The sequence below is a fragment of the Galeopterus variegatus genome, unplaced genomic scaffold, assembly GCF_000696425.1.
Source record: "Galeopterus variegatus unplaced genomic scaffold, G_variegatus-3.0.2 Scaffold203, whole genome shotgun sequence".
Lineage (NCBI taxonomy): Eukaryota > Metazoa > Chordata > Mammalia > Dermoptera > Cynocephalidae > Galeopterus > Galeopterus variegatus.
In genome coordinates, this window is record NW_007726314.1 from 576,667 (window position 1) to 638,597 (window position 61,931).

Here is a 61,931-nt window from a genome sequence, read left to right on the forward strand (position 1 = left end):
CCAAAGCATCTTTCATTTAGCAAACAAACCCTGGTGGGGCCCCACTAACCAAAAAGCCTGTGTGAAGCCTCAGTTCCTACCCTGTGGAAGGGCAGAGAAGAAATAAGCAATTCTATGGGTGCCAAGTGAAACTTCACCCCTGGCATTCACCATCAGAGACTTTTCTCTGGCACACACATTTACTCCTCGTAGATGCTTTAAGAAGTACCCATCTCAGAAGGACTCTAAAAGGGAGGTTCCAAATGGAATGCTCAGGCAGACCTGCCAGCAACAAAGAATTTGGGCCTTTCCCAGTATTGTACCTACTATCAGGGCATTTAAATAGGAGTTCTTTTTCTTGCCTTCAGAAGGTGACTCTCTCACCCTAAAGAGACCTATGCTACTCTTCTAACTAGCCTTGACGTATACCTTTTTCTTCACCAATTCACTAAATCTATTTTTTAAGGACAAAATTACTATGTGCTGCTTCTAGACTGGACAGATGAGGAAGTCAAAAGAAGGGGCAGTTCAAACTCTCTGGAGTGATGACAGATGGTTTCTAAAAAGCAGTCTAATTTTGCCACTATTTTTTAAATAAAAGAAATCTAGAAAACAGCGTCAAGGTGGTAAATTCTTTTTCAAATAACATTAATACAGGCATAATTTTTATTCTTATCAAAAGGGTTAGGTTGGTATGTGCTACCATGGAGCAAAGGGCCTTTTAACCTTTAGGTTGTTTCAGGAGGCAGTTCTGTTCAGCCATATATTTCAGTACACACATGTGTCACCTCTCTGGTCTCATCCATTCACTCAGTTCACTTTAGTTACACCAGCCGAATGCTCTTTACTCAGATAACCACATGACTCACTTCCCAACCTTCTCTGGTTTTAACTCAAATATCACCTGCACAATGAGGCTTACCTTGCCCATCCTATCTGCTTTGTTTTTCTTTTTTAATCACTATGCATGCACAGGTTTTTCTTATCTTATGTATCACCTATCTCCCCACAACTAGAGCATATGCTCTACAGAGACAGGGAACTTTGTCTTGTTCATTGCTGTGTCCAAGAATCTAGCAAAGGGCTTTATACATACACATGGACATATGGAGATATCTGGGGCAGGGAGAAAAGATTAAGAATCACTGCCCTATACCTATAAGTTCTAGCAAAATATCTCTAAGCAACACTTTGGGGAAGAGACTGCCTCTTCAGCAAATGGTGCTGGGGAAACTGGTTATCCATATGCAGAAGAATGAAACTAGAACCATACCTCTCACCATATACCAAAATCAACTCAAAATGGATTAAAGAATTAAATATACACCCTGAAACAATAAAACTCCTTAAAGAAAACATAGGGGAAACACTCCAGAAAGTAGGATTGGGTACAGACTTCATGAATATGACCCCAAAAGCACAGGAAACCAAAGAAAGGAACAATAAACAAATGGGATTATATCAAACTAAAAAGCTTCTGCACAGCAAAAGAAACAATTAACAGAGTTAAAAGACAACCAACAAAGTGGGAGAAAATATTTGCAAAATATACATCTGACAAAGGATTAATATCCAGAATACATAAGGAACTCAAACAACTTTACAGCAAAAAAACACGTAACCCAATTAAAAAATGAGCAAATGAGCTGAATAGACATTTCTTCTTTATTTTTTTTTCCTTTTTGTCCTTTTTCGTGACTGGCAACGGATCGCAACCCTCAGTGCTGCGCCCGTACTGGACCGGCAACGGGATCGCAACCCTCGGTATTGCGCCCGCAGCTCGCTCAGCCAGTGAGCCGCCGGTCTGTATGTGGGATCCGAACCCTCAGCAGGAGCGCCGCTGCACTCCCAAGCGGCGCACTGTAGCAGTGCGCCACTGGGCCGGCCCTGAATAGACATTTCTTAAAGGAAGATATACAAATGGCCAACAAACACACGAAAAAATACTCAGCATCACTCAGCATTCAGGAAATGCAAATCAAAACCACACTGAGAGGGCAGGCCAGTGGCTCACTTGGGAGAATGTGGTGCTGATAAGTAAGGCCAAGGGTTCGGATCCCTATATAGGGATGGCCGGTTGGGAGAGCGTGCAGCTGACAACATTAAGTCAAGGGTTAAGATCCCCTTACCGCTCAATAAATAAATAAACCACACTGAGATACCATCTCACTCCAGTTAGGATGGCTAATATCCAAAAGACTGAGAATGATAAATGCTGATGAGGTTGCAGAGAAAAAGGAACCCTCCTACACTGTTGGTGGGACTACAAAATGGTGCAGCCTTTATGGAAAAATGGTTTGGAGGTTCCTCAAACAATTACAGATAGATCTACCATATGACCCAGCTATTCCACTACTGGGAATATACCCAGAGGAATGGAAATCATCATGTCGAAGGGATACCTGTACTCCAATGTTCACTGAAGCACTATTTACAATAGCCAAGAATTGGAACCAGCCCAAATATCCAGCATCAGATGAGGGGATATGGAAAATGTGGTATATCTACACAATGGAATTCTACTCTGCTATAAAAAAGAATGAAATACTACCATTTGCAGCAACATGGATGGACTTAGAAAAAGTTATATTAAGTGAAATAAGTCAGGTACAGGAAGAGAAATACCATATGTTCTCACTTATTTGTGGAAGCTAAAAATAAATAAATACACAAACAAACTGGAGGGGAAGAAGACACAATCACAATTCCTTGAATTTAAGACAAGTGAACACAAGTGAACAGATATGATGTTGATGGGTGGGAGGGGGGAGAAGGAGGGGGAAGGGAGGAATCCGTAAAGGGACACGAAAATCAACTACATTGTATATTGATAAAATAAAAAAAAAAAAAATTACAAAAGTAGTTCATGTTTAATTAAAAAGATCAAGCTCTCTTCCTTAGCACCCCATTCTCCAGCACGATTATTGTTTTAGGTTTTATTATTACCATTCAAGGACCATTACATTCTATATATGCTAAAAACTAGGATGATACTAAACTGGTTTTGACACTCACTCTGTTAAACATCCTCACCTGTCAATTGCATAGATCTACCTCATTCTTCTGGCTGCATAGGACAATACACTACACTTGTACCATTATTTGCCATTTCTTTCACTGAAAAGAAAGGCTTGTTTCCAATGTCACTACTATAACAACGCAGCAATGAATATTCTTATATACATTTATATCTGTACATAAGTGCAAGGCCTAAAGTATATATACTTAACACTGAACAAATGTTGCCAAATTCACTTCCAATAAAGTTACACTTATTTATCCTCTCATAATCTTGCCCACCTAGGTGAAATCTTTAAAATATTTTCCCATCTAATAAATGAAATATGGTATTTCATTTTTAAAATTTACATTTCCATAATCACCAGTAGTATGAAGCATTTTTTGATATACTTATTAGCACCATCTGTATTTCTTCTTACGTGAACTATCTATTTTGTTTTTCTACTAAAATTTTCTAGTTCGTAGGAGTTTTTTGTGTATTAGAAATACTAGTTAACCAAGGTCAAATGTTCGGATCCCCATACCAGCCAGCTAGCAAACAAAATCAAAACGAAAAGAACAAAAAACGAAATGCTAGCTAAGAGCACAGGCTCGAGTCATAAAAACTTGAGTGCAAAAGCCTGCTTTCAGAATATGACTCAACCTCTGTGTCTCATTTATTATTTTTAGTTTCAAAAATTGTACTTTTAAACTAAGTACATATAGATATATAAAAGAGATCAAGAAACCAACACATATGTACGGTTATTTTGTAACTGCTAGGCCTATATTTGCGTCTGACGTCATTCAGAAAGAAAATATTTTTTCAGTCTTGTATAAAGTTGTACCTTTAGCCATATTTTAATTTATACTGTCTGCCTTATAATTTTGGTAGCTTTAGATTTATTAACATTGTCAACAAATTTTCATGTCGGTAACATTAGTAAAATCAATTTATGATCTTCATTTAAATTAAATCTACAAACTTATTTTTAATTTTAAATAGAGGGAAAAAAACTACTCTTACACTTACCATATACCACAAACCATATTTCATTAGCACGTGTATGGTAGAAATTTGTGGTAAGACTTTTAGGACTACTGAAATAAGGCAAAAAAGCCTCAAGCAAGAAATTTTTTTTTTAAGGAAGTTTCTTCTACCTATACTAATGACTTGCATTAGAGCTGATACTCTGTGTGGGGAAGGGAACCACACAAAAAGAGTAGCCTAATAAGTTGACCAAAATATAAATCCATAGGGAAAAAAGATATGATTCTTACTCAAAAATCACTGACAATTATTAGTGAATTATTATATCTCTAACTCGCTAACATTCCATGAGCTGTAAGTACACATATGCATATGTGTGTGTTTTAAAGTCCTTGATCAACTTCCTAACATTAGGTCTCAGACTGCCCAGGATATTCTTCTACTTTGTGTTTCCTCTACTTCTCAGCTTAGAGTACCCCAATTACGGCTCCATCTTCCCCCAAAGTTCTCTCCTACATGAATTTCTCTCCTACATGAATTTCTCTGTCACCTAATTCTGCCTGTTCACTCTCTTTTAGCAATTTCTCAGATTTAGTGATTTCTTGATATTTGTTTTTTTCCAGCACTGTTAGGAATTATTTTCTTACATGGGGTTTAGGAAAGATGATGATATTAATAAATGATCTCGATCAGTTATCTTGAACATAAAGTCTCAAAGAACACATCAAAACCAAATTCCCAACTTCTTTTTAATACTATGAAAGACGAAGTCCAAGTTGTAAATAACTGCAGAATAATTTTAGCCAATTGTCGGCCTTCTTTTATCAACCTTTTCTTCCCTACAAAGACTAGAATACACAATAGTGCATCCCTCCATGTGCCAGATGCTTTCTTTTCTATTATCTCGTTCAGTCTCACTAAATGGTATTATCCCTATTTGACAGATGAAGAAACTGGGGCTAAAAAGATTAAGATCATGTCAACACATAAGCAGTCAAATCAGATTTAAACCCAGGACTGCAGCTTCAGAGCCCATGTCCTTTCAATATACCTGCCTGCATTCCTGAGGGGCAAAGGGGCCACAGTCAAACCTTCTATCTCACCAGACATACCTTTCTACACTCCTGCCTCTCCATCGTGTTCCACTCCCTTTCCTGTCCTCTTGGTGTAAAAAATATCCAGAGAAAAATGAAACTCAACCATAATAGACAGTGACAAGAAAACAGCATTTGTAACTAGATGAGACTGTTCTTTCACACAAAGACCCTTAAAGAGCAGAACTTTTACCTTCTCAGCAAACATATTAGTTTTTCCTCTTTCAGTAAGATTATCAATCAGCACTATTTCCTGAGGCTTATAAATAGCAAACACAGACCTGGAAATCTACAGGTGATCTGACTTATGAAACCGCACAACTAAGTGATGATCACTAATGAGCCAAGACTATCCCTCCTATGTTCTGTCTCTGCTCAGATAGATACAGATTAAGGGGAAGCCACAGCCACCGCAGCTCTCACATCCAAAGACCTATAATTTCCATACTGTTCAACTCTCCAAAGCAAACAGTAAATATTTGTGGTCTTTCCAGTTTACAATGGTTGAAAATATTTTCAGTCCACATTAACTATGAAAGCCTAGTGTTAAATAAAAAGTTTCAAAGATTTCCCTGAGTGAAAATAACCTCTAACTCTGTATAGATGTGATGCTCCTACTAAACAAAACCCTGACAGTAAATAAAGTATATTAAATAGGCAGCAACTCAACATTTCCCTTTTACCTGAACCTGCTGTGGCTGCTGAACCTGAATCTGCTGTTCTTGCTGGGTTTGTGGCTGAACACTGGTGGTAACTGGACAGGCAAGTTCAAGCAAAGACCCAGCCACTTCGGTGCTGTCTGTGTAAATGCAATTCCCACCCTGTTGGTACACCATGGTAGTGGTGGCTGTCTGCTGGAACTCCTGAAGGGCTTCTGGCCCCTTAGAGGCCAGTGAGTCCAGAAATTCCTTCATCCTGTGTTGCGGGACAGACCGTGCCTTCACTCGGATGTACTCTTCAAAGGAGATGGTGTTCTCCAGAGAATTATTCATATTGCAGAGTCCTTAGAGTTCCTGGGGATAAAATAAATGAACAGAAGTCAAAATTATGTTATTGCTTTTATATCTTGAAATGTATAAAAGTAATCACCCTTGCATCAGAGTGGAATATTCGGGGCAGCTGTATACATCTGGAATCCAAAGTAATGTTTTATTAGACCACCTTATTTTTCAGTTAATAGTGCTTGAAAATTATTTCCATTAGCATTTCTTAAGTCAAACCATATCACACTGGGAAAAAAAAGCATGCTTAACAGTATTGAATGCAACAGGCTGAAGACACACTCCCCACCCCCCACCCCAGCATTAGGCCAATCCCACGTTCTCTGCAGAACCAAGCACTGGACAGTAAATGTCACATGCAAAACTGCTCTGTGACCATCACAAAAAGGACTACGAAGAAAGGAGGAGGAAGCTAGAAGGAGGGATTCCAACTGACATATTTTATTTCTACTGCCAAGTAGGTCCTGCAGGTATGCCACCTGACTGTGGCCAGACCCAAGAGACAGAGGACATGCTCTTCATCTCCTATGAGAAACACCAAAGATCCCATTCTGCCATCTCCCATGAGAAACACCAAAAATCCCATTTTGTCATGGTTTATTGGTTAAGAGCATGGACTCTGGAGCCAGAGTGCCTTAGTTCAAAGAACTCTACCTCTCCTTAGCTGTGTAACCTGGACAAGTCAGTTAGCCTTAGTTTTTTGTCTATAAAATGGGCATAAAATAGTACTTACCTCAGGGTTGATATGAGGATTAAATATATGTAAAGAACTTGGAAAAGTACCTGATACCTACACAGCACTATGTTAAGTGTTAACTAATATTATCAAAAAAATTGGGAGTAGGGAGTTAAATGGTGCCTTAAATAGCTAGATCACTACTAAAACCAATTCTTTTTTTTTTTTTTTTTTTTTAAAGATGACTGGAAAGGGGATCTTAACCCTTGACTTGGTGTTGTCAGCACCACGCTCTCCCAAGTGAGCTAACCGGCCATCCCTATATAGGGATCCGAACCCGTGGCCTTGGTGTTATCAGCACCACACTCTCCCAAGTGAGCCACGGGCAAGCCCTCAAAAACCAATTCTGGAAAAGTTTTTTATTGAGTATTTAGTTACCTTAAGAATTGACCTGCAGACGTGGACAGTAACTTTCAATTACTGGGGGACAACTGGGCAATCGATGGACTGCTGAATGGCATGTTACTGCCTTTGTATCAAACTCCCTTGATTAGCAGCACTCCCAGAACAAAAGTAGCAGCAGGATGAAAGAGTAACACAAACCAAGTGAATGTTTTTGCCAAAAAGGACTCTCAGTCAATCTCAAACGTCTGGAAAAGTGATTTGCTCCCTTGAGCCATCAGACTAGAGATACTAGTCTCTGTTTTACTGCCCAGATGCCCTGCCTTACGTTACAGATATGAGGTATGTGGGTAACCATTTCCTTTCTTCCACCTGGCTCTCAACTCCTGGCAGACAAGACTGGTCCTCTCGGAATAGCTCACACAGGGCAGGTGCTTTGTACATACCTGTTGCAACTTAGAATTCAATGTGAAAAAGGAAGAATTATGAATCCTTGTTCCTGTAACAACTCTAACTTACAACCATAAATTGTTACAACTAAAAATTGTACAACCTAGTAGAATACACTAGGGAAAAAGTGTATACTACTTCTAATAAATGATTTGTAAACACCTTGGGGAAAAAAACCTACTTATCTAGGGCAAGAGTGACACCAGAGAAAAAATAAGTTCTTTACTGCTATTAATTTACTGACACCAGCATTACATAGTATATAAATTATAACTGGGTACTTTCAAACAGAATAGATCCAGCAATGAATCTTTTATGACAATGCACATAATACATTGTGAATATATTTTGCCATAAATAAAGATATACCTTACCCTATCCGAAATCAGAATTCCCAGACCACTACCTTTAGGAGAACCTCCAATTCTCAGAAAACCCCAACTACAACAGAGTGCAGAGAACAGCTAGTGTAGGTCAGGGGGACACAAGGTGAAGCCATTACTGATGGCCTCTTGTCTTCTGAAACTTAACACTTTCCCACTTCTCTTCTGATCACTTCACTTTGTCCAGCTCTCCCTTTCTCTCTGCTGCAGAGGCTTTTAGTTTATCTCCTCTCAAAGTAGAAAATTAGGAGGTCTGATATGAGACTTCAAAATTAAGCTATCAGGGCCGGCCTGTGGCTCACTCGGGAGAGTGCGGTGCTGATAACACCAAGGGCCCGGGTTCGGATCCCATATAGGGATGGCCGGTTCGCTCACTGGCTGAGCGTGGTGCTGACAACACCAAGTCAAGGGTTAAGATCCCCTTACTGGTCATCTTTTAAAAAAAAAAAAAAATTAAGCTATCAATGATGTCCATCATACATGTAAGTAAGGAGAGCATCAACACCAGGTACACTGTCCTTCCATTACAGATTCAGAGTAGGCAATTCAGTGTGGTTGACCCACGGACACTTACTCACCACACTAGCACAGAATGTGTCATAGTTTCCTTTTGTTAACAGCATCACAGCTGGAATTTCTTTAAGAAGGCATCTCTTATAATAAAGACCCAATAATATTACAAAGTTTATAACATGCAACTCTAGTACCTAATCACATATACCCTTTGTTCAAAAAAGATTATATGGGCCGGGCCAGTGGCTCACTCGGGAGAGTGTGGTACTGATAGCGCTGAGGCCGCGGGTTCGGATCCGATATAGGGATGGCCGGTGTGCTCACTGGCTGAGCGTGGTGCAGACGACACCGAGCCAAGGGTTGCAATCCCCTTACTGGTTGGAAAAAAAAAAAAAAAAAAAAAGATTATATGATGGCACTTCAAAAAGTTCATGGAAGGCCAGTCTGTGGCTCACTTGGGAGAGTGTGGTGCTGATAACACCAAGGCCACAGGTTCGGATCCCTATATAGGGATGGCCAGTTAGCTCACTTGAGAGAGTACAGTGCTAACAACACCAAGTCAAGGGTTAAAATCCCCTTACTGGTCATCTTTAAAAAAAAAAAAAAAAAAGAGTTCATGGAAAGATTCCTATTTATCTTTAATTCTATTTTTCAATAAATTTTCTTAAGTACCCTGGTATGAGCAGCCATCAACAGGTCCTCTACCACGCTGGTACATATTTCAATTTTTCACCTCCATTATAAAAGAACAGTTCAGATCCCCGTCCTGGCCAGCCACAAAAAAAAAAAAAAAAAGAGTTCATGGAAAGATTCCTATTTATCTTTAATTCTATTTTTCAATAAATTTTCTTAAGTACCCTGGTATGAGCAGCCATCAACAGGTCCTCTACCACGCTGGTACATATTTCAATTTTTCACCTCCATTATAAAAGAACAGCAGAGGTCAATTGAAATTTACATTTCCTAAAATTTATTTTCTTCAACAATTAGTTGCATTCCCATAAAATACCAAGAGACTACTTGAATTTTCAAGATTGTCTGTGCTGGAATCATAGCTACTATTTCAAAGCAGTTTTTTTTAAAGTACAAGGAGACATGTGGCAAAAACTCTTTTTGCCTTAAATCTGGTATAATATGAGTAAATACCAATACAAAGAAACACTGAAAATTAAGTTTACAGAACTGAAAACGTTCGTACGAGTATTGCTTGGTACAGCCAGTCCCTAGGATCCCCCTAGTCACATTAGTTCCGTTCAGTCTTTCAAGTTTCAGAAATTCAGGAGGGGCAGTGTAAGCCTCATCTTAAGTCTGATATTAAGAGTGAAGGAGAATTTCATCAACTTTTTTTCCTAGAAACAAGCTTTATTCAGTAGAATTCCACCTAGTTCTTGGACGGTTTTTTTTGTGGTTTTCTGGGGTTTTTTGCAGGGGTGGGAGGGCAGGGATATAAAAGTGATATACCCATTTGTTTACAAAAAAAGTTTGAATAGTACAGGAAGGTATAAAATGAAAAGTAAAAACGGCTACGTACACTTTTACCTCTGGTTTTTTGTTGTTTTTTTTTTTTTAAAGATGACCAGTAAGGGGATCCCAACCCTTGACTTAGTGTTCCTTGACAACAGCCATTCCTATATAGGGATCTGAACCTGTGGCCTTGGTGTTATCAGCACCACACTCTCCCAAGTGAGCCACAGGCCGGCCCATACCTCTGGTTCTTGATCTACCAATTTTAAACATTTATCAGCTATGAAAAAGGTGAGTTTAGGGCATTTAAATCACACCCTCCTCTCATCAACCCTTGCCAATCACCTTTTTATATTTAGTTCTGTTATGATCACTTTCATACTTTTAATCATCTATTTGCAAACTCATTAATTTTAGAGTATCTCTGGACTTCCCACGATGTAAAATAGGAAATTAAAGTTCCATGCCCACTATTTTTGACAAACATTTAGCTGAGTATAGCTTCTGTTTAATCAATCTTTCATTTTTAAAAAATCTTTCTTCCTATACTTGTTTTTTAAATCCAATGTTCCAGCCTCTTCTGAGACCTTATTTTTTTTTAATTGTAACGTACTTGATTGTGCTTATCTGTGGGGTGGAGTTGAATATCATTACCTGTGTGCAATATGTGATGCTCAAATCAGGATAATTAGTAATATGTGAATAATTATAACATTCAACATTATACAATGTAATCGTTTTTCACGGCCCTTTACCAATTCTTCCCTTACTCCCACTTCCCAATCTTTCAGTTTTAGAATACAGTATTTCATACCAAATCAAACTTCAGAATATTCATTTGTAAATCAAGGTTCTGTGAGGGCTCAGAAAAGCAATACCCCAAAGTGAAGGTGTCAGAAGCAGCCTCAAACACAAACTTTTCCTCTGACCTTCTCCTGCCCTCAAGCCTCATTCTCCTGAGGCAAGCCACAGAAACTAGAATCCCTTTTCCCCAAGATGGGTCATAGAAACCAGAACCCCCTTTCTTCAAAGCCCCTACACTTCTAAATACCTTAAAACCACTCTACTGCCTCTTTCATCTCCAAACAAATCCTCCCTGTAATATTTCTAGAATAGTACCTTCAAAAAAAGTTAATACCAGAAACTCTAGTCCAAATATAAATTTGTTCCCTGAGCAAAAAGGGAAGTAAGTTGGATATCCAACTCTCAAAGAGAGATCTGCTATAAAGCATCAAAATTCATCCTTAAGCTTTCATAAAAAAAAAAAGCTTGAAGTAGGAAAAATTCTACAAAACTGCTAGAAAATGTTGATAAAGGTACATACACAGGTCTTCATATTTTCCATTCTTGTGAAAAAACATGAAATATTTACCTTTTTTTAAATGTTTTTATTGATTTTATTTAATGTTGCTTCACTCTTGTTAACCTATTTCACCTTTTTGTTAGTCACTAGCCATGTAGTATAAAACTCTCTGCAGTGCTCCAAGCTTAGAGCTAGCCATCTGTAGGTGGAGCTTCAAGCAGAAGCCACTGCTTCTTAAATGATGTTTTCTTTCAGTAAGCTCCCAGAGTTCTTCATTGACTATGTACAAGTCCACAGAATCATTTGAGAACCACTGAATCAAAGGTAGCTAAGAAATATTAACAAATAATGAATTCAATGGAGAACTTCAAAAAATATTTAATGGAAAAGATCAATTTGGTTTTTTTTGTCCTTTTTGTGACCTGTAAGGGATCGCAACCCTTGGCTTGGTGTCGCCCGCAACGCGCTCAGCCAGCGAGTGCACCGGCCATCCCTGTATAGGATCCGAACCCACTGCGGTAGCGCCGCTGTGCTCCCAGCGCCGCACTCTCCCGAGTGCGCCACGGGGTCGGCCCCGAAAAGATCAATTTGAAAGAGCATTTCAATCTGCCCATTTATACAGACTAAAACATAGAAGGCTTCAATTCTTGTTCTTTTAACCTACCCACCTGGCAGTATCCACCAAGCTGAAACATCCCAATAATGAAAGTTCACCAAGTTAGCATATGACCTGACACATAAGTGCTGCTTAAAAGAAAATAAAAAGCTTCAGAAATATATATAAAAGTCCTCCCTACCATAAGATCAGATCACCATTCATCTACAATTTTTTAGTTCTCAGTATATTTTATACAATTCTTTGATCCATTTAGAATTTATTTTGCATGGTGTGAGGTAAAAGTCTAATTTTATTTTATTTTTCAAAGACCAAACAACTTGTCTCTGTATCACTTAGAGAATTATTGAAATTCCTTTGCCCACCAACTTGAAAATCCACTGTTACCAAATCCATATAAATTAGGACTGCTTCTAAGCTTCACTGATTTTCCTATAAAGAGGTAGTTTTAAATAAGCATGTTAACATCTGCAAGATTCCTTGCCCCACCCCACACTCAAAGTTTTGGGTCATTTTTAATATTTAACGACATGGAAACACGTGTAAAAAAGGCAGCCAAGGCAACTGTATTTATATATATTGGGAAAAAAGTGTCAAAAAAGGCATCAGAATGCTAACGGCATCAGAATGCTAACAGCAATTATGCCTGGATGATGGAATCACAGAGGATTTAAGTGTCTTCCTGCTTAATACTCTCCTGTTTTTTCCACAAACTGTATTAAATTAAAAAGATAATTAGAAGGTCATCTTTTTCTGCACAGTGGTTATGCTGGAGTAACAGTAACTGACACAAACAATTCTCATTGATTCTAGTATGATTTTCCCACAAAACCTGAAACTCTTAAAGAAAAATAAAACAATCAAGTGCCAAAAACTTACATAATAATGAAGATTATTAACTTCTTCAAGATGCTGCTCACACAACACAAAGGCTGAGCCTTGGTAACAGATAAAGAGAAATGGAGAAACTTGATGAAACTACCCTCCATAACTCCAAAAAGACAAGATTTTTAATTAGCTCCAAAGACTTTGTGAGGAGCAATAAAGAAACTAATTAGAGGGCCGCCCCGGTGGCGCACTGCTACAGTGCGCTGCTTGGGAAGTGCAGCGGCGCTCCCGCCGAGGGTTCGGATCCCACATACAGACCGGCCGCTCACTGGCTGAGCGAGGTGCGGGGGCAACACCGAGGGTTGCGATTCCGTTGCCGGTCCTGGTCCGGTACGGGCGCGACACTGAGGGTTGCGATCCGTTGCCGGTCACAAAAAAAGAGACAAAAAGGAAAAAAAATATATATATATATATGAAGCTGTAGGGATACATTAATGGTCCCTATTTTGGGGAGTCAGATGAGATTAATAATGGAAAAAGAGAAAAATACTCTGGTGCTCATGGGGAATAGGGGGTTGGCAAATAATCATCTCCTTCTAAATACTTCAAGTATAACTGCTTTACAAAACAATAAAGAAAAACCAGATTTTCACTGGTTTTCCCAGATTAATCACTAACATCTCCCCTGTACTTCCTACTACTGGAATTTAGCACAGTGCCTGACACAGAGCAATCTCTCAACACATACATGAGTTGTTATTTTTATTATTTTACCACTAGAACACAAGATGGTACCACGGACAAAGGTTACTCCAAAACAACCATCTATTACATTTCCAAAGGTCTGTTTGCTAATTTCTTTCTTTTTTCCTTTAGGTACTAAAGGAAAATCTAAGTACTGTACTTACTGGAATCACCCCTTCTTAGGTCTCTTATCTCTGACACCTCTTCCAGGCTTGCCATACAGCTCTGCAGAGTGGGTCTTGAATATGAGATGGACTAAGACAAAACAGTCTGAGCTACCTCAGAGCCCTGCTTCTTCCTTGGGCCTTGATCCCCTCTCAAGGTTCACATCTATTCTAGCAATGGCTTCTCATAGCTTAGTAAGTCTGATCTGAAGAACACATTTACATGCAGAAAAAAAACAAAACATTGAAATTTCCATTTCAAGGAGTTACAGTCATATTTGTCCTGATCAACATAAGGAGTCATTTCAAAGAAGCAGAGTGGAAGACATATTTCTATTCTTAAAGCTACTAGGCTGGTTAGTTAATTGGTTGGAGCATGGTATGGATAACACCAAGGTCAAGTGTTCAGATCTCCTTATCTGCCAGCCACCCCCCGCCTGCCCCGCCCCAAAAGCTACTAATCACTAGAGAGTTTGTAATAGAAACTATTCCATTGGGTAGGGCCAGCCCATGGCTCACTTGGGAGAGTATGATGCTGGTAACACCAAGGCCACAGGTTCGGATCTCTATATAAGGATGGCCGGTTAGCTCACTTGGGAGAGCGTGGTGCTAATAACACCAAGTCAAGAGTTAAGAGCCCCTTACCAGTCATCTTTTAAAAAAAGGAAAAAAAAGAAACTACCCCACTGGGCCATTCATCTGTTCCTATGCCTTTACAGGAGTCCCTGTAAAGGAGTTTCATCATATTTCTATTTTTAGACAACACACACTTTCAACCAGAAACTTAAAATTCATATTCTTATCAAATATTGATGGGCTGTAAATTGGCACAACCACTTGCATTAACTAGTGAAGCTGAAAATATTCAGTCCACAAAACTCAGCAATTCTACTCCTAAGTGTGTACGAGGGTACTTATACAAGAATATCCATAGCAGCAGTGTTAATAACCAAAAACTGAAAGCAACCTAGATATCCACCACTAGTGGAATGAATATGTAAATTATGGTATATTCGTACAAACAGAGTACTACATAGAAATGGGAATGAACCACAGTTGCACACATGGCCAAATTTCAGAAACATAACATTAAAAGAAGACAAAATAATACAGTATGATTCCATTTATATAAAATTCAAAAGCAAGCAAAACTATGTTGTTGAGGGATATAAAAGTGTTAAACATAAAAAGAAAAACAATGTGATTATCACAGAAGTGAAAACAGCAGTTGTCTCCAGGGGTTGAAAAGCTGGGACCAGGAAGGGACCCATAAAGCATTCAGGGGTGCTGGCATTGTTCTATTTCTTGAAAAAGTAGTAGTTACACCGAGGTTCACTTCATAATTTTTTATTAAATTGTATACAGATCAACTGAATTTATAGATAAATATTTCATAAATTTAAGAAAAGAAAAAAAAAATCAGCTTTCTGACACAGCCCAGAACTCTTACAGTTCTGCCCTGGCTTAAAAAGTGAGACAAAAGAACCACTCCTTTAAGCAAAGAAATTACCATTTCTTCAAGCAGCCACTTCAGTTTAATAACAGAAATCACAATCTAACATGACAATTGGGGGGGAGGGAACAAAACAAAGCATTTAAGAGAAAGCCTGAAGAGGACTTAAAACATCTGGAACAAAATGAAGGGCAACAGAAAAGAACCCATATTCGTGTAACACCTCATTCTGAGGCTAACTCAAAAATAAAAGGCCCTCACAGATGAAGGATGGCCCTGCAAAAAGCAGATGAGCAAGAAGCATAGCACATCAAGAACAAACTACAAATGATTAAATTAAAAGAAAGCACGCAAGCTTAAAGGAAGACATCCCTGATTCTGAAGCTAGCATAAAGGAGGACAGTCACACCCAGGGCCCCTGATTTATTGGTTACTTTTTTGGAACACTTCAAATTTATACGAAAATTCAACCATTATTTGATCTTTTGTTTGAAATGACAACGTCAGCTGGAAAGGAGATGTGGAACTGCAGAAGTTCACAGAGAGGTAACACATAATTCATAACAGAGGACTAGAAGTAGGACACCTACTGTGTAAATCTTAGTTCATGAGCTTATGGAAATATTACTTACACCAATTTAAAAGGAAGATCTCACACTTAGTAGCTAAAAACAAAGCCAATCCAGAACAAGCAGGACTAAGAGGTATATTAAAATTATAAGTGTATCCTAGATAAACTTGACTGCTTTTCTTTGAACCATTTAGGTCCTTAGAAAAGCTGATGCCTGGCCATGCTAAAACCTGCACGTTTCTTAACTTAAAGAAAAACTGTCCAAGCAGCAAACTGTGGCTGGAATTCAAAGATGCATATCTTCAATTTTCCAGCACCTAGCAGTTTCTGGCAGACAGCATCCCGAATGATTGAGAGGATTTGTAATGTTTCAATATCACCAGAACAAACTGTGCACACATACTTCCAGCATATGAACATTTTAACTCACCAGTCACCATGTTGCATGTATTTCTGCTGCTTGTCCTGAGTTCTTAAGACTTCTAACATTCTGAAGAAGATAGAACAAAGAAGTTCCTTCCATCTTCAGCCTCTTTAAGTTTTAACTTTATTATTAAAAAATACAGTATATTAAAAAGAACTAACCCATCATCACATTTGATTGCTAATTTTAATTCCCCTTAAGCTTCCTTTTCCTTAAACTTAATAAAGCAAGACTGTAAAACATAAAGTAGCAGATATTTTGTCTTAGAAAAAAGAGGTGCATATTTCTGTAGGACAAACCTAGAACTCCCTTGGCACCAGAACACAGTGCTGGAGTGGAAAAAAAGCTAAAAAGAATTGAAATCCCAAATAAAATGTGACTTTTATAGTGATACACAGATAGTTTTGGGGAAAATTTGGAATAATAATAATAAAAAGGCAAAGCATTGATTTTCAGGTTGTTCAATTTTGTTCTAAGCAACTTTTTCACTGAGGCAACAACGGGCCCTTAGTCTAACAGACTAAAGTCCCTCCCACCCACGCAGAAGAAAATGCTGCATTTAGGGATTTAAAACGGCACTTTAAAGCTTGGAGAGTTTCACATCGTTCACATAAGATCCCCTTCTGGAGTGAACAGAGGTGCCTTTTATTAGCTGCCCTTATGGAAGAATTAGTTTCTAATAAAAGGAAAGTAGGTACTACTGAAGGGCCTTCTAATGTTAATAACCTTCTCCCCTAGGCACAAAGCAACAGCACAAGATGAGGAAACCCGAAGGGGGGCTCGCTGCCCTCTCAGGCCAACAGGACTCAGTTTCCGAAGCAGGGCAGCACCCTCCCCAAGAAGCCACCCCGTACGTGGGCCTCGGGTAACATCATTCTTCAAGAAGAGCGGGAATCTCGCCCTCCCCGCGGAGGTGTGGAGCTGCAAGACAGATAGCAAAGCCGGTTGTTTTCTCCCCAGGCCTAGGCCACGAACGCCCAGGGACGTCACCAGAGCAGGAAGGACCCAACCAACAACCTTCCCCTCGCTGAGGCGCCCGCCGGCTCGCCTGCCGCCTCTCGGCTCAGCGGGGGTGTCCTGCGCGCTCTCCAGGCGGCATCGCCACCCAACAGCTGGGCGCGCGCCCCAGAACTGGGGGGGGTCGCGGGCCGGCACGCGCCCCAGAATACCGCTCTTGCCCAGCGGCCAAAGCTTCGAGAGCCGATATCCGGACCGGGAACGCGCACGTCGGCGGCCACGCGCACTGGAAGAGTCGTACAGCGCGCGCGCCCCCGCGCGTAAAAACAGGCTGGGCCGCGCGCCCACGGCAGCGCGCGCTCGCGCGCCGCGCCCACCCGAATACCCGGTCCGCCCCTCCCCCACCCACGGGGCGGGGGCGCGGGACTCCAGGGACGTTCTCGGCTCCGGAATCGCCCCGAAGTCTTCGGGGCCCACCGGCAGAGAACCGTCCGCCCCCGCCCGCCGTTGTGTGAGGTGGGCCCGCTGTCCCAGGCCCGCAGCCTTGCCGCATCCTCGCCCCCACCGGAGCCCTCACCCGGCGACGTCACCGCCGCCTCCGCTAGACCCGCCGGCCCCGCCGCACAGTCCGGGGCCCCGGTTCTGCCGTCGCTGCTCCCAGACCGACAGGATTTTCTCCTCACAGCTCCCTGAGCGCCATCTTACATTCAACCCGCACAGCCAATAGGTGCCGAATGCCCTTCTCGCGAGAATTGGAGCACCGGATCCCGCGAGAGCTGGTACTGCCTCCCAGCCAGACTTAAAGGGAACGCTTCAGTCGGGGAGGGAGGCCGCGCCTCCGGCTGCTGGCACCGAGAAAGGAGCGCAGGGTGTGGGGCGGGTCGCCCCGCCCACCGACGCCCCTTCATGAGGGGCGGAGCCAGGGCTGGGGCTCGGCCTAGCAGTGGGTCCTGGGCAGGCTGGGGCTCTAAACTCGCTCTGTGGACCCACCTTCCGGCAGTCTGCCTGAGCCTCCTTTGGTCGCGAAGCCCCACGCGGGGCGGAGCCGGGCCCTGCTCGGCCTCTCGCTTAAGGTGGCCCCCACAACCCCTGACCTGGTCCCGGCGTCCCCAGCCGTGCCTCACCTGAGAAGTCCCTGGGTCACCCATCTCCTGGAGAACCTAACCTCTGGGACCTCCACCATCTGCTGCCATCTGAGTTCGGCCTTCCGCCGTCAGGTCCACCTTAAAGCGGGCCTCGGGTAGCCTGGTGTTTGTATACAGGGAAAATGTGGAAGGCATTAAAGCTGCAGGCACATGCAGGCCTCAACAGCAGCCCATACTTCCCGAGAGCGACCAGCCTGCCATAGACCCTTATTGTTTCCAGGCCTTTGCACTTATTCCCCTTGTCCGGGCAAATTCTCCCTAGTCCTTTGGGACTCCCTTCAGAAGTCACTTTCTGAGAGTCCTCTTTTCTAAGGGACATTTTGGGTCAGAAACCCCTTCCAGCCTTGCACAAGCCCCAGGGAGTCCTCTCCCACATAGTGCTTGGCCACCCAGGTCTCCCCTCCCTTAGGTGGTGAACTTGGAAAGCCACTGCAGCATATATGCCTCATCTCACTGTGCCTGGCACATAGTAGGCACTGAATAATTGTTTGCTAAACGATCACACTGGGAGCCAGGCTTTTCTTCATCTTTAAGCAGGTAGACACAAACCCTCTAAATCCCTCTGCCCCAGAAACAGCATCCTAGGGTCCTCCATTCCCTCAGACCAGGTACAGAGTATATTAATCCCGCCCAAGCCCCTCCCCTTGAGCACCAGTGGTTTCAACTGTCCGCTCTATTCTGGGGAAACTCATTCTCACAAACAAAATGTGCTCAAGGCACATTTCCACACACAAACAGCATGTCTCCAGGGCCCTCAGATGCTAGAAGGACAGATAACACATAGACTGCAGAGAGGATTTAGCTGTTCTTTATTAACATGGAGTTTGGGGTGGTGAGGGCACCCCCAACCTCCAGGAGGATGAGGTAGGTTCACAGTGCTTCCAGCTCACACCTTTCTCGGGTCCTCCTTCAGTGTGACAGTTCGGTTGAAGACAAGCTGGAGGGCAGAGGGAGAAGAATGACCACCAATCTGGAACCAGGCCAGGAGGCCTGGGTAAGTTGCACCATAGACACCTCCCCATAACTCCCTCCTTGGTCCCTCAGAGAAGGACCAAGGGTAAGGAGACTTAGGTTCTCAATAACTTTGTGACTTTGGGTAAGGGACTGGATGGCTCTGGTCCTCAGTTTCATAAGGAATATAACAACCCCTATGCCTACCTCCTACTGAGGAGTAAGGAAGGCAGATTCTATACAAAATTTTGTGTATGGACCTAACCTCTAAGCCAGTTTCCTCATGAATAGAATATAAATGCCATCCCCACCCCCTACCTCAGGTGGTGATGAATAACTAAGGGAATACAGCCAGAGTGCTTGGTGCAGTGAATGGCAGCCACCGTTACTGCTGTGGAAAGGGGCAGGTGGGTAAAGTCAAGCACCTGTCCCTGGCAGCTGTCTGGATCCACAGAGAAGTACCCAAGGCGCTCAAACTGGAACTTATCGAAAGGCTTTGCCAGGGCCACAGAGCAGTCCACTAACGCTGCCTCCACCACTTGTAATGACACCTGCAAAAGGGGACTCAGGCAGCCATCCAGCCAGGAAGGCCCACCACCCTCACCCCACACCCCATGAGCCTACCGGGTTCAGGTCACTTAAGAATCCACCAGGCACCTCAGTGGGATCTTCAGGATTCTTGTGCTGGAATCTATAGGCAGAGTGAAAGTCAGACCCCCAGCTGGGCAGCCACAGCAGGCAATGCCCATCTTGTACCTGCTCCCACCCCAGCTCTGTTCACTCACAGTCGCTCATAGAGGCGAATCTCACATATCAAAGGCTGTGACACCCAGTGAATAAAAGCCTTGGGCTTTTCTCCAGCATCTGCCTGTCTGCAGGTCACCTCCAGGCCCTCCACACAGCCACTGGGGCCCTGAAAGTGGGGGAAGGGGGTGCTGCAATGAGACTTGGGAACAACCACCAGGACTGCAGGCTAGACTTTAATCCTGGCCCCAGCAGGCAATGCAGTATGAAGAATGCAGCTGGCTCTCACCTTGACAACATGCTGCAGCTCAATGACATAGCCTGTATGCCTCAGGCCCACAGGCTGGCCCCAAGCCAGGCGCTTATAGCCTGGCTCTGGCTCCTAGAGGTAGGAAGTGGGGTGGACACAAGGGGCTGCAAAGGTTAGGCAAGTATGAGAGGCTTCTCCCCCACCCCCATGTCTGGCAGGGGTTGGTTCATCAGAAGGAAAATGTACATGAACTGACAGAAGGGATGAGGAGATAAAAGGACCCCAGGACCATACTCAGCAGCAAACAGGACCCTCTACCCCCATCATTCACCTCCTTGAAGTCAGTCCTCTCAATGAAGACAACGGGTGCAAAGGGAACCTGATGGAAGCCCTTGGTCTCATCAGCTGGGAAGTTGGGGACCTGGATGTCCAAGGACTACAGCAGGAGACAGGTATCTGAGTCATGCCAGGACTCATACTCAGGCCCAGGTGTACATACACACACACAAACACTCTGAGGCCGGCCCACCTTGGCAGCAGGAAAGTTGGTGATGATGACCCGCAGTGACTCCAGCACAGCCATGGCCCGTGGGGCAGTGTCATTCAGCACATCACGCACACAGGCTTCTAGAAGATGTGGCTCCATCGTGGTCTGTGCCACTGTCACCCCCACCTGGCAGAAAAGTTACCATCAGTTACAGCCACAAGCACAAACTGCTGCTCTCAGCCCCCATCTGCCCATGCAACCCACTGGGCTTTACCCGGGCACAAAAGTTGTTGATGGCCTCAGGTGGGAAGCCCCGCCGTCGTAGGGCTGTGAGTGTGAAGAGCCGTGGATCATCCCAGTCCCTGTGGATAAGCATGTGGTGAGAAGGCCTTTGGCAGCACATGCCACTAGTACCACCAACTTTTGATGAGCCAACAGCCACACTTACCGCACAGCACCAGCTGCTACAAGCTGGAGGATCTTCCTCTTAGAGACAACGGCATAGTGCAGGTTGAGGCGGCCATACTCCCACTGCACAGGGCAATAGACATCCAGTGCGTTGCACAGCCAAAAGTAAGAAGAGCGTCTGGGGTGGGAGAGTAGGGTTAGGATGGCCACCTCTGGGACAAAGGAGAGACCACAGGAAGGGCTGCTGGAATCCCACTGGCCCTACCCACCCCATGGGCCCAGCTTCCTCACCGTGCCTGGAATTCCTTGGTGCAGAGTGAGTGGGTGATGTGCTCGATGGAATCACAGAGGCAGTGTGTGTAGTCGTAGGTGGGGTAGATACACCTGTGGGGCATAGGCAGTGGGCCCCACCATCCAGCCCAACTCTGTCCTACCCATCTAAGGCCCACTGCCCTGCTCCACAGCCCTGCCAACCCACCATATGCCCACACCCACCAGCTGTCCTCCGTGCGGTGGTGAGGTGTATACTTGATTCGATAGGCCACAGGATCCATCTTGCCATCCTCCATCACTAGCTTCATCCGCAGCGTGGCCTCACCCTCTGAAAACTTACCCTTGCGCATTGCCTAGGGGGAGCAAGGGCTCAGCCTACCTCTAAGCACAGAGGCATCTCATCCTCAGCATCTTGGCCCACTCAAACCTAGCTGAGCCTCCACACCCCACCTCAAAAAGCAGCAGCGATTCCTTCACAGGACGGTCCCTCCAGGGCGAGGGCAGAGAGTTGTGGCCTTTGAGCTCCTCCCCTCGCTGGTGGCACACATAAGCCTGACCCCTGTGGGGAAGGGATGTGAGTGCACAGCATGGCCGTGACCTGGTCAGCCTGCTTGGCTCTATGTCATGGCCCTGGCCTCACCTGCGGATAAGCTCCACAGCCCAGGCATACAGCTGGTCGAAATAATCAGAGGCATATGTCACCTTGTAAGGTGTGTAACCTGGGGCCAAATGAGACATAGTATGAGCAGCCAGCCAGAAACATTTGATGGCAGGCCATCCACTGACCACCAGCCCTGCCCAGGCCTTGCCCAGTCCATACCCAGCCAGGTCACCATGTCAGAGATGGCAGTGAAGAATTTTGCTTCCTCCTTCTCAGGGTTGGTGTCATCAAAGCGCAGAAAACAGATACCATTGTTGGCCTAGGAGAGTTGCAGGTTCTGTGAGCTCCCACATCATCCGTCAGACCCCATAGTCCAGCTCATCAAACTAGGACATTCTCAGAGCTTTCTCGTGTCAGAATTAAAAATGCTTTCAAGAATTCCTCTCATCTTCCTATATCTAAATGTTCCAGATAAGGTTACCTCTTACACCAACTTGGGACAGAGCATAGCCTCTTTCTATGCCAAGGGCCTGTACTGGCAATTTCCCCAAATTTGAACTTACTGACTCACCTCAAAGTTTTTCTCCAATGAACCCAATGGATTCCTAGCTATCTGTCACACATGTGGTTCCCCTCATGGCCTCTGCCCATCTAGGCACATTATCAGGAGCAGAAGGCATGGCAGGAGGGACGCCTTTTTGGTATCCAGTCATGGGAGCAACAAGTGGTCATATTGCTTGTCAGGTTCATAGACACATGCTCACCTTAGCATAGCCAAAGTTGAAATTGATGGCTTTGGCATGTCCAATGTGCAGGATTCCATTTGGTTCTGGTGGGAACCGGGTACGTACCTGCGATGAGGAGGATGAGAGAAGAGGAATGAGGTCAGAGCTCAAACTACCCTGAAGAAACGATGTCCCTTCCTAGGGAGGCCATGGGGATGGGTGATATAGGGCAATATGGAGGCAGCCCAGGCACCTAGGCAGGTGTTTGATGGCACTAATTTGCCTGGCCACATTACCACACACCTGCCCCCCAGTGATGTCCAGGTGCTGCTTCAGTAGATCCATGGTGTGTGGAGTGATCACGTAGCCTGGAGTCTTGTAGTTCTCACCTGCCGGGACCAGAACCAGCCTGAGGACCATGCTGCAGCCCAAGGCTCCTGGCCCCAGGGGCCTGGCTGCAGGAGTCACTGCCAAGATTTAGCCCTCCCTAGGTTTTTATTATTTTTTTTTTTTGTCTTTTTTTGAGACCAGCCGCACCACGCTCAGCCAGTGAGCGCTGTGAGTGCACTGGTCATCCCTATATAGGATCTGAACCCGCGGTGGGAGCACTGCTGCGCTCCCAGCGCCACACTCTCCCAAGTGCACCACGGGCTCGGCCCTCTCCCCAGGTTTTAACATGCATGCTCACCGGGCTTGTGGAACTTAAGGGCCTCCCCTCGGAGCTGCTCCATCAGAGACAGGGTCTGGCCAGCAGCCTCACCTGCAGAGAAGAAACCAAGGAAAACTTGTCCTCTAAATATAGCTACCATATCCAGCTCAGGGAGGTACCTGTTGCTACTATCCATATCCTGCAACCAGAACAGATATAGAGCCAGACTTCTTTTGTTTGTTTTGTTTTGTTTTTTATTGGAACATAGTTGATTGTACATATCTGTGGGGTACAGCACTGAATATCAATACCTGTGTGCAATATGTGATGTTCAAATCAGTATAATTAGTATATTCATCACTATACAATGCAATCAATTTTCATGGCCTTTACCAATTCCTCCCTTTCCCCTGAGCCAGACATCTGAGGCCTCTCAGGCCAGTCTCGAGGCAAAGGGAACAAAGGAAACACCAGGAATCCCAGTCTTGAGGCAGAAGGGTGCTGAGTAAGCCAAGGGCCTGAGGAACCTGGGCTGTAAGGACCCTTCAGAAAAAATGCTCACAAGTCAGGGAGCTGAATGTGACAGGAGCCTCAAGTGTCTCACCATTCTCCACCACATCCTTTGCTGTCCTCCTATCTGTTTCTTCCAGCCGAGCCTTTGCCACCTGAGAGAAATCCCAAAATAGCATCAGAACCTCTCCCAGGCAGGGTCTAGGGATCACTGGGGTCAGACACTCCCTTTCCCGGCCTGAAGTCTCACCTTACCCGACTTGCCCCCAGGGACCCAGGTTCATGCCCAACCCTACCTTGGGCTTCTTCTCCAGATCAGCCTCCATCTTGGGACCCAGAAGGTGGAGGACCTTAGCAGAGACCGGAATCAGGCAGGGACAGAAGTGTCCTCTTTCAAGGGGCACCTGACAGACCCCACCCAGCCACCTAAGGGCTTCCTGGCCTATCTACTGGCACTAGATGGAAGAACCTACCTAGCCCATCCCACCTCTTCTCATGTGGTTCTACTGGCCTCAAATGTTCTCTCCTTCCTGAGAGTCCATACTGGGCCCAGGTAACAAGGACTGCTGTTTACAGAGAGAAACCGTGGGCCCAGCATCAAAATAAGCAATCTAACTCAGCTATCACCCTCTTCTGATTCTATACCAGCACTCTCAGATGAGGTCACTTCACCCCTATTTATGGGATGAGGAAGCTGACATTTAGAGTAAAGTGACTCACGCCAAATTAGGCACAGCCCAGAGGCCCAAGTCTTTCACTACCCAGTCAGGTGCTGCCCCTTCCACACTGGGCTATACTATCCACCACCAGAATAGGGATAGGTCTTTTCCCACTTTTATCCTTCAGTGGATTCCAGCCTTTGTCCATGCCAGGGTCTTTGCCAGCTTCAGCTCAGGGAGGTACCTACCTGCATGTCCACTTCATGCTTGATCATTTTGCCATCTGCCCACTTGAGCACAGCCCGAGCCTCTCCTAGAAGAATCATGGGCACAAGGAGCTGAAGGAAGGCAAAAGAGGGCACTCCCCACCTTTTTTCCCAAGGAAAGATCCTGGCTGGTCACAGGAACCTGTGCCTGCACCCAGCCAGACCTCTTTTAAGGTGATCCTCACACCGGCCAGCCGCCAAAAACAAAGAAAAAGAAAAAAATGTGATCCTGCTCCTTCCCCCACTTCCCTCTCATTCATGCCCAGAAGAGAAAGCATGACCAGAGAGAACAATGTAGTTTGCTGCCCCAGGCCCTGCTCACCCATCAGTAGTCCCATGTTGAAATGGTAACGCTCCACCAGGAGCTGGGGCCGATGCCTACTTATGGTGGCCTCCACCTGCAGAAAGCCAAACCATGTCTTCAGAGACATTCTAGGAATCCATACCTCCACCCTGGGTCTTTCTGGGTAGAGAAGCTAAGCCACTCCTTTCCAGAGCCAGGACTAGGGAGGCAGCCCATGCATGGGGAAATACTCACAGCCTCCTCAATCTGCTCTGGGGTCACCATGACACCCACACCACATTCCTGTTCAAAGTCCACGGTGTCGATGGGGTCCAGGGGGTGACTGTGCACATATTCAAGGGCAGCTGAGAAAGGAGAGCCAATGAGTATGTGGCATCTCAGCTCCAATAGGTGGGTAGACAGGACCCTAACTGCATGAAACCTCAAGTGCAGTTTGGCCTACCAAGGTGTTATCCTGGCACCACCCTAGTGAGGTCCTGAGGCCACAAAGAAGAAGCATGTGTTCTGAGGAAGGTTCTTCCTCAGACCTAGACAGTGCCCGTGTCAGTCTCACGAGAGGCCGCCCCCTCAATGCTTTAGTGCCTGTGCCGATTTAGGTATCTAGAAAGAAACTGGGAGACTTGGCAAAAAGGACAGTTAGGGGTGTTGGCTAAAGAGAGAGTCCGGAGGCGGAACTGGCAGAACAGGAAGGGGTCTCACCGCTCAGCTGGGGCTCAGTGTGGATCTTCTTACTGGCTACGTAGTTCACGAGGAAAGAGAGACGCCGGGTATCCCTGAGTCGGGAAGCCAAGCTATATAGCAGGGTCCCGGTAGCCTTGTCGATAGTGGAGCCCAGAGTCTGCTGCGCCTGGGTTCAGAGAGATCAGGAGAGAAGACCGACGCCCAGTGAGACAGGCTGGAGCGTGACAAGCCATCGGGATAGGGACCTGGCCTCGCGCTGCGTTGGGACACAGTCGGCAGCCCGGGCCAGGGGCAGAGGGACTCGCACCTGGGTCGCAGCCTTGCGCAGCTGCGCGCTCAGAGCCGTGTTCTTGAGCGTCTCCCGGGCCTTGTGCTCGCTCAGGCCGAGGCCGGTGAAGAGCGACAGGGAGTCTGCAGTCGCCATCGGAGGGCCACCGGAAACCAAAAGAAACTTTGGGCTCAATCAGCACGTCGGCATTCGCCCACTGACCAATAGGAGAGCGAAGTCTCCGGGAAGAGCCAATGGTGAGAGCCTTGGCGGGAGGGGGCGGGGCTGTCAAGGGTCGACGACGCCATTTAAGGGACAGAGGGTAGACCAGCCAAGGTTTTCCGGCGCTTTACTTCCGTCTCCGTGGTCCCGGCCTCATGAAGGGGTGGGGAGCAGCGGGACTTTAGGAGGAATTTGCTGCGGACCTGCAGGGAAGGTGTTCGTCGCCGAGGCAGGTGCGTGGACATGGCCTTTTGCTCTTCGACTTTTCTTTGTCACCCTGGGAATTCCATCCCAATACTGTTCTTGGGAGCAAATGTGAGTCCTGTCGCATTTTTTACGTCACCGCTTTGGAGTTGTCATGGAAACGGTCGAGCTAAATGAAGCTGAGATATCCCTGATGAAAACTCCAGCGCAGAGAATGTGCGGAAGGGTCGATCGAGGGGCCCCATAAGTCCGGCACTTTTTAGGTGCCTACCCAGACACACCCGGTCAAAAGAGGGAAGGGAATGGGAATGGTCTGGGCCAGGAGGGACCTCGCAGTTCAGTGATGATTTGGCTTTAAATCTCGTGCCACACTTACTCCCCTTGCCAAAACATGCAAAAATCACGAAAACCACAAATTATATATTGAAATCGCTCTGCAGGCCTTTGAGAAGCTATTTTATTGAGATTGGGTCAGATGGTCCTACATCTGGATCCCATATGATGACCACGTACTAGGTTCTGCCCAGGGCTACATGCTGCATCGGTATCCAGGTCCAATTCTGTGTCTTGGGGCTTGGCCCTATGGCCCCAGCCTGATGCCCAGCCCTGGAGTGCACTGTGCAAGGAAGGCCAGGTGCGGGAGTTGAGCAGGGGATGCAGCACAGTGGTGCTGTGGACAGGCACCGAGAAGCAGAGCTGTGCCAAATTTGCAGCTGCAGATGCCCAGCCCACTTCAAAGGTGCCCATGATGAGCAGAGCCATGCAAAGTGACTGTTTCCTTGGTACTTGATGCTGCCATTCATTGCTGCCATTTGTTGCATAACCACCATCATGAAGTCCTGCAGGTCTGGTGATGGCCCCCTTACTAGGGTCAGGCCTGTATTCCCTTCCCTGGTTCCCTTATGTTACCCTGTGGACCCTGTGGCTTCATGTCCCAGGATGAAGCAGTAGTTTTACCAGCACCACCAAGAATGCCACAAGTGGTAGTGACAGATACCTGTGGATGTCCAGCCAGTCTTCTGGAGCCCTGTGACTTGTACAGAGCAGAAGCGTGAAGTTGTAAGGACCCAGCATGGGGGTTAGCCTGCCTGCCTGAGCCCCTGCCACTTTTTCCAGGAAAATCAAAAGAAAGTTGACCAAGGAAAAAAGCCAGGCAGCAGCCAGCAAGGCCCACCTATGGCATGAGAGGTAGGGTTCAGCGGTTAGGCCCATGGACAGACCCCTGTTGCACAGTCTGACAGCAGAAGCAGTAGAGGCTGCAGAAGGGTACAGGATGGCAGGCTGAGGAGCAGCAGGGCTTCAATCAAAGGTGGAAAAAGGCCCTTGATCAGTGTATCCAGCACATGCAGGCCAATGATGGCCAGCCTCTCGGGCACTTGGGGCTGCACAAAGTAAAATCCCAGCACAACAACCCTGTTGCAGTACACAGAGGCTCTCCAGCAGTATCACAACTGCCAGCACCAGCACACAGGTCAGCAATTCCACCATTTCTGCAGGGTCCCACACCCAGCTCTCCAGGCCCCTCCCCATAGCCAGCAACCCCACATTGCCTTTGTGTTGTTGTCCCCACCAAAAAATAAGCCAACATTGGTCATGGGGCTAGCTTCTTCCAGGAGCTCCCTCTGCTCACTACCATTCCTAACTCCAACTGAGGCTGAGGGCTACTAGCAGGGTCTACATGGTAAGCTTCATGTAAGACTGCCCGCATACACTTGGGGATAGGGATGGATCTAGAGGACTACCACAATCCTGCTCCATATCTGCCTCTGTCTTACTTCCACTCTGGCTTCTCTACACACCTGCCTCATGAGTGTGTATGCTCCCCATCTCCTTCCAGCTAGAGATGCCCACCCGATCCTGAAGCAATTGGAGAGAAGAGGGTGCACTATCCACAAAGGGAGGCAAGATTTCTTACAAGACTTGCCCTTGCTATGTGTGTGTACACAGTTGCAGAGGCTCTGAGGCTGGGACCCACTGTGGCTAAATAGCCTGGGGCAGATGTCAAGAGCTGAGATCTCAGGAATTCTGGGTTTTTTTAATTTTGGTTTGGTTTTTGGTTTTGGTTTTTAGGTCTCAGGGACTCTTAAGGGAAGAAATAGCCTGGCAGGGCCCAACACCCTCCATCCAATAGGAAGTCAGGATTAGCTCTGGTCTTCTCCGCCTGTCCTCTTTTCAGAGCAGGATCTCCACTGTTTTTCTCCTGCTGTGTTCTCCCCTCAGGGATGCAGATGGTGTTCAAACTATAGCAAAGGAAGACCTGAGAGTAGGAAAGGAGGAGGCGAATCCCCCAGCACCTCCTCTGTCCTCCACCAAGTCCTCCCTGACCTACTGTCTGTCAGCCTCAGGCTGTTCGAGTGCCTGCACCTTTTATGCCATGCTATCAGCTCCAGAGCCTCACAGAGTACTCCTCTACCCCTTCAGTGTATTGAGATCTTGACAATGATGCCAACCACAGCCACCTCTACGTAGGACCCAGAATCAAAGGGCAGCAGGCAGGCTCCAGAGAGCTGATGGCACTGGGGACTTCATGACCCACTGAGCATGAGTTGGGACCCCACCATCTGCCCTCAGACCAGAGCACTTTCAGGGTAACACACACACACACACACCAGACGATGGGGAGGGAGAGGAGGTAGTCATAGCATGTGGTGGATCATAGTCACTAAGTCTGCTTATTTATTATTTATTTTTAAAATATATTTAAACAGCAGCAATCACTTCCAAAATGCAAAAAAAAAAAAAAAAAAATTACAATTTTTAGAATAAAATTATAACGTTTATAATGCAGGTCAGAAAGAATTGAAGGTACAACTGAGAATCAAATCACGCAGCACTGGAGGCAGCTGGAGAAACCAAGACCCACTGGTCAGGGGCCAAGCTGATGAGAAGTCCCAGCCTATAAAGTCCCACCCCGAAATCATACACCTTAACTCCCCGCTGATGGAGCCAATGTCTTCTGGGTTAGAGAAGGAGAAGCGGCAAAGAGCTGGCCCTCTGAGAAGGATCTCCCAAACCCAGTACCCCCATCAGCCAGGGACCTGCTAATCGACCTCCTCCATGTTGCTGTAGTTGGGGGCTGGGCGGTCCACGGGGGGGACGAAGCGTTCAGGGGCTGTCCGCGTGGGGGCCACCTCGGGGGCCTGGCCAGGGCCTAGTCCCTGCAACAGAATACGAGGACAGGGGTTGGGGGCTGCCCAGCATGTCGCCTGGCATCCCGGGGGTGCTGGCTTGGAGCCCCAGCACCCAAGGGAGGGCCCCAAGGCAGGCGCAGACAGCAGCAGCATTGAGACAGAGAGACAAGATCGGGCCTGAATAGTCTCGCTTTATTAACACTTTAAATACAGGAATTAGCTTGGGCAGGACCAAGCCCCAGGCCAAGGGTCAGAGCAACAGGAAGAATGGACAGAGCTGGGTGGATACCCAATCTGGTGTGCTCTGCCCCTGCAGGGGCCACAGTCCCCATCCTCTCCCACCAGATGCACACACTCAGGTTCAAAGCCCCAGAGCTGTTCCCCATGACAAAGGCAGGCATGGCCTGGTGGGCAGGCAGGTGGGCCAGCTCACAGCAGCTGCCTGCAGGCGAGCTCATCTCCAGCGACTCTGAGATACCAGAGGATAGAACACGTTGAGCACGAGGGCCACCAAAGCCGCCATGGTGCCCAGGACAAAGTACCGGAGGCAGCCCTCGTCTGGTGTGGTAGGGCCACGTGGCGGGGGGCCCACCCAGTCTTGGGGCCCCCAGAGACCCAGGGGCTCAGGCCCCTCAGGCACCAGCTCCTCCTCGGCCTCCAGCTCCTGCCAAATCCGGGAAGCCTATAGTAGGCGGAAACGGCCATCAGCACCCAGGAGTGGGGGACACCCAGTGTCTCTGTGACCGCTGGCCATAACAGTCCTGCCGGGCTGACTGGGGCTAACCCCCTGCATTCCAGATCAAGCAGCAGAGAGTAAGCAGGCAGCCAATCTCAGCGTTGTCTAGACTGAGAGCAACAGGGTGGGAAAATCTTGACAGTATTCTGGCCCCCTTAAGACAACTTCCCAATCCACATGCAGCTTCCCATGGAGGTGGGTGGGGGGTTATCTGGTCAACTTTTTAGTCTAGGCCTCCCACAGAGGGAACTGGCTCATGGAAGAAAAGGCTGCCAACTCCAGGGCAATTTCCTTGCTCCCTCATGCCAGGCCCTGACCACTGCTTTCAGTAGGGATTTCTCTGATCCTGACAGACAGTGCTCAAAGGAGGAGAGAAGGCAGAAAGGCAGCCAGTCAGAAAAGAGATGTGATTGTGCGTATGGCATACAATGTTAGTAAAAGAGACAAGACCCTGAAGGCTCAACAGTAATAGATGCTCACCTCAGAGAGTGTGACAGCCACCCAAGGCTGTGGCCAGCTCAGATAGGCCCTATCCTGAGTACATGCCAGAACACAGGGATGATAACAAATGAGAGTCTGAGTTGGCATGTGGGGAGCATGTAGAGGAAAGCTGAGAGTGTGTCAGGTATAATCTATTTACACAGTGCCTAGTGATGTTCAGAGCAGTTGCTTGACCTGTGCGAAATGGGTGTCTATGTGCTTGCCAGTGGCAATATGTTGGTGTGCATGCACCTTTGTGAATGCTCCTAGGGCACATGGATGCCTCTGGATAAGACTTTGATGTAAAGGAGCCCTGTGTGCAACTCTCACGAATCCCAGGGCTTGAGAGGCCTATGGCTGAAGGAGAGGAAGCTGTCCTCAACCCTGCTCCACAATCTGAGTTGATCCCCACTAACCTGTGAATCTACCCCATGCCTCACCTGGCTGGCAGCAGCCTCAGCTGCAGGGCCTAGGTCTGGGTGGTGCTCAGAATGACCTGCCCTGGGGGGCCTCTCCACAGGAGAGTTCCGCCGGCGGTAGAAGAGTACATAGGCATAACGCGTCACGATCTGGCTCTCGTCTACTGTGGTCACCGTGCTGTCATCAAATAAGCGCCAGCCTATAGCAGGGTGGGAAGAGTATGAACATAGCCTGCACCACAATGCTTACTACCTATCCTGCTGGCTGTGTGTGCCCTCACCCACGTCACTGCGCTGGCTGCTGCGATCATTGGGCAGGCGTGCACAGGCAGTATAGTGGCCACCGATCATGCCTCCATAATGGTTGATGACAGCATAAAGGTCGTAGCTGGGCAACTGCTCCTCTTTCTGACCAATGCAGAACTTGCTCAGGTCCAGGTTCCTGCAGTCCGTCAGGGAGGGGTGAGACGGTCAGCAGGTGCCCGGGATGCCCACCCTGGCCCCCATGCCCTGCCCACAGTCACCAGGGTCCACTGCTCACCGAACAGGGAACTCGACCAAGTCATTGATCTTGTCACGCCAGATGAAACTGCGAAAGGAGAAGCGCTTGAGCTGCACGATGAGCACATTTGGCAGGCGCCACAGCAACAGCTGCTTGGAGGCTTCACGATGCTGTTTGCATTGTGGGCAGTACCTGGTAGCGGACAGAGGTGGGATCAGGATCAGCAAGTCTCCCCTCCACCCTGCCCCACTACCTGCCTGCTGCTCTGTTCTCACCAGGCCTCCTCAGGTGCCAGCACCTCAGGCCGTGTGAAGAGATTGAGGCACTGGTCCAGGGTAAAGTGGCCAGCACGGGCAGCCTCCCCAGCAGAGCCTGGATCCTCAGCACATTCCAGCTCCTTGGAGGCTACCAGCACAAACTCCTGTAGGCGCTCATTGTTCCGCCAGACAAGGGCCAGGCTACAGTCATCACCCAGCTCCAGTAGGGTCTCTCCTGAAGATAGGTAGGGAGAAGGGTTATGAAGCTGTGGAGAACAGCCAGCCCAACCCACCTCCTCGCTCCCATCCACAGCCTCAGACATCACCTTTGTCCTCTAGCCGCTGTTCTCGGTTGGATGTGTCTATTTTATAGATGAAGAACTGGGGTGTGTGGGCATTCATGGCTTCACTTGGGTGTTGGTACCCAGGCACAGCAGCTACGAGAGAACATGATAATGAGAGCTCCCCTGCCCATCAGGGCCTGAACAATCTTCCCCCAACGTCTCTACCTCTCACTCCAGCTTCCAGATCCTTTCACCAGATCTTACCTTCAGGCCGGGATACCTTCTCACCAGCAGGCAAGGAGCCAACCTCAGTGGGCCCACTGGCCAGCATCTCAGAAGAAATTCCACTGGTGCTGGGCACAGGACCCCGATCAGGGGCTGCCCATGCCCGGGGAACCCCTGTGTCCCCCTCGGCAACAGGGGTCACCAACTGGAGCTCAGGTGGCTGAATGGGGTCCCTCTCACTGTCCTCAGCCTCCAGGGAGCTAGTGGAGAGCAGTGTGGTGCAGCCAGGGCCCTGGGTCTCCAAGGTCATGCGGCCAGGCTGGAAGGGTGGCTGGAATACACTCACAGAGTACCTGGCAATAGACAGCAAGGCAAGTAAGAATCCTGACCAGCCCATACAGCACCTCTGAGCACCTCTACCCTCCACCAGTCCCACCCCAGGCCAACCATTGGGCACTTACCGGGCATAGCCCTCTAGGAGCTGAGCAAGACGGGCATAAGTGAGGCGTGAGGCAGGTACACTGACCAGGAAGGGATAACCAATGTTCTCAGGGCGGCAGAGGCCCTTGTGGTCAGGCCAGTGTGTTTTCTGGCAGAGCCTGGAGGGAAGGGGGAGATAAGGATAGGGCCTTAGCTTCACCTTCTATGACTACATATTGGGGGCTAGTCTTAGGCCCTGGGAACTGGGTATGCCAGCCGTGCCTCCCCCAGGGCCTGGTAAAGTAGGGTAGCAGGTAGAGAGCTTAAAACATATGTGCCTTTGTGTGGAGGGGTGGAGCAGGGTGGCAGGTGGTAGGTAGGGAAGAAGGGTGGGGGGCGGCCATGGGGGTCCTCACTGGTTACAGTAGCCCACACGATAGCAACGGGTACAGCGCTTCAGCTTTTCATCCTCTGACTGCTGCTTTCGCTGGCAGGCTGCACACTTGGAGATGGGGATGCTGGGCACCTGGGGGCGCTAGGGTGGGTTGTCTGGCTCAGCAAGGCCAGGCAGGAGTACACCCACCACCCCAGGGCCCTATACCATCAGGTTGGCCCCCACTCACCTGTTGCACCTCTAGCACCACTACCCGCTCCTTAGCCAACTCTGGGGATAGCAGCTCAAAGCAGAGAAGCACGTCAGATGGGGACACAGTGTCCAGTGAGTGGGAGGGCAGGAACACACGGTGGAAGCGATTCTTAATTACCTGCAAACAGAGAACACATGGATCCCATGTGAGGATAAGCCATTTCCCCAGCCCTGTCCTAAGAACGCTTGGCCCTGCCTTGGGTCAATGGGGGCAGGGGTGGGGTTTGTGGGCCTCTGTTGGTACCAGTCTTAGTGCCCAACAGAATTAAGGAGACTGGTGCATCAGAGACTGAATGACCAGACCCAGGACAGGTATCAACCACACCAGCTCCCCAGTTCCTCTACCCTGCTATAAGTAGCAGGATCCTGCTAAGACTGCAATATAATATTATGGAGGAGCCATATTTGAGAAGTCTCGTCCCTATACCTACCCCACTGAGAAAAATGGCACTGCTAGAATAAAGGCTAGGAACCTTTGGGGAGGGCCAGCATGCAGATGTGGGATAAAATGAGAGAGCAGCAGGATGGAGGGAGAACCATAGTGAAAGAAGGGACAATCCTATAGCTCAAGCTTCCTGGCTGCAGAAGGAAAAGCGGTTGGGGTCCACCACTGAAAAGGGGAGTAAACCCTGACCAATGGCTGGGAACTGGTCATTTCTATTGCACAGCCCAAATGCCTGGTTTCAACCATGCCTCAAATAAGAGCACAGTGCCTTCTTTTGTGCAGTCACATGCATTTTTATATGTGTGTGTGCAAATGCCAATGGCTGTACACACATGTCCACATACGTAAGAGTGTGGGGAAGGACAGACATACCTCAGCCAGACGCAAGTTCTCAGGCTTCACGTGGACGCTCTGAGAGAGAGAATCCAACACTTCACTTGCACTGGAGTTCTCCTTGCTAACGCTCACCAGGAACTGTGGCAACAAGGGTAGAGTCAGTGGAGGAGGTGGGCCAAGTTCTCTGAGATAGCCCAGAGGATAGGGGCTTACTACTCACCTTGACAGGCTTGCTGTGGGGTTCTCGGGCAAAATAAAACACAGGGAGAACCTTCTGCTTCTGTGGTAAGGGCACTGGCAGGTAAAGGAATGGGTCAAAAGTGATGGAGACCTGTGGATACAGAGGTGACACTGGGTGGCTGCATAGGGAGTGGGAGACAGGATGCTCATGCCCAAAGAGCCCAATTCACTCCCTCTGATAGCTCTCAAGACCCTCACAGTCAACCAGCAAACTCTCAGGCTTGAGAACACTAGATGGAGAAGGAAGGCCCACTAGGAGAGAACGATTGCTCTGTCACTTGAGGCCCTGCTCAGCTTAGTCACTTTACTAATTTGTCCCTCACCTGCACCCCATGTGCCTTTCCAATCTTACCCATGACCCTGCCACACCTTACCTTTGCCACACCACACCTTTGAGCCCAAACATCATTTTCACCTCAGTCAGGAAGCCTACCTTGCCTGACTTCTTCAGCCCACAGAGGAGCCTAAGGCCTCCCTGCCAGCTTCCTTGCTCAAACCTTGCCCCCAGCACCTGAAGATGTATATGCCTGAACCTAACCTGATCAGGCTCACTGAGCCAAACTAAGGGGCCTCTTTCCAGGGGAACCCATCATACCTTGGCACATACAGGGCACACCAGCTTCGACTTGTACTGGCCCTGAAATAGGTCCACGATGAAAGAGTCATTCCTCATCTTGTGCCGCTGCCATGCTTCCTCAGCCACCACCTGAGAGGCAAGGTGGTGAGAACCAAGGAGACGTGGGGAATGAGACACACATGAGACATGCCCCCATCAGTCCCCTACCCTGACCTCATCAGGCCGCCCATCTGAGTCCACTGTCTCTGTGTAGGGCTTGTTCTGGATACGATTCAGGTCCTCATGCAGCCCGTCCAGCAGGAAGGCCATGAATTCCTGGGCATCATGCTGTGCATAGCCTGTGAACTGGCTGGCCTTGCTCGCCACAATGGCCTGGATGCAGGGGACAAAGTGTGAGCATGAAGCCCTAGCAGCCACTTTACACTCAGCTTGCTGGCCCTCCCTGTCCTCTCCAGTCAAGAGTGGGAGTGGCCAAAGCTCACCTTCAACTTAGAAGGTTGGAAGGCATGGTGGGTGCCCTTCCACAGTGCCCGGAGCAGCACAGCAAAGCCAATGGCAAGACGCCCACCAGTCCCCAGCGGGTTGTTGTAGTTGATCTCGGACTCAAAGGAGCGGTCTAGATAAAGCACCCAAGCAGAGGTGTGAGGGGTGAAGGTACCTGCTCTGCCCATACCCCAAGATCCAGGCCCTGCCCTCACCATGGAAGAAGTCCCGGAGTTCTCGAGTGTTGGACAGAGACTGAATGACGCTGTTCATGAAGCAAGTGTTGCCTAAATTGACAAGGCCAGTGAAGCCTGGCAGACACACCTTCTTCTCTTCCTCCTCCTCCTCCTCCACACTGTCTCCGCTCACGGGGCTGTGGGGCATCGGAGGCACCATACATGTTGGTTTGGGCTGTGAGAGCAAAGTGGACATGAGAGAGCAGCCCTGAGGCTCTCCAGCCTCCATTCTTATCCCTTCCTACCCCAGGAGTCTCACCGAGGCCAGGTGTGGCTCTGGCTTTGGGGTTACATGTTCCACAGGGGTGCGGGCCACCACACCATCCAGCCCTGTGTCCTCAGATCGAGCCTTGGGTTTATCCTTCTCCACAGCCCGAGGTTCGTCCTGGCCTGTCAGAGGGTGGGGGGCACCTCCTGGTGGGGTTGAATCCAGAGGGGTTGGACCTGTCGGCACGGCAACCTTTGCACCACCCACTGCACCTTAAAAAGGGGGAATGAGGGGGCTGGTGGTTAGCAGCATGTGACAGGGATGTGGGTCCTGGTCATGCATAGCTGGGCAATGAAGGGAGCTCGTGTGCAGACCTCGTGCAGCTGGGGCCTCCAGGCCCCCCCAGCGCTGACTCTGCCGCTTACGAAGGCAGATGTCGATGCGAGAGGCCGTGAAACAGAAGGTGCACTGCTCTGGTTCAATCAGGTTCCTGCAGAAAAAGGCTGAACTCAGGATTTAGGTGGAGTGGGTGTCATGCTAGATGGGCCAGGGAGATGGAGCCCAGGGTGGGAGAGACACAATGGTAGGGCCAGGCACCACCCACCTGAGCTTCACCTGCCAACGGAAGATGGTGTGGGGCCCACAGCCCAGGTGCAGCCTCAGGAAGTTTCCATCCCTGCAGAAGCAGAGCAGGACAGGAGGAAGGGTAAGAGGAAGAGCATGAGACATGCTGTCCTATCTGAAGCATACTGTCCTATCTGAAGCATACTGTCTGCCCCATTGCCTGCCAACCAACTCACCTGGTCTGGAAGATGAGTGTGAAGTCCTGCTCGCGGAAAAGTACTCGAGAGGTGTCCCTGTGGATCTCCTTCACATACACGTGCACCACCACTGAATCTGGCCCCTTCTCATATGAGTCATTCTTGACAAATGCCAGGTTCACCATGGGCTCAGGCTCTATGTTGAGACCATGGCTCAGTGCCAGCCAGGACAGGTTATAGCCTGGTGCTATTCTATGCCCTACCAGACCACCAACCTTGCAACCCAACCTAGGGCTCTGCCTGCCCACCCCCAACCCCACCTTTACCATCCACCAAGCTTCCAACATCTGCTGCCACTGCCATCTCCTTGACATGGTCATCTTTTCCAGGGTCTATGTTCTGGGCCATGGCTGGAGAGACTGGGTCATTCCTGGGGGACACTGCCTTCTCTCCTGCCAAAAGGGCTAAATTCTCCTCTGAGCCCAGGAGGCAGGTTTGGAGGTTCAGCGGTGGTACACATAGCTGTTCCTCAGCCTCAACCTATTATTGGCAAGATTGCAGGCAGGATCAGTCCTGGTTCTGGCAGGTGATTCCCACACCAGTGCACACCCTTTCCGCCCATCTTCTAACACCCAAACAGACACCCAGCTCTCACCTGGGTGGCCAGGTCAGCCAGGAAGGGTGGGGCATCGCCCTGGGGTCCAGGGTCAACCCTGGACCCTTCCCCCTCTGGCCCTCTGCGGAGATGCACAGCCCTCTTGGCGCTGGGCCCTGCCTGGGCCCCGGGGCCAGTGCCCGAGCCTACCTCACCACGGCCCTGGGCCCGCTTCTGGTTCCGGGCCTCCTGCTTAGCCCGGCGGGGCTCAGGGCATGGCTCCAAGGCAATGGGAGCCAGCTCCTGCCCATTCTCCTGGCACCGCAGTCCTGGTGCCAGCTCCTGGCTCCCTAGAGGTTTCTTCTACCAAAGATACAGCAGTTAGGTCCTGTCAACTTACATTGGGTATCCCCACCCTACCCTGTACTGGAACTCACCAGGAGAGAGGGCCACATGAGCAGAGGCACCTTCTTGGGTAGTGCCAGCTGCAGGAGACCACCCTTGCGGGACTGCACTTTGGTGCAAGAACTTTCTATCTCAGCATAGAAGACACCACCCCATTGCCTACCACCTGGAGACAAAGTAGGAGCAGTGAGCTGGGGTGGGGAATATCAGAGGATTCAAATACACTGCTGTGCTAAGGACAGATGGACGCACCTGGAAGCCGCACCACACAGTCCGTGTCTGTGAAAGCAGCATCCACCTCCTCCAGCCGCAGGGGACCCATTCCTACACGAAGCTTGACAATTACTTCATCTGCACTCTGCCTCCAATCGAGCAACAACTCTGTAGGGGGAGTGGCAAAGAGGACATGAGAATCTCCACAAGCTCCTGATGGGGATAAGCAAGTAGCAGAGACCCAGCCCTAATGGGACTGTTCCAGGTGGGAGCTAAATGCCCAGTGTCCCCTCCACTCTCCTAGCACCCAAATGGCCCGTTCATTACTCACCCTCTTTGGTATGCTCCTCTTGAGGAATGGATACTGACCCTGACAACAAAGGAAAGGGTGACAGTGATAGGGAGACAGTCTCTAAGACCTCACCACCCCACTAAGCACCATCTTCTGCATCTCAGCCAAGTACCTCAGTCCCCAAAGCTGAATCTCTACCCAGCCTACTATGGGTCCTTCTCTCAGGATCAAATCAGTACAGAGGAAACAGCAAAAAAGTCATCTCCCAACTCCCAATCTGTATGCCCATCGAGAGGGGAGGAAGAGGAAAAGGCCACACGTGCTTTGGGAATGCCACTCTCACCTCTCCTAGGATCTCCATCTTTGCTCTCCTGGTTTGCTCGATCCTTCTGCTTCTTCTTACTAGCGGCCTCCTCCAGTCCTGGGGGCCCCCTCCTCGGGTCTGTGGCACTGGACCCACCAGACATCTTGAGCCGCTTAGTCGACAGCCAGAGTGCCCCGGGGTCAGCAACGGTGTCTGGGTCAGGGCTGCGGCGCTTTCTTCCTGGCCCAGCTATCTTGGCAAGTCTTTGAGGCCAAATTCTCCAGCAAGGAACTAACAGCCCAACAAAAAGGGGTCAGTAATCACTGCCAAGGCCCAACAACTTTCTTCTTGGCTATAGCCAGGGCTCAGCAGCCTAGGACACTCCTAACCCTACAGAGCAATATCTCCTCACCACCTGAAGACAACCCTGGACACTCTCAGGCTATTCTGAAGAGAGAATTGAAAATACAAGTAGCAGCAACCGCTTCTGGCCAAGCCTCCTAGATACCTGCTATAAGAGACCCACAAAGCTAGAAGCCTCATTGAGGAGGTGCCAGGTCAAGGCAGTCATGGCCTTGGACCAGGCTCCTCCACCAATCTGGAGAGGAGCCATGGCTCCAGCCCACAGGGCTGGCACTCTGAGCAGGGTGCTCACTTTTCCTTCACTGTCACTGGCTGCTTAGTCACCACCAAAGAAGTAGAAGGTGGAGGAGGAAGGCAGGAAAGGAGGAGACAAGCAGCAGGAGGACCAGGCTCTGTGGCTGCAAACAGGCCTATCCCAGGTGCTGCCACTGCCCAGAAAAAGTCCTGAGGCTAAGGTGGCCCACCTGCCTCCTGCCAGCTCCCACCCTCATTATAAACCTGCTCATATGCACTGCATGGTCTTTCTTTCTCCATCCCAAGAGAGATTCCTTTCCCCACCTACAGTCCCAAGCACAGAGGGGCTGAAGAGGGTATCTAGATGTCACACTAGCCCTTCAGCAGCAACCCCACTCGAGGCAGGACTGACATCCAGTTTGAGACTGCAACAGACATCATCTTCCCTTCCAGACCCTTTCACTTATCAGCTCTGAGCACAGGGACCTCTTACCCAGTTTTCCACAGACCCGCCAGTAAATTCTGGACTCTTCCTCCAACCAAAATTAAGTTCTCAAAACCAGACACTGAGATGAAGGTAGGATGAACCATGGATCCAGGACCCTAGCCTCAAGTTCAGCCTCAAGTAGTAGGACAGATAGTGATTAGTCTGTGTTCCCCTGAGTGTGGGGGTGTGGGAGGGAAGGGGGAATGCGGGGGTGGCAGGATACTCCTTTACTGGTCAGACGCGGCACTGGTGGGCTGGATCTTTAATGATGGCAGGTTCAGAGCAGAGGGGCGGCCACCCGCCGCCTCCTCCTCACATCCAGACCGCGGCCGAAAGCCGCGTCCTTCTCCCATGCTCTGGAGCCGTCGAGGCAAGAAAGGGGCTGTCTAGAGACCCAAGCCAGCCTGATACGGCTGCGCTGGACTACTAACCACAAACCAGCAAGCACCCAGGCCGGACTGCGACCCAGCTTCAGTCTCCGACCCCCAGGCCTGCTACCATCTCCTTCAGAAAGCCGCCCTCGCTCGTTACCAGTCCTCTCCGAGGCGGGAGGCCAGCAACCGGCGTAGCATAACAGCCCAGCCGGCATCGGTGGGCTTGGCACACCGCAGGGGTCGAAGGGTCGGGGCTGGCACGGCCCGTGACCTTGAACAGGCCGACCCGGGCCCGCGCCGCGGCCTCCTCGCTCCGGCCAAACTGGCGAGTTGCGGCCCGCCCCACTCACCAAACGAGACAGCCGCCGCCAGCCCTCTTCGGGCCCTGGCAACCCGCTCTCGGTTCCGGTTCCGGCGTCAGATCGGTTCCGGTTCCGGCGCGCCCCTCCCCCGTTCCGGCGCCGCCGCTGCCGCAGCAGCCGCCACCACCTCCTTAGCCGCTTGTTTTGTTTCGACTTCTAGTTACGGCCGCAGGAGGTGGAGCACCGGGCTGTGACGCGCTTCCGGCGAGAGTGAGGCCGGCAAGAGCGGAGGAGGCGGGGTTCCGGTGCCTTGGCCTTGCGCGAGCCCGGTTGGTGGCAGCCTCGAGTTCGGCCCAGAGACCCCGCCCGCCCCAAATCAGAGTCCACACAACACAGTCGGGGTTCACACCGGTTTACTGGAAGCCCTGCCAGGCCCAGAGCTCTTTAATGTATAGGCAAACACGCATGCGGCGCAGGCTGGAAACTGAAGTAGGCCTGGGCAGGGATCACTGGCAGGTGTTGTAGATCTGGACCTGCAGGTTGATGGCTTGAAGCACGCTGCGCATCCTGGCCTCTAGCCCGTCTAGCTGGGCCGCTTTGCCCTCCAGTGCCCGCTCGTTCTCCTCATAGGTGCCCTCCAGTTCTGGGAAGAGCATGTATTAGCTTAGGGGTCCCGCTCCCACAGTCCCATGTTTCTGATGCCCACTCGCCCCACTCCTCACCCTGTAGCCGCTGTAACTTGTGCTGAGCGGCCTGCAACAGGCTCCGAGCCTCATCCCGCAGTTGCTCTGCCCTCGCCTGCGCAGCCAGCACACCCTGAGCCTTGCGCTCAGCCAGAGCCCTCACCGTCTGGTACTGGTCGCCCAGTGGGCCCTGCAGCAGCTGCAGATGTAGAGGGCAGGGTCAGTAAGGTAGCTCAGTGGAGGCCCAGCATCTACCTCACCTCCTTCAGCTGATTCTGCCGTAACCCACCTGCTCAGCCTCCCGGGCACGACCCTGGGCATTGCCTGCCGTTTCTTCAGCTGTAGAGGCTGCCAGGCTATTTCCTGCCCGTTTCAGTTTCAGAGCCTCCAGGAAAATATCCAGTTGCTCAGCCTGCTTACCTGCAGAGCTCAATGCTTGCTCTGCACCTGCCATCCTCTCCTGTACCTGCCATGGATGGGCCCAGGGTTAAACAGATCTATGGTGTATGCCCAAAACCTTATCCCACTGATGTCCTGGGGAGACCACCACACCTGGTGCAGGGTCTGTTCTGTGTCCTGTGTGTCAACCACTGCTCCCTGGATGGCACCCTGGGCGGCACCCTGTGCCCGCTGGGCCTCCTCCAGTGCCACCTGTACTGTCTCTGCCTTCTGTCTCTCACCCTCAGCCCAGCTCCTGGGGAAGAGTGGAAATCAGTGCCTGCTGCAGGTATCAAGACCAGGTGTCAGGGATGCGGCCAGGGTCGGGATCAGACCGTGCCCGCCGTGCATCCTGCAGTAGCTGCTCAGCCCGACGCACATCTCCCACAGTCCGTGCCAGGATCGTGTCCACATCTACCAGGCTCCGTACCCGCTCTGCAATCTCACTCGCCAGGTGTTGGATCTGCTCAGGTGCAGCTGGGATGGAGAGCTCTAGCACCCGTGTGGCCACCATCTCAATGCTATCGGGATCAGCCCCTTCCTCTATGTGGACACAGGCAAGGGCTTAAGGACACAGATTCTCTAGCATGGGCATAGGAACACAATCTTGGGGTGTGGACTTGGGCTGTTTATGGGATAGGAGTTTGCTAATAGGCATATGGATATAACACAGAGACAAATTATACAAGGGGCACAGACTTGGGGACATGGATTTGGGGACCACATATGGACAAGGACTCAGAGGCCAGACATGGGATCATAAACACAGGTCCAGACATGGGATCATAAACTCAGGAGATCCTGAGGCGCAAGTATGAACCTAGGAAGACAGATATGGGGGAAACAACCACATGGCCTGGGCCGTTTGGGAGGCTCACGGCTGAGGAAGTCCTTCACACTCTGGATAAGTTCTCGAAGCTCCTGGTTGGCCTGCTCCACCTGTCCCCTGGAAGCATTAGCCTTGTCCAGGGCCGCCTGTGCCCGCTGCTGTGCCTCGCCTGCCTGCCGACGAGTCGCAGCCACTTGGCTAAGGATGGTGCCACCTTCTGCCAGTGCCCGCTGCAGCTCTGCCTGCGTGTGCCTGGCCCGGCCCAGCGCTAGATCTGCTGTGGCTGCTGCCCCTTTGCAGCTGAGGCCCCCACAGCGGAGCTGACCATCCTCGTCCCGACAGCCAGCACCCCCGCAAGGGCTCGTAGCACAGGGTACATCCCCTGGGGCCCCACACACCTGCCAGGCACAGAACAAGTCAGGACCCTGTGGGAGGAACATCCATGCCCACCTTTCCCACCCCACACTTGTGCCTCACCAGTTCATTTATGCCTGTCAGGCTCAGGGCGTGGGTACGGGCAGACAGCTCATCCAGTGCCTGCTGGTTGGCCACATGTTTGCGATTGAAGTCCTCCTTCTGGGAAACCATCAGCATTTCTGTCCGATGCCGGGTACTTGCTGAGTTGCTCACAGGGCTGGGCACTGCCAGGGCTGAGGTGTTGGCATGACGTTCTGCCTCTGCAGACTGGCTGTGGGCATGGCGGATGCTGTCATAGGCACCTAAGTTGGGCAGAGACAGGCAGTCAGCTGAAGATTGACCCTGGTCCACACCTGCCTAGTTGGCCAACAACTCACCCAGGAAGTTTGAATGCTTGAGCAGGTCCAGATGCTGGTCAAGCTGCCGTAATGTGAGATTAAGTGCAAGCCCGTTTCGCTCCAGACCACTTAGTGCATGGTTGGCATTGAAGTTTTCATCCTGGACATCTGTCAGCATTACCTCCAGCTGAGTCAGATGATCAGTAGCCTTACCGATTTCACGCCTGTGCCAATGGGGGTTAGGGAGGCATGTTTAGAGAGCCTTCAGCCCTGGTCTATAGAGCCTCTGTCCCATCCCACCGTGTATCCTCAGGCCCATCCGCACCGCAACTCTTCTGTGGCCTCCACAAGTTGTGCGGTGGAGGCAGCTGAGGTGTTGCGGGCACCCACAATGCCCTGCACAGTGCCCAATTTCTCCTGCATCTGCCAGAAGCTGCTCTCAAAGGCACCCAGCACACCCGTCTGCTGTAGCTCCCGTGCCCACTGCTCCAGGCGCCGTGTACGGGAAGCCAAGTCTTGTACCACACGGTCCCAATCCCCGAAGCATGTGTGGCAGGGGTGGCAGGCAGGAAAGACACCAGAGAAGCCACGGGCACACTGGTCACAGCGCACTCCAGACACGCCTGGACGGCAGCTGCAGTGTCCTGTGGAGCGGTGACACTGAGGTGTGTCTATTCCACTAGGGTCACAATCACAAGCTGCAGGAAAGGGTAGACCACAGAGTTAGGGTCCCCTGTGGAGTATCCTGGGAAGTTCTCCATCAACCCTGGCTCCCCTATCTCCCTCACCACGGCACTGCAACCCAGGGTTTCCCCAATGAAGTTCTTGGCACTCAGAACAGGTCCTCCCACCGAAGCCGGCATGGCAGTGGCATTGCCCTGTGAACTAAGATGGGAACAGAGCAGAGGTCAGAGCCTCTATCAGAGGCTGAGCCCTGAAGACAAGGCAGACAGCTGGCCCATCTACCCAGGAATCTGCAGGAGGGTCCCATACCTCATTGCACGTGGGGCCTCTGGCCCGGCTTAGGTGGCAGGCACAAGGCTGGCAGCCATGGCCACTGGTGAGGTTCCAGAAGTTGGGGGCACAGCGGTCACAGCTAGGGCCCTGGACATTGGGGAGGCATGGGCACTGCCCGCTGCTTGGGTCACAGTAGCACTGGTTGGTGGATGGGCACTTCTGGGGATCTGTGCCCAGTAGGTTGCAGGTGCAGCCTGTGCCAGCCAAGATGAGCACACTAGTCAAGGGGAGCCCGAGCAGTGGAGCCCCACCCCAGCCATCCCCTCCCATACCCATACTTACGGTGACAGCTCTGTCGGGCAGCCTGCCCATGGAAGCCAGGCTTGCAGTGGGCACAGTGTGGCCCCTCTGTGTTGTGTAAACAGTGTAGGCACTGTCCCGTGTGGGGGTCACAGGCATCAGGATCCGTGGGGTCAATGTTCCCACTGCACTCACACAGCTGGCACCAGCCACCTGGCTTTGATGGGTCCCCAAAGTGCCCAGGGGCACAAGCTTCACATCGCAGTCCTGCCCACAGTCAAGGGGAAGCCATGAGTGCTCAGCCCAGCCACCTATTCTGATCCCATGCCTGCCTGCCACCCACTCACCTGTGTAGCCTGCCCGGCAGTGGCACACAATCTGCTGGGAGTACCCATCCCGGTGGCAAGAAGTAGCAAAGTGCCGCTGGCTCCCAGGGCCTTCAGGGCAGGGACAGGGCCGGCACTGGCCCCCATATGGCAGCTGTGGGTCCCCGTGAAAGCCAGCAATGCACCTGTAGGTAGGGGAAGGAAGAGATGTGTCATCCCTAGGCAGCCTGCCCACCCACCAGCCTACTCTTAGCTGCTCCAGGCTCACCTTTCACAGTGTTCACCCGCTGTGTGATCACGGCAGCTCAGGCAAGCGCCTGTGTGGGTGTCACATTCATCTGCATGCCCATTACAGACACAGGGCCGGCAGCTAGGAAATCCCCACTGGCCACGCTGGCAGCGGTCACAGCGAAGCCCAAAGGCACCAGTTCGGCAGGGACATTGCCCACTGGTCCCTTCACACAGGCCGCTGAGTGCCCCCTCGGGGCTGCACTGGCAAGCTGGGGGCAGGGCAGAGGCTGAGCCAGAGGAGGGGTCTGAGGGGAGTCTGGGTGGGGTCAGGGTGGGAAGGAAAGGGAATGGAAGAGAACTGCAAGTGACCCAGGGATCTGAGGCAGAATTAGAAGAAGCAGAGGGAGGAGGGAGAACAGCAGTGGGGGGGAAAGAGAAGAATAAGAGGGAACAAGGGGCAGGCAAGTACCTTGACAGCCTGTGGGGCCAAAACTATAGTAACCAGGGGCACAGAGGTCACAGCGGCGTCCAACCACTCCAGGTTTGCACAGGCACTGACCACCATGGGGGTTGCACTCAGAACTCAGTGAGCCTTGGGGATTGCACTGACAGGCTGTGTGGAGTAGGGAAGGGCCAAGTCAGGCTGGGCCCCCATCTCCGCCCCACCAACCTACATCACAGACACTCACGCAGGGCACCATTGTAGATCAGGGTGGACAGGCTGATGAGGAGGGGGGCGCAGGCCTCAGAGGGAGGGGTCTTGCTGGGCATCAGGCCCTCCTCGTGGCAGCGGTAGCGTTCAAAGGTGTCACGGTGCTCCAGGGCAGCAGCATCACCTCCACTAAACATCTCTAGTACCAGGACACGGGGCAGCAGCACCAGCTGAAGGGATAAGCAAAGAAAGAGTGCAGCTCAGACCCGAGACCACACTGGCACTACCAGAGCACTTGTCTTAGCACTGCATGGACCCATCCCCCCCAGTAGCACCATGGGCCTGTCTCTTCTTTTTTTTTTTTTTCCTTTTTGTCTTTTTTTGTGACCGGTATCGCAACCCTCAGTGTCGTGCCCGCACCGCGACCGGCAACAGGATCGCAACCCTTGGTGTCACGCCTGCACCGCGCTCAACCAGTGAGCGGACCGGTCTCTATATGGGATCCGAACCCTCGGCGGGAGCGCCGCCACATTCCCAAGCGCCACACTCTACCGAGTGCACCACCAGGCCAGCCCGGCCTGTCTCTTCTGTCACAGAAGTCTCCTACCCACCACCAGCCCCACAAGCCCCACCCCACAGGTTCTGCCATCTTGGTTGGTGAGAGAGAGAGGGGATTGTTCACCGAGTCAATGAGCAGGCCAGGTCCAGAGTAGGGGGTCTCAGCCTGGGCCCTTCCACCTGTTCGCACTAGCTTCAGATGCAGCTTGTAGGAGATGCCAGGCTCAAGGCAGACAGGACTGGAAAACACCATGTACCTGGGGGAAAGTGGGGACAGGTATAGGCGGTTACCCAGGGTTCCTGTAGTCATCATCCTGGGCCTCTCCCACTCTACTCACAGCAACTAAACTATCAACCACGGCAGAGACTATGGCTGGGTTGGACTGGGCTAGGTTGGGCCAGGCCAGGCCAAGCCAAGCCAAGCCAACAGACAGCTGAGCCCAACAGAGAATCTGTACAGAATATTATTCCCATAAATGTGGTTCACTGGAATCATACACCTGTGCAGACCAGTCTCACTGGAAACACTCATTCAGCCTGGCAATACCACAGCATTTCCCTCACGCAAGAACTTGCCAATTTTCCCTCAACAACCACTGTATGCTTCTTCTGACCCTGACCTAAAACATACAACCTCTGCTACTCTTCACTAAGACTGCATCAACTTTTTTCTCTCTCCCTGTCTCCGAAGTCATTCCAATGATCCTGCAAACTTATAGTCAGATTCTTTTATCCCTCCCCCCAAAAATCCTCTTTCAATCCCTGAGTCTTTCCCTAGCTGCCACCTTATCTTTGCTCTTCTGCTCAACAAATTCCTAAAAAGAGACCACTGTAGTCACCACCTCTACCCTCTAGCCTCCCACTCCAGTAGAACTTCTGCCCCATCCTGTGCCAAGGTCACTAATGACCTCCATTGAGCTAAACCCAGTGGCCACGTCTATATTATCTCACTCGAGTTCAGTAGCATGTAACAAAATCAGTATGCCTTCCTTCTTCATTCACTCTTTTCTCTTAGTTTCTGGGCCCCTGCCCACAGTGCTGGTTTTCCCCCATCCCCCTAGTTCCTCCTTTTCTACTGGCCTCTAACACTAGAGTACACCAAAGCTTGGTCCTGGACCTCCATTCTCTCTATATCATTTAATCTAGACCCACCTCTTTAGTAATGAGTCCCAAATTATATTACCAGCTAGACTCCTCCCAATAATTCTAGACACAGAAATCCATACACCCACTAGCCTTCTCCCCCATGTTGAAGCATCTCAGAACTGCTCCTCCCTGTATCTCCACCTCAGTAAAGAGCTTCACCCCCATCCAAATGCCCAAGCTAAAAACACCTTTCTAATTCTTTTCCTTCCCTACATATCTAAGCCATCGGTTCTGCTGCTAGATTCTCTAGAACCTTCCCTCTTCTTACCATCTCTACTGCTGTACCTCTGTCTAACCCATGGTCACTTGGCCAACTCAGTAGCCTCTAGCAGATCTTTCAGCTTCCACCTTGTCCCCTTCAAGTCTATTCTCTACTCAGCAACTAGAGGGATATTTGTTAAACACAAATCACAGTTGACAAAATGTCTATAATGGGTACAACCAGGTTTATTATGCTGTTCTCTCTGCTTTTGTGTATGTTTGAATCTCTCTCTCTCTCTCTCCCCCTCTCCTCTTCCTTGGCCTCTGGACCTTAGAGCCCTGAAGGAGCAAGGCTTGTTCTGTCTACTTCCACAGGCTGTCCTGTGACCAGAGTCGTGCCCAACAACGTCTGGCAAATAGCACTCAGGAGGAGGCATTTAAAGGAAGGAACATATGAAAAAGTAATGGGGTCTTCCAGGTGCCCTGTAGGGAGCTTAGGGCTGGACACACAACCCCCCACTATAGTGGGTGCTACCATCAGTGCCCTTACCTGGTGTCTGGTTGCAGAGTCCCTTGGATATGGTCATCCTTGGGCAGCACATGTCCACATAGGCTCTGGGCAGATACAGGCCCTGGACGCCGTACAGTCAGTTCCATTTCTGCCCATTGCTCAGGGACCTGGGGGAATGGGGATGATGGAGAAGATGCTCCCACATCAAGAGGTTCAGCTCAGGATCAGCTGTCATAGGGTCTAACCTGGGGCTCCAAGCGCAGTAGCAGGTCATAGTCCATGGCCCTCGGCACAGAAACCACTAGGAATTCCAGGGCTTGACCTTCCTGCAGCCTCACAAAGCCTGGGCCAGTCCAGGATGGAGTCTCCTGGGTGGTCACCAGGCGCTCCACCACATCGAGCACCTGGGAGGCAATGCAGCTAGGGATGGGACCTCAGGTAAGGCACTGTCTCTCTTAAACCACAGCCAGCCCCAAACCCCGCTTCTCCTGCCAAGACCTCACCCAAAGCTGGATACCATCCTATTCCCCACGGGGCACTGCCCATAACCCCACCTCTCCAGCCATAATCTCACCCACACCCTGCCCTCCCTTGCAGCCCCCCTACCTGCCCTCGGGCATCCTCAGCCTCCCAAGTTAGATGGTCCAGGAAGGGCCGAAAGTAGCCAGGCTGCACCTGCTCACAGCGTCGCCCAACAATGTGCTGGCGGCAGTGGCATTGACCAGTGGCCTCATCGCACCTGGGGTGGCCACTGTGGTTAATCAAGAAGGACTCCCTCTCCTACCCAGGATCTTCCCCAACCCCTTCCCAGTCCCCTTTTATAGCACTCACTGGGGATCCAAGGCACCACCCACGTCGCAGTCACAGGGGCGGCAGCCGAGCAGGTCGTGGCTCAGGCCCCAGTGGCCAGGCTGGGGGAAAGGGGTTGCTAGGGGCCAGAAAAAGACCCCCTCGCCACCCAGCAGGGAATCCAACCACACCTCTCAGTCTTTACCACCCCTTGGTGAAAACGTGGCCCCCAGACCTCTGGCCCACACCCTTGGCCTCCCAGACCTGAGGCTTCTCGGCCAGGACTGGACCCTAAGTTCTCAGCACCCACCCATTGGGACATGGCACCCCAGCCCTGTGCTCTGAAAACATATCCAGGACTCCGGAACCCCCACCCCCTCCCTTCGCACCAGGCAGCGGTCACAGCCACGTCCAGTCACTAGACGCTTGCAGAAACAGGTTCCACTGTTGGGGTCACAAGGGGTGCCCCCGGGCACTGTGCCTCGTGTATTACACTGACAACCTGCAGGGAAGGAGGCCCATCAGCACTTTGGAGAGCTGTGACAGTGCTCAGGTTCAGCTGAGCCAGGAGTGAAGAGGTCAACGGTCAGCATGGGAGTTAGGGCAGGAGGCACATACGCTGGCAGCCTAGAGGGTCACTGGCACTGAGCCCAAAGAAGCCATCACGGCATTGCTGGCAGCGAGTGCCCACCACATGCTCTTTGCAGCGACACTGGCCCGAGACCAGCCCCAGTGCAGGGTCATCATGGGAATCACAGCGACCGCCGTCTTGGGAACCCTCGGGGTCACAATCACAGGCTGAGGGCAAAAAGAGGTACGAGTTCACTATATCCCAACTAGCCCAGCACCAGTCCTCTCCTAAGCCCCCTCCTTGGATCCCTGGTTGTCTCTACTTCACTCCCCCTACCCCAATTCCCTACAACCCGGATGGCAAGTCTGGCTTCCTGGTTCCTGCCCCAGATTCAGTTTTCCCTCCCCCGTGCCCAATATCAGCCTCACAGTGGCAGACGGCTGGGTCCCGCAGGTCCTTGGTTGGGTCACGGTAGAAGAAAGGCCGGCAGAGCTCGCAGTGGCGCCCAACTGTGTTGTGCTGACATCCATCACACACGCCTCCACTCACATTGCCAGATGCCAGGTATATAGCCATGTCAAAGTGGCAGCTGTGGGAGTGCCCATGGCACTCGCACTCTGGGAGGGAGAGAGGGCAGGGGAAAGGCCACTTGAGGGACCAGTTCCCGAGGGTAAGGGACCTAGGAAGCCCTAGTGCCACCTTAGATCCCTGCTACAGGCCAGAATTTGTGGGTGGGAGCTTAGGTACTCCAAGATCTCAGCATCATACTGATCTCCTACCCAGAGCAGATTGCAGAGGAGAGGTGAGGGGGTCCCTAAGGTCATCAGGCCTGAATATCCTTTGGACACAGCTTGGGTGTTAAGAGCTTGACCAACCAGCTCTCGGTTCTACTCAGGGCATGGCCAGGCTGCAGAGTTCTGGGGCTGTGGGGCCCAGGGTCTCACTCACTCCTACAGGCATGACTGTGGCCATCCTCAGCTGGATGCCAGGGCAGGTCATGATAGAAATCTTGACACTCCTCACAGTTGAGGCCACGAGTGTTGTGTTTGCAGATGCAGGCCCCATGCACCTATGGAGGTGGGCAGGGAAGTTGTCAGCACTGTTCGGCCATGCCTACCCCTGCCCCTAGTCCTATCCCAGCCATCTGAAGTCCCTCACCATGCCCTCAGCATGGGCTGGTGCCCCTGGGGCGGGTGCACACTGTGAGGCATGTCCATAGCAGAAGCAGTTGCCACGCACAACCAGCTCATAGAGGGCATAATAGTACTTCTCTCGGATCTCCCGCCGTGGGTCGAGCAGGTTGTCCCCCAGTGTGTGTAGTCGAGTCAGGTTCACCCGTAGATTGGTGATCTTCAACAGGTCTGAGTTGGGGGGAAGGGTTGGGGCCAACTGGCCAAGCAGGCCATTGCTGCCCTATGCCTACCTAGGGGCTGCAGCTGCCAAGGTCACCTTGGGAGACCTCCTGTCTACTGCTACCCAATCTAAACTGGGCTTGGCACCTGCCCTAGGAAGCACCAAAAATAGTTACTGAGGCCCCAAATAGTCCCCAGCCGGACACTGGGACTGTGCCAGGCTCAAAGGGTGGAGCACTCACTCTGGATCCTTGAGCTGTAGGGATCTGGGATAGGAATGGCAGGGTCCAGCACACGATAGATGACCTGGAAGGGCAAGGAGTCCATAGAGGCACTGGACCTTGTCTCAAGCCCATCATCTGCTTTCTCTCTCCCCCAGCCTGTATCCCAGAACTTACCTCGCCTTCGGTGGATGGCTCAATCTCCGAGTATCGAGATTCACAAACTACATCATCCCAGTGCCGTGGCGGGGCCAGTGGGACTCCTGGGAAGTCAGCCCCACAGTCATAGGAGAAATATCGGTACACATGCCAGGTGCGGCCAAAGTCTGCTGAGCGCTCCACCAGCATGGCAGCAGGGCGAAATGTCTGGGTGAAGGCCCACGGCTGATCAGTGGGCACCAGGACCCAAGCCCAGCCCAGGGCCATCAAGAGCCCTGCCTACTCGGCCTGGGGCCGCCCTCAAGTAGCTCACAGAGAAGTGAGGGTGAACAGTGGAAGCCAGGCAATGAGCAGGGAGGCTAGCTACCTCTAATGGGGAGGCCGAGGGGTCATGGGGCCCAGAGAGACAGTGCCTGACCCAGCTTGGGATTGAGGCAGCAGAAGAGCATGTACAAAAGCCTGTAGCTATACAGCAATGAAAGGTGTGGGGGGATAAAGGAACCTCCCATGCAGCCAGAGCACAACACATTAGCTAAGGGAGGCTGGATTGAGGAGCAACTAGGGTTCTGCCCAGGGGCAGTGGAGAACCAAGCAGGGTGATTCAGGCAGGGTCCCAGACATGTGAGCACCTTGAAGGTCATAATGAGGTGTGTGAAATGGAACTCAGCCTCCAGGTCCAGCTGGATGGTGACCATGGGGATACCTGGGGCAAGAGTCAGAGGTCAAGGATTGGAGGCTACTGGTGGGCAGCCCTGCTCACTCCATGCCCCACGCACAGTCTCACCATTCTCTGACTGCCACCAGGCTGTACGGCGCTGTGGTGCAAAGCTGGTGACTACATTCTGGATGCGATGGCTGTGTGGGTTGTCTCGAGCAGAGAAAGGGTGCCGGGAGTCACACAGGAAGCACTTCTTCTCATCCTGGGTTGGGTGGGGTTTAGGATCAGTGCCTTAGCCAGTACCAGCTTCACCCTGACCCAGCCCCCCACCATGTCCCCAACAGCACCTGCAGGTGACTGACGATGCAGTAGGGCTGGGGGCTGTGCAGGCCACAGGTGGATGAGGCAGTCAGTCTGTCAGCACGGCCCACCAACAGGTCACCTGTGGCTGGATAGCAGCTTCCTCGAGAACAACCGGGCACATCCTGGGCCAGGGCCTGGGCCAATGTGGCGGCCAGCACTGGGGACAGTGAGTTAGCCAGTTCTGCTGCATTCCCATCTGGTAGTCCCACCCCATGTGCTTCAGAGGCAGCTACCCTAGGATCTACCATCACATCCCACAACCCCTGGCCCTCACCAGGCCCTCTCACCGCTCAGCAGCAGGCCCAGTCGAAGCTCCCAGGGCAGAGGATGTCCCCGCCTGCCCCTCCCTCGTTCCCCTGAGGCCCACTCCATCCTGAAGAGGAGGGGAACAGGAATGAGGGGAGATGAAGCGTCTGGAGCCCAAGCCCGCCCCCTCCCTTCGGGGTTCTGTGCTGACCCTGCCCGTGTGAGTCCTTCACTGGTTTCCCTCCAGGACCTCTGTCTGTCCCCAGGTCTGCCCAGCCGTTCCTCTACCAGCTCAGAGTCTGGCGACTTTGAGCAAAGTTGGGAAGCGTGGCAGGAAGGAAAGCATGGAGCGGATCCCGGGCAGGAGCGCAACACCAGACAGAGGTCCCCGCCACCCTACCCCTGCCCGCTGTACAGCCTGGTGGCAGTCAGAGAATGGTGAGACTGTGCGTGGGGCATGGAGTGAGCAGGGCTGCCCACCAGTAGCCTCCAATCCTTGACCTCTGACTCTTGCCCCAGGTATCCCCATGGTCACCATCCAGCTGGACCTGGAGGCTGAGTTCCATTTCACACACCTCATTATGACCTTCAAGGTGCTCACATGTCTGGGACCCTGCCTGAATCACCCTGCTTGGTTCTCCACTGCCCCTGGGCAGAACCCTAGTTGCTCCTCAATCCAGCCTCCCTTAGCTAATGTGTTGTGCTCTGGCTGCATGGGAGGTTCCTTTATCCCCCCACACCTTTCATTGCTGTATAGCTACAGGCTTTTGTACATGCTCTTCTGCTGCCTCACCCCAGGAACTACACACTGGCCATCTCACTCAGAATCTTTATTGTGCTCCCAAGCTCAGACCTGTGCAGGTGCCAGGGGAAGGTAGACGGTTTGGTGCCTTAGTCCATCCCAGAAAGGGAGAGCACGGAGTTAGGGGCGTGGCGGGAGCAAATGAGAGGAATCTGATCTTCGGGATCTCGAACGTCGAGCCATGAGAGGATAGCCCATGTCTCTGGCGTTATGGGCATCATCGTCAACTCAGCTGTCCAATCTCAGGGCTCCAGCATCAGCGGGGAGGACTAAAGGAGCGAGCGGGGCACCAAACTCCAATACTCAGGGCTGTGGGGAGTTTTAGGACAGCTCAAGGGACAGGACAGCTCAAGGGACGGGACAGGATGGGGGTTGAGGAAGAGATGGGGAAAGGCCACACCCTCCCCAGGCACAGCTTCAGGGATCCCGGCCTCCTTCCCTAGTCACTACAGCAAGTAGGCACAAGAAGTGCTGCCTCAGTTTCCCAGTATGAAAATAGGAGCTGGGCGGAAGACTGGACCGGACTGGAGCAGCAGTGAGCGAATCCGGATCCTGTGGCTATTTATCCTCTCCGGACCTTACGGCCGGCCGGGAGCGCCGGAGCCCGAGGTTGGAATGCGCGTGGCCAGTAGGCGCGCGCCCCACCCAGGCCCCTGGGACAAGAGGAGGGGTCGGAGAATCAAGGAGTCCTCCGCAGGTCTTCAGGGCCGGGTCCAGCTTGCTTTGAGCTGCCAAAGTGAACATTCCGTCTGGGGCCCGGCAGGGAGTACCCAGAGCTGCGGGCTCAGGGGAGAAAGCTGGAATTTCTCAGGGGAATCCACCTGCTTTGCAAAGGAGCAAGGGGACATGGGAATGACAGCTAGACTTTCAGCATCACTGGAAGTTACTCCAGTCTTTTGGAGTAGAGGTTTCCAGTTACCTTGAGCCTCGTGTAGTCAACCTAGGGGTCTCAGGGAACTAGAGATGACTAAGAATTTTAGATCACCCAGAGATAGGGATCTATCAGGGTCATAGGCACTAGATGGACTCAGGGAATTACATGATCTCTGCTTTCTCAAGGTCAGAGGGCCACTGGGGGACACCACGGGGTCACATGAGGGTCAGTCAGAGTCAGTGGGCAGTCGAGGTCTATGGTCTCTCAAGGTTAGGAGATTCCTGAGTCTCTCTGGGGTCACTTTGAGCCAGATGGTCCCAGAGTCCTTATTGCTGGCATCCATAGACAGCAATCAGCAGGTGGCACCTTGGTACTCAGCAGCATGTGCTCAAGCATCTCTGTTGCCCACTGCTCTAGGGCCTTCAGGATGGCTGCCTTCTTTCCCAGCACCCGCTAATTCTGTGTCAGGCAATGCTCCAACCCTGGGGATCAGGTCATCTTGACACCAGAGTAGAGGTTCTGGGGAGGCCCAATAGCTGGCCTCAAACCACTCTGACCCCTTACCAGATTCTTGACTTCACCCCAGGAAAGAATTCAAGAGCAGAGTCACAGTAGAAAGTGAAAACGGGTTTAATACAGAGAATAGGAAATACAGACTTAACAGGAAAGTGCAGCCTAGCTCCAGAAACTAAGCAGCAGCCACAACAAATTTAATACAAAAGTAAGAAATGCATACTTCACAGACAAAGTCTGGGCTGGCTTGAGTGAGTACAGCCTGCTAAAGGCAAGTTTAATACAAAAAGTAAGAAATACACACTTCATGGCTGGCCAGAATAGCTCAGCTGGTTAGAGCGTGGTGTTATAATACCAAGGTCAAGGGTTCAGATCCCCATACCAGCCAGCTGCCAAAAAACAAAAAAATAAAAGAAATATACACCTCAGGTGAAGTACAGGCTGGCTCCAGGAGAGTGAGCAACACCCCCACCTTCTTCCTAGATTCAGCTTTTATTTTATTTTTTATTTTTTTTTAATGGTATGAAAGTGGACTCTTTTATTATTTTGTGTTTTTTTGTTGTTGTTGAATATGTAAAATATATACATGATAAATTTAAATACAGTCACAAATAGGTTTCTTTTTCCATTCTTCATTCTTCAGTTCCCCTCCCACAAACAGCCATAGTTATAGTTTCCTGTGTATTCTTTCAGAAATATTCTGTGCTTTGTATAAGCATGCACATATGTATTCTTTTTTCTTTTTTAAATTTTTTAAAATTTTATTTATTGAATCAAACTCGATTATACATATTTTGGGGGTTGAACATTGAGATATGTTGATTAAATCAATATTACTAGCATATATATTGTTACAAACCATAATTATTCTTTATACCCCTTGTCCAATCTCTCCCCATCCCCCTCTCGCTCCGCCTCTCGCTCCTCCTCCCCTCTCTAATAACCCTAGATTTCTTCTCTCCTTCTGAAAGAATAATGGTTACTCTGTTAATTTGTTGCCTAGATGATCTGTCCAATGCTGAGAGATGTGATCAGGTCCCCCAGGATTATCATAGAGCAGATGCTTCTTCTGTCACTCTGAAATGGGCTTTGTGGAAAGGGACATCCTCTTCTTTTCTTTGTTTCTGCTGGTGACTCTTATTGTGTGAATGCACTCCAGTGGTTGATGGACCATCTGCGTGGTAGTTGTGGCGTCTAGCCGCTTTTGCAGCAGTCTTGTTTATTGTGGTGGCTGTGGTGGGCAACCCACATGGAGGTGATGTTTTTGGTATGCTCCTTGGTGGTATGCCTGGTTGTGGGAGGGGTGGCCGGTCCCCTTCTCTATGCCTCATGTCACCGGACTAGACGCAAGGAGCTGGCTTGGTGTGCATGGTTGAAGGAGAGGGGCCTGGTCCCCTTCTCCATGCCCCAGGTCCCTGGGCAGGCCCCGAGGTGCTGGCACAGTGTGCCTGGTTGAGGGAGGGCAGTCTGATCCCCTTCTCCATGCTCCAGGTCTCTGGGCAGGCCCCAAGGTGCTGGAGCCATGTGCCTGGTTGTGGGACGAGGGTCTGGTCCCCCTCTCCAAGCCTCGGGTACCCAGGTGGGCCCCAAGGTGCTGGTGTTTTGTGCCCCATGTGGGAGGAGGAGGGTCCAGTCCCCAGCCCCATACCTCAGGTCCCCAGGCGGGACCTGAGGCACTGGCTTGGTGTGCCTGGTTATGGGAGAGAGGTCCAGTCCCCTTCTGCATGCTTCGGGTCCCCAAGCGGGCTCCAAGGTGCTGGTGTGGTGTGCCTTATTGTGGGAGGAGGGTCCGGTTCCTGGCTCCATGCCTTGGGTCACTGGGTGGGACCCAAGGCACTGGCTTGATGTGCCTGGTTGTGGGAGGGTGGTCTGGTCCCCTTCTCCATGCCCCGGGTCCCTGGGCGGGCAGCGAGGTGCTGGCTTGTTGTGCCTGGTTGTGGGAGAGAGGTCCGGTCCCCTTCTCCACGCCTCGGGCCCCCATGTGAGCCCCAAGGCACTGGCACAGTGTGCCTGGTTGTGGGAGAGAGGTCCAGACTCCTTTTCCATGCCTCAGGTCCCTGGGCAGGGCCCGAGGCACTGGACTGGTGTGCCTGGTTGTGGGAGGGGGGTCCAGTCCCCTTCTCCAGACCTCAGGTCCCTGGGAAGGCCCTGAGGGACTGGTGCAGTTTGCCTGGAAGTGGGAGTGGGGTTCAGTCTCCGGATCCAAGCCTCCAGTTCCCAGGCAGGCCCCAAGGTGCTGGTGGTGTGCCTGGGCTGGAACTAATTTTTTGTCCTTTGCTTCTAACATGGGGGAACTTCCTGTGGGAACCAGTACGTGAGCTGTGTGGTTGTTTAAATTGCTACTTTGCTGCTGTTTCCCTAGGGAAGACTGTGCAGCTCAGGGTTTAATGGTTGACCTTATAGGTACTTCCGGCTCTCCAGAGACCCGGTGGATCTGTGTTCTATTTAATTTCTGATCTGGGCCTCAGTTTTTTCATCAAACTCTACCCCATGCAATTCTGCATTCCTGACCAGTCTCCTCTGAGTGGTCCTGTGCTGATTGGGGGGCAGATCGGCTGTCCTTGCTGTATCCCAGTGTTCTCCCAGTGTTCCCATCTTGCCCACCGCCCATGCTCAAAACACTTCCCATAGGGCCGAGCCCGTGGCGCACTTGGGAGAGTGCGGCGCTGGTAGCACAGCAGCGCTCCTGCCGCGGGTTCGGATCCTATATAGGGATGACTGGTGCGCTCACAGCGCTCACTGGCTGAGCACGATGCGGCCGGTCTCAAAAAGGACAAAAAAAAACACTTCCCATGGGACGGGCCCTGCGCCAGTCCCTGGCGATGACTCACCAGCCTCTGAATGGCTCCCTTTTTTCAGTTGTTCCAGCTCCTCGCTCCTGTGTGGGTCCACAGGAAACCTATTAGTGGTCTTGCTGTCCTGGGGGCCGCCAAGGCCCTCTTCTCTCCTGCCACCTCCAAGTAACTCCATCTGAAGGGCACAGCTGCGGCTTCTGCCGGCTCCTGCTCCATGTGCTCAGCAGCTCGAGCCTTAAAGCAGCCATGGCCCGAAATGCTCACAGCAGCTTTTTCTTTCTGTCATCGTACCTTCTCCCACCTTCATGAACTCCATAGGTCTCTCCTCCTCTTCCCGTGAGCTCCAGTGGCCCCAGCTTGGCAGATGTTACATTTTTATAGTTGTAAATTTGGTTGATTTGTGGGAGAGAGTGATGCTGGGAACCATCTATTCCACCATCTTAACCAGAACTCTGCTAGATTCAGCTTTCATAGCTTTGCTATCTCTCTCTATATATATATTCATGCTATCTAATGAGTATTCAACTAAGGGGTAGTTCCTGGTTATGTAACCTCATCTTGCACATGCTCTATTGGTCTCTTTTAGAGCATGTTCATTGGTAAAATTCCATCACATGCACCAAATACACTTAGAATGTTCTAAGTGCTCTATAGTGCCTCCAGTGGAAGGTCATTTAAGGGGTCAGCTCCCTTTTATTGAGCACGCTGGGCCATAGAGATTATATAAATCTGCCCCCTGCAGTCTCAATCTCCACACGCTGGTGCCAAAAATGTTGCTACAGGCCACCATAGCTTAGGACTCAGAAGCAGGACTTGAATCCTAGGGCAGTGGTTTGAGACCCAAGGGTGTGGCCTGAAACTTGATTCCAGGGGGACTGAGCACCTCCTATCTCATTTCCCCCTCAGAGATTCCATTCCCTTTATCATAAGCAATGAAGGACAAAGGTCTGTCTTATAGAGCTGCTTCAGGCTGACTGGGGCTGTAGGCCGTGCCTATCTGGGAATAGAAATCTCTGAGTACCTGACCTAGCAGCCCTAGCTCAGCCCCAGGTGACTGGACTGGGGACCAGGGTGGAAGCCATGTAAAGTCATCATCTTCACAAGAAACCACTGGAGTCTGGAAGAAACAAATTTAACAAGAAGGTTAAAAAGACAGGGACCAAAAATCGAAAGCAATAGGATGGCCACTAATAGTCCTAATAAGGGTAAGAACCAAGTGGATGAAGATAGATAATTCTTTACAGACTCCCAGATACTTTAAGAGTAGGATTATAGAATTCACGTAACCAAGTGGCTTGTTCATATATCCTTTTTATGTCTTCTTTTACTTAGCTTGAAGTGTTTATAAATGTACAAGTTTTATTTAATATGGCACATACTCCTCCTTGTTTGGCCAGAAGATAATCAGGGACAATGCCTAGACAATCAAATGTACAAGTTTTATTTAATATGGCACATACTCCTCCTTGTTTGGCCAGAAGATAATCAGGGACAATGCCTAGACAATCAGTCTAGGACAATGCCGGCTAGGGAGTTAAGGGATGCTTAAAGTTTTTGTATGTTATCACCAGTTGTCTGCTCTAACTGGGTTGCAGTGTTAGTTAAATTCCATACGGTGACCTCACGATAGGCAAACCCTGCCCAGGGAGCAGCTAATCCAATAGCCACCTCTACTACCTGCTAATATTAGGCCAATGGCTCATTTTTCCCTGCAGGTCCTATTTTAGATGAGTATATCATTAGGAACCAAGTTTCCTAATGTACACTGTCCTGTAGATGTTACATTATCTATACATGGATAAGTCCTTGCTTTAAGAGGTGAGGAAAACCTTCTGCTTGGGTGTAAAAAATTGGGGGGCCAATTTGCTGGTTGACAATTCGAGGGGTCTGCACACAAGAAGACATATCCCGATGGAGCATAGGTCTTCTTGGGAGAAGTCCTGTTGAATTCTTTGATTATTTGTGGCACTCAATCAAGGGAATTAGAAATATTACAATTTGGGGAAAACAGCCCTCCTGATTGGGGAATTATGTCCTTAATACTCCTACTCTATGAAGCATTACTAAACGCTGCCCTGGGGATGCCAAAACTTATTTTCCAGGTACCTGGGGGTAGGTCATATCCTTCCCACATGGTACATTTATCATGGTACCTGGGGCTCCTGTGATAGAGGCATTTTGTAACAGGGCACCAATGGGTGTCATTTGGGGTACAAGGACTTGAGCGAGACATAGCATATATCATTGGGAGGGTCCAGATCACTAGTCTTGCACAAGGGAAGCAGTCTGTATTGAGTGGTGCAATTTAACCTTTGCATTCACTTTCTAGATATGGCACTGTGTAAGGGTGTCAGGTTCATACATGTTATAGATTTTGTGTTGTCTAGAGGGACTTTGATGGCTGGTAGGCTTGGTTCCCAAGGTGGAAATATAATGTTGAAGTCCCTCTCATGAGAGAATGCCCTTACTGGGTGTGACCAGACAGGAGGATTGTAATGACATATCCAACAATTAGAAAAACTTTCCCCTTTAGCTATAATAGAAGATACAATAACTATGGCATTGTTTTCACATTCCTCAATAGCCATTGAGAGTGATGAAAGGAGGATGGTTAAGCAACAGATGTTCATTTTTCTCATTATGACAAGAGTCTCTAGACCTAGCATGAACAAAATAAATCTTTACTGAGAGGAGGAGGTTTAGAAAAATAGCAAGGGCCGGCCTGTGGCTCACTCAGGAGAGTGTGGTGCTGATAACAACAAGGCCACAGGTTCAGTTTTTATTTAAAAAAAAAAAAAAAAGAAAGAAAAAGAAAAATAGCAGAATGACAAACACAACAGTCAGTATCGCCAGGAAAATTACTAGACCCAGGATTATCCACCAGATCACTTATCTGTTTGTAAGCTAGTCTCTCAGGGTATCTCTCTTCTAAACAGGTATTTGAGATTTTTCACAAGAGTAGGTAGAGTTGTCTCCGTCCTCCTGAAAGGCTCATAAGAAACATGTTTTACTCAAGAAAGGTGAACCCAGTTAGGAGGGCCTTTGCCTCCATGACCTCTGATTGGCTCAGCACTACATATCCTGCAATTCAGTTCCCATTTTCCATGGCCCCACAAGCTTCTCTTCCCCAATGCCACCATAGTTTGAAATTCTGCAACAGAGAGTATCTATCCCTTCAAGTGCTTCCTGGTTTTGGAATTGCTTCTAAGGCTGCTTCTGGCTCCCTTCACAAGGACAAACCATTGCCAACAGCTCCTACAGTTCAAGATCTTCCACTGCTACCCCCTCCAGACCAGCCATATTCTGTTGTAACAGAAATCCTGCCTCAGAGACACCCCCTGCCTTGTACACCACATAATTGTCTGTTCAGGGACAAACTTCCCCCTGTCCCCTCTGGCCGCCTTAGGGACTCATGGCTATTCCAGCCAATCCCCAAAGTACCAGTAGCTACCACAAGGCCTCGTAACACTTGGACAGGAAGAGAACTAACCAACCAGCAGTCACTTCCATTTTCATTGCCCTCACAAATGGAGCCCAGAGCAGATGTTCCTAGGCTCAGAGCACATTCAGCCTGGATACCTCCATGAATATGAATAGCAGTCCATTAGCAGGTCCAGAGTGTGAGCACCTCAAAATCAAACCTTCCAATATCAATGCCATTTATTTTCTGACTGCCAGACCTCTTCACACACCAAAACTTCCACCTGGGAAACACTGTGAAAGTGAGGATACAGAGTATATGACTCCCTCCTCTAGGCCTGTAGGGCTGGTGGGGTAAGGTAGAAGAGTATCTATTGCACCCAAGGGAGAACTTGGAGCAACAGAGATAATGTCTCCCTCAGAGACTGAGCCTGAACTGCTCAGAGAAGTTGGAACTGGTGGTACACTAGGCTAAGTAAGAACTGGCTGAGGTACCAGGGTCTGAGGGAATGGAATGTGGGAAATGAAAAGGAGGAGAGAGGGGAACATGAGCCATGAGGGTTTCACATGAGGTCTCAGGTGCAAAGTCTCACCAAGATTCTGTCTGGTCCCTGCTTCCATCCTTACTGTCATCTCAAGGTTCTACTGGAGGGGCGGAATTAGTATAGCTTTATTGATGTCTTCCTTGGTTTCCCAGGGTCTGCAAGTTTGCGACTTCAGGCTGGCTAGAAAACAACTTTACACTCATATAAATAATGTCATCTTGTCCCATAACCAAGGTTCAAAGTATCGAATAACCATGGGAAATGAGGGAACTCAGAAATGTATGCCAAGGAAAAAACTATATCCTTTTAAAATTTGTCTGCAGCCCACGTAGTTTTAGGTCCCAACATGGCTTCACTCCTGCTTACTCCAACAATTTCCCACTGTCAATACTTAGAGTTAACAAGCTTATACATTAATTGGTACATCATCAATTTTAAGAACTTACCCCAATCCTCTGTGTAGGAACAGGATGTCTCATCCAAGCGATGAGTCCCCCTTTCAAGGCTTTGAATACTTTTGGAGTACTGCTTGTGTAGAGAAGACATCATCTACCCCCATTTTGGTCAAAACATTCCTCACAAAAGCATTGAAGATAAATTTTCTGATTGAAAGATCTTACTTTTCTTAGTACTGATCCCTCAGTGCTGGGAAGGCTCACTGCCAGGTAAACTGATCCCATATGGGCGGGGGGGGGGGGGGGGGGGAAAGGGGGGGGGGGGG

General features: G+C 50.4%; 4 protein-coding genes across 12 annotated transcripts in view; all 4 read right to left on the reverse strand.

Annotated features, from left to right (window-relative positions):
* The window catches only part of QRICH1 (glutamine-rich 1), a 46,551-nt gene extending 28,813 nt beyond the window's left edge, over positions 1-17,738 (reverse strand). Inside the window, exons 1-3 of one of the 4 annotated variants that reach the window (XM_008565776.1) lie at positions 17,591-17,738; positions 16,063-16,122; positions 5,748-6,077 (exon numbers count right to left, since the gene is read on the reverse strand). In XM_008565776.1, coding sequence (XP_008563998.1) covers positions 5,748-6,056 — 309 coding nt within the window. In that variant the 5' untranslated portion in view covers positions 6,057-6,077; positions 16,063-16,122; positions 17,591-17,738. Of the gene's footprint in view, positions 1-5,747; positions 6,078-16,062; positions 16,123-16,782; positions 16,953-17,590 lie in introns of those variants that run through there. The other 3 variants (XM_008565777.1, XM_008565778.1, XM_008565775.1) reach the window with 3 other exon arrangements.
* A 1,212-nt stretch (positions 17,739-18,950) lies between these two features.
* On the reverse strand, positions 18,951-26,476 carry QARS (glutaminyl-tRNA synthetase). The gene is made up of 24 exons (XM_008565779.1): positions 25,974-26,476; positions 25,685-25,832; positions 25,220-25,329; positions 25,004-25,079; positions 24,664-24,728; positions 24,053-24,106; positions 23,851-23,911; positions 23,286-23,357; positions 22,901-22,986; positions 22,637-22,723; positions 22,092-22,191; positions 21,912-21,990; positions 21,722-21,830; positions 21,494-21,624; positions 21,290-21,382; positions 21,039-21,176; positions 20,865-20,952; positions 20,633-20,776; positions 20,435-20,539; positions 20,143-20,235; positions 19,895-20,022; positions 19,734-19,800; positions 19,535-19,660; positions 18,951-19,095 (listed from the first exon to the last, which is right to left on the reverse strand). Exons 1-24 carry the CDS (start codon positions 26,088-26,090, stop codon positions 19,045-19,047), a joined length of 2,328 nt encoding a protein of 775 aa, XP_008564001.1. The 5' UTR covers positions 26,091-26,476; the 3' UTR covers positions 18,951-19,044.
* A 2,528-nt stretch (positions 26,477-29,004) lies between these two features.
* Positions 29,005-38,836, reverse strand: USP19 (ubiquitin specific peptidase 19). Of its 6 annotated transcripts, none has more exons than XM_008565786.1 (26): positions 38,595-38,836; positions 38,291-38,329; positions 37,999-38,127; positions 37,779-37,912; positions 37,402-37,704; positions 37,073-37,286; positions 36,786-36,942; positions 36,590-36,661; positions 36,360-36,475; positions 36,037-36,251; positions 35,757-35,952; positions 35,541-35,674; positions 35,272-35,430; positions 35,077-35,187; positions 34,462-34,572; positions 34,278-34,379; positions 33,438-33,578; positions 33,231-33,349; positions 32,856-32,993; positions 32,434-32,747; positions 32,212-32,322; positions 31,904-32,120; positions 31,668-31,820; positions 31,408-31,568; positions 31,148-31,326; positions 29,005-29,518 (listed from the first exon to the last, which is right to left on the reverse strand). In XM_008565786.1, exons 1-26 carry the CDS (start codon positions 38,716-38,718, stop codon positions 29,402-29,404), a joined length of 3,966 nt encoding a protein of 1,321 aa, XP_008564008.1. In that variant the 5' UTR covers positions 38,719-38,836; the 3' UTR covers positions 29,005-29,401. The 6 variants fall into 6 exon arrangements, with proteins under 6 accessions (XP_008564008.1, XP_008564005.1, XP_008564007.1 ...); XM_008565783.1 differs by having other exon boundaries at positions 36,037-36,257; XM_008565785.1 differs by lacking the exon at positions 29,005-29,518 and adding an exon at positions 29,663-30,173.
* A 1,875-nt stretch (positions 38,837-40,711) lies between these two features.
* On the reverse strand, positions 40,712-52,532 carry LAMB2 (laminin, beta 2 (laminin S)). Its single transcript, XM_008565787.1, has 33 exons — positions 52,473-52,532; positions 52,303-52,388; positions 52,000-52,172; positions 51,779-51,914; positions 51,624-51,697; positions 51,013-51,201; positions 50,857-50,920; positions 50,421-50,623; positions 50,211-50,331; positions 49,691-49,879; positions 49,310-49,489; positions 49,081-49,193; positions 48,734-48,813; positions 48,509-48,641; positions 48,148-48,306; positions 47,942-48,069; positions 46,169-46,301; positions 45,524-45,716; positions 45,304-45,447; positions 44,872-45,103; positions 44,625-44,788; positions 44,320-44,544; positions 44,014-44,231; positions 43,809-43,905; positions 43,346-43,718; positions 43,060-43,244; positions 42,743-42,984; positions 42,315-42,663; positions 41,772-41,979; positions 41,551-41,692; positions 41,288-41,464; positions 41,038-41,197; positions 40,712-40,958 (listed from the first exon to the last, which is right to left on the reverse strand). Exons 2-33 carry the CDS (start codon positions 52,385-52,387, stop codon positions 40,822-40,824), a joined length of 5,406 nt encoding a protein of 1,801 aa, XP_008564009.1. The 5' UTR covers position 52,388; positions 52,473-52,532; the 3' UTR covers positions 40,712-40,821.
* Between the last annotated feature and the right edge of the window lie 9,399 nt (positions 52,533-61,931).

Excerpts from the sequence above, each read along its gene's own strand:
- USP19 (XM_008565781.1), bottom strand. The coding sequence starts at position 38,718 with ATGTCTGGTGGGTCCAGTGCCACAGACCCGAGGAGGGGGCCCCCAGGA. Across the intron at positions 36,662-36,785 it reads ACACTCATCTTCCAGACCAG|GGATGGAAACTTCCTGAGGC; the intron begins GTGAGTTGGTTG and ends CTGCTTCTGCAG. Across the intron at positions 33,350-33,437 it reads TGGTGCTAGAGGTGCAACAG|CGCCCCCAGGTGCCCAGCAT; the intron begins GTGAGTGGGGGC and ends AACCCACCCTAG.
- LAMB2 (XM_008565787.1), bottom strand. The coding sequence starts at position 52,387 with ATGGAGTGGGCCTCAGGGGAACGAGGGAGGGGCAGGCGGGGACATCCT. Across the intron at positions 51,202-51,623 it reads ACCTCATTATGACCTTCAAG|ACATTTCGCCCTGCTGCCAT; the intron begins GTGCTCACATGT and ends GCCTTCACCCAG. Across the intron at positions 48,307-48,508 it reads CTGAGGATGCCCGAGGGCAG|GTGCTCGATGTGGTGGAGCG; the intron begins GTAGGGGGGCTG and ends ATTGCCTCCCAG.
- QARS (XM_008565779.1), bottom strand. The coding sequence starts at position 26,090 with ATGGCGACTGCAGACTCCCTGTCGCTCTTCACCGGCCTCGGCCTGAGC. Across the intron at positions 24,107-24,663 it reads AGCATGAAGTGGACATGCAG|GTCCTCCACCTTCTGGGTCC; the intron begins GTAGGTACCTCC and ends GTCTCTGCTAAG. Across the intron at positions 20,023-20,142 it reads AGCTGCAGCATGTTGTCAAG|GGCCCCAGTGGCTGTGTGGA; the intron begins GTGAGAGCCAGC and ends CCCCACTTTCAG.